This window comes from Zea mays, chromosome 4 (assembly GCF_902167145.1).
Source record: "Zea mays cultivar B73 chromosome 4, Zm-B73-REFERENCE-NAM-5.0, whole genome shotgun sequence".
Taxonomy (NCBI): domain Eukaryota; kingdom Viridiplantae; phylum Streptophyta; class Magnoliopsida; order Poales; family Poaceae; genus Zea; species Zea mays.
Window position 1 is genome coordinate 165,702,060 of NC_050099.1, and position 71,903 is coordinate 165,773,962.

The 71,903-nt window shown below is 49.2% G+C and overlaps 2 protein-coding genes across 2 annotated transcripts; one reads left to right on the forward strand and one right to left on the reverse strand.

Moving 5' to 3' along the window:
• Window positions 1-24,975: 24,975 nt before the first annotated feature.
• LOC100192928 (uncharacterized) lies at window positions 24,976-28,215 on the forward strand. The gene is made up of 5 exons (NM_001371635.1): window positions 24,976-25,194; window positions 25,314-25,364; window positions 25,470-25,529; window positions 27,711-27,782; window positions 27,887-28,215. The coding sequence occupies exons 1-5, from the start codon at window positions 25,086-25,088 to the stop codon at window positions 27,922-27,924; spliced, it is 330 nt and encodes a 109-aa protein (NP_001358564.1). The 5' UTR covers window positions 24,976-25,085; the 3' UTR covers window positions 27,925-28,215.
• A 278-nt stretch (window positions 28,216-28,493) lies between these two features.
• LOC100191930 (Tetratricopeptide repeat (TPR)-like superfamily protein) lies at window positions 28,494-32,322 on the reverse strand. Its single transcript, NM_001137354.1, has 3 exons — window positions 31,914-32,322; window positions 29,626-31,625; window positions 28,494-28,977 (listed from the first exon to the last, which is right to left on the reverse strand). Exons 2-3 carry the CDS (start codon window positions 31,551-31,553, stop codon window positions 28,764-28,766), a joined length of 2,142 nt encoding a protein of 713 aa, NP_001130826.1. The 5' UTR covers window positions 31,554-31,625; window positions 31,914-32,322; the 3' UTR covers window positions 28,494-28,763.
• Window positions 32,323-71,903: the final 39,581 nt, after the last annotated feature.

Consider the following 71,903-nt stretch of genomic DNA (forward strand, 5'->3'; position numbering starts at 1 on the left):
TGGATTGGGTAATTCTTCTCATGAACCTTCAACTGTCGGGACGAGTAAGCCACAACTCTTCCCTCTTGCATCAACACACATCCCAAACCTGTGTAACAAGCATCGCAATACACCGAGAAGGGCTTGTGCACATCAGGCAAGACTAGGACAGGCGCTGTAGTCAACTTCTCTTTCAGCGCTTCAAAGGCCTCTTGACATTTCTGGGTCCACTTGAACTCAACTTTGTTGCCTAGCAACGCTGTCATTGGTTTCGCAATCTTCGAAAACCCTTCAATGAATCGCCGATAATATCCGGCCATTCCAATGAAACTCTTGATTCCTCTAGCATCTGTTGGCGCTTTCCAGTTCAAAATGTCTGCCACTTTCTTCGGATCCACAGCCAATCCTTCTTTGTTGATTATGTGACCCAAGAACAGGACTTCACTGATCCAGAACTCACATTTACTCAACTTTGCATACAACTGGTGCTCTCGCAATCTCTGCAACACCATCCTCAAATGATCTGCATGCTCTTCTTCGCTTTGAGAATAAACCAGAATATCATCAATGAATACCACCACAAACTTATCAAGGTAATCCATGAATACACTGTTCATCAAGTTCATAAAGAATGCTGGCGCGTTGGTCAAACCAAAAGACATCACGGTGAACTCATACAACCCATACTTGGAAATGAATGCCGTCTTCGGAATGTCCGAAGGTCGGATCCTGAGCTGATGATAACCTGACCTCAGATCAATCTTGGAGAACACACTGGCTCCTCTCAACTGGTCGAACAGATCTTCTATTCTGGGCAAAGGATACTTGTTCTTGATCGTGACCTCATTCAAAGCTCGGTAATCAATACACATCCTCTTGATGCCATCTTTCTTCTCCACAAATAGGACAGGGGCGGCCCAAGGCGAGGTGCTTGGCCGAATGTAACCTTTCTCTGACAGCTCATCAATCTGCTTCTTAAGCTCATCCAACTCTGGTCCAGATATTCTGTAAGCTCTCTTAAAGATAGGGGCGGTTCCAGGAAGAAGCTTTATGGCAAACTCAACTTTCCGCTCTGGTGGCATACCCGGTAAATCCTTTGGAAACACATCTGGGAATTCAGACACAACCTTGATACTCTCAATTGGATCTGCTTCACTGCTATCGACAGCCATCTGATAACAACTTCCTTTCTTTGGCTCAGGCGGGACTAACTCGGTCACCACTTCCTCTCCTAGTGGGGACACCAACTTTATTGTCCTTTTATCACAACCGATAACTGTCTGATACTTATCTAGCCAATTCATCCCTAGGATGACATCTATTCCCTGAGTACCCATTACTATAAGGTTGGCGGGAAACGCTATCCCCCTTATTTTCACACTTATATTCAAACAAATGCTATCAGCTCGAATTCTACCACCGGCTGAGTCAATTTGAATGGGGGTTGACATGGTAGTAATTGGAAGATTATGTGCTTCTACCCATGATGCAGTAATGAAAGAATGTGTTGCTCCAGTATCAAATAACACTTCTGCAATATGGGAGTCGACTGGGAACATACCTACTATCATGCCGGGGGTCTCCTGAACTGCTTCAGCCTCCAAGTGATTCAATCTTCCATGATTATAGCGCGGCTGAGGGCGGTTGCCTGCTCCAGGCTGAGACACATTCTGCTTTGCTGGGGCATTGGGGCCTGACTGCTGCTGGGCTGCCTTCTTCGGACATTGCATCACCCAATGGCCCTGCTCTCCACAGTGGAAACATGCCCTGTTTCCAACCTGAGCTGGTGCTGCCTGACTGTTCTGCTGGTTTGCTGGGGCAGGAAGACGGGGTGCTTGCTGATTCTGCCTTTGAAACTGACCTCCTGACTGATTGCTCTGACGGTTCTGGTACTGATGCTGAGGATACTGCCTTTGAGACTGCTGATGCTGCTGAGGTGGACGCTGATTCTGCCTGAACTGCTGAGGTTGATTGCCTGAGAAACGAGGACGGCTGCTGCTTCCAGGCTGGGGTCCACTGATCTTGCGCTTACGATCTTCCATCTCCTTACGCTTCCTTTCCGTCATGATCGCTCTATCAATCAGGTGCTGGAATGTCGGGAAGGTGTGATTCATCAGTTGATACTGCAGGGGGTCGACCAAGCCTCTCAGAAAACGGTATTGTCGCTTGGCGTCAGTGTTGACATCTTCAGGAGCATAGCGAGACAATTGCAGAAACCTGTCTCGATACTCACTGACAGATGATGACCCTTGCTTAAGGGCCAGGAACTCCTCCTTCTTCACTGTCATCAGACCTGCAGGCACGTGGTACTGACGAAAGCTACCTCTGAATTCTTCCCAGGTGATGGTGTCGGGGTTGGCATGGGTGGCGAGGTAAGACTCCCACCATGACTGGGCTGCTCCTCTCAACAGACGGGGACCATACAGAACTTTCTCCCTGTCATCACACTGAGCGGTATGCAACTCCCGCTCCACAGTGCGCAGCCAATCTTCAGCATCCATGGGGTCAGAAGAGTGAGCGAACGTTGGTGGATGACCTCTCATGAATTCAGCACGCTTGTCTCTGGGCATCTGAGGCATCTGAGGCTGAGGTGGTGCTTGCTGCTGCTGCTGCTGCTGAATGGCGGCCAAAGTCTGACCGATGGCTTGAACTGCCTGAGTCTGCATCAGAAACATCTGCTCGATCGACATCGGGGGCGGGGGTGGCAGCTGCTGCTGCTGGGGCGCCTCATCTTGTTGACCGGCTTGCTCCTGCTGAGCACGCCTTCCTCCTCTGCGCCTGTTCTCTGACATCTGCAGAATGCAACCACACATCAGAACTGATCTGACAAATCTTGCAGCATAAGAGAAGAGTATAGAATTCTTCAACAGCACTGAACAGATGAGCATCTTCACTGATCTCCAACACAGACCACACAGCTTCTCAGATAAAGAGGAAAGTGGAATAAAAGGTTTCCCAACTATATAACTAACTTTATTAACATAGTATGTAAACCAAAATGCAGGGGATACCCACACTCTGGTGACAATCATTACAAAGATCCAAACCAATCATAGTTCATCATGACAAACATAAATGCACAGGATATAGCAAACTACCCTGTCTAACTAAGACAAACTAAGACTGAGACTAACGCTAAGACTGAAGCTTCTACATATATTTTTCGTATTAATTACAAGATCCAACTCTAACGATCTATGGTTCTAGAGTTATCTTGGTCTTGCAGGCGGGATTGCCATAAGACTGGTGTCCACGCTGAGGTGAGCGGTACGAGTGCTGAGTCCCAACGGGAGCGGGGGAACCACCATCCAAATAACGACGTTCCGCGCGCTCAGCCCGCAGCAGGGCGATCTCAGCACGAGCCCTACTCAGCTCGTCTAATGCATGGTCCAGCTCCGTGTTTAGCACGGCGGCTAGGTTGACTGTGCTGCTCAACCTAGGATTGCCCTCACCGACAGGTGAGACAATCACGCCTCCTGTGCTGCCAGATGGACGGCGGGGGTAATACTTCAGGTCAAGACCGTCAGCTGCCCCACCGAAAACCGAGCAGTAGTGCGAAAGCGCACGCCGTGCAGCATCTTGCATGGCTGCCTCAGCTGAGTCCCGTTCAGAGATAGAATAGTGCTCTGAACAGGCCTCCGCACCCTGGAGACTGTCCTCAGGGCAGCGCACCAAGCAAGTCGCCTCCCAGCGGTCCGGGTAGACCCCGCGACTATGCTGGTAGACCACACAGCGATACTCGACGGACCAAGTATGCCGGTCAAATGCCCGACGTAGCAGGGTGTCGAGCGCATCGTGGAAGTGACACCCGCGAGCAGCGTCGCGAGTGATGGGTCGAGCAACCCATCCTTCCGGCTCAGGGTTAGCAGAGAAGTCGGTGTCGTGGCTCGAGCTGTCGTCGCCATCTCCGTCGTCTGGGTCTCCTCCAGCAGCTACTCCAGAAGCTGGGGCGCCCAGGGGTGGTGCAGGGGGCGGCTCCAGAGGAAGCACAGGGGAGCAGCTCCTCACAGACTCTATCTCCTGGTGGAGCGAGAAGGAAGAGCTCTGCTGCTCCTGTCGTCGACGCTCCTGCTCCTCACGCAGGCGGTGGTGTAGTCTCTCCAAGTGGCTGGACTGTCCGGCCACGGGACGGCGAAGCGGACGCTCAGCAAGGCGGGAGGGTAAGAAGGGGATGACTGACTTTCGTGCAGTGTGTCTAAGTCGAGCCATCTACAAAAGACATCGCAAGCAAAAGGGTGAGAACAGAATTAATATGACCAGCAAGTAATAAGTAAATGAAGGATCAGAATGAAACACAATTTTTTTAGCAAGGTATAATATATAGTAGAACATAGGTTTGGTCGGTAGGACCAACTTTTGAAGGGATATCAAAGTCAAGGAAGAGACAGAGGTCTATAGTCCTTAGAACGACCATTCTACTCTAGGTTAGCGGTCCTACAGTCAGCACGGCTCTGATACCACTTATGTCACACCCGGTTTTAGAAGGCAAACCGAATGCGAACCATGTACGTGCCAGGATCAGTTATTCACGTACACAGCAGTTACATAATATGGACATCATCACACAGTGCTCAAAATAGTATTAATAAGGGAAATAGTCGATTACATCATACGTCTGAGACGTCCATATAGTTCTTACAATAAATCAAAGTGCGGAAAAGAAACGTAGATAACGCGGCCTTCACAGGCAGCCGACTGGGGGTTGCCGCTAACCCACACCTAGAACTCGTCGTAGTCTTGGAACTCCTGGAAGTCTCCTTCCACAGCTTCATCTTCGCCTGAGCAGTGGTTGCAATGCTGACAACCTGGGGGGGGGTTTGGTGTGTAGAGCAAGGGTGAGTACACATCAACATACTCAGCAAGTATCCTGTTTGGCTGTAGTGGACTAGCTTTATGTGGGGATAAGTCAAGCAGTTGCTTTTAGTTGGTCAGGTTATTACTTACTAGTAGAAAGCCAGGTTTTAACATTAACCCAAGTTATTAGCCCAATGTATCCTTTCCAAACGGAAAGAATACCACTTACCAATACCATAATCGTAATCAGAACCATCAATCTCATTGTCACCTGTACCAAAGTATCTCTGATCAAGTATCACTAATCTCTGGAGCTCCCTTGGCCGCTCATAACCGCGAGCACGGCTGATATAACAGTTTCATAACACTCTGCAGAGGTTGTGCACTTTACCCACAAGCCGTGATTCCCTCTCTGGCCCGGGCTTGCAAGACCCTTATTCACTCCCGAGGTGAATGGCCAAGGATTCACTACAAAGCCTTTACAAAGATTCCCCGGGGCTGTAGCCACCCGTTAGGTTTCCTAAATGTACCGCACTCCTCCCCAAGGGACAAATCAACCTTGGCAGAGCGAGCCGCATACACCGAGCCCCATTGACGGCACGACGGCTAAGTGAACTACACCCCGGATCCTCTAATTATTCAGCTAAGGGCACCCCATTCCACCCTCATGGTTGCACTGTTTTCCCGGGCGGTCATCCATTGAACAGGTCCTTACGGAGAGGCACTCGAGAAACCGCTCGAGTCCCCTTAAATGCCACAAGTATAATCATAAATAAGAACGGGAAAACAGCGTATCATAGATAACCACATCATGTTCATTGATTAAAGTTGAGCAATAGCATCAAACTAAGCAGTAATAATCCGACCCAAATAGGTAAACAAGGACATGGATAACAAAAAGCTAGTCAATCCTTAGGTATAAAGGTGTAATGCGGGAGGTGAATTAAATAATGAATAGGACAGAGATAGGTCAAAGGACACTTGCCTCCACCAAACGACTGCTGCTCAGGGGCTTCTCCTGCGAATTCCTCGGGCTCTTCGACCGGATCGTTCTCTATGCGATTGCAAACATACATACACCCATCCACATATTTAATACAAAAGAACAGTACACCATACAAGATGACAAATAAAGTGAATATGCATCAAGTATGACATTCGATATCGCATTTGTTATGGTTAGAAAGAAACGGGAAAGGGTCTCGCAGGGGGTTAAATCTTATGCACTAACGATCAATTACAATTGGTTCTTAACAAAAGACTCCTGTTACATATACACTAATGGAAACCTAATCATTTTAAGTTGATCAACATTGCACGAGATAAACAATTAACTACATGAATCAACTAGCATAACGGAATTTTAAATTAAACTTCCTATTTCAATGGCATATGAACAACGATTAGCCTACTTAAAATAAAATAGCTATGATCACAGAAAGTAAATAAAATAAAATAAAAAAATAAAATAAAAAAAACAGAGGGGGGGGCGGTTGAACCGGCCCTAGGGGCGGTTGAACCGGCCGGCTGGGCGGCCGAGCACGCAGGGGCGGGGGCGCGGCCGGGCGGGCGGCCAGGGCGCGGCCAGGCGCGGCTGGGGGCGCGCGGCCAGGGCGCGCGCGGCCAGGCGGGCGGCCGGGCGGGCGGCCGGACGGGCGCGGCCAGGGGCGCGCCGGCTGGGGGGCACGACCGGGCGGCCGGGCGAGGAGAGAGGAGGGGGAGGGGAGAGGGAGGGAGGAGGGAGAGAGGGAGGAGGGCTCACCGGCGTTGGGGAGCAACGGCGAGGGGCGGCCGGCAGGGGGCGGCGGCGGCTTAGGGCAGGGGCGGCGCTAGGGCAGGGGGCGGGTAGGGGTGGCGGCTAGGGAGAGAATGAGAGAGGGAAAAAATGAGAGGGAGAGGGAGAGGGTTTGGGGAAAAAAAAGGGGAATGAGGGGGGGGGCGGCTGGGCCTTTTTGGGCCCAAGAGGGGGCGCCAGGGGCGGCTGGGCCGGCCGGGGTCGGCCCACGGCGCGGGAGAGAGAGAAAAAGAGGAGAGAGAAAGAGAGAGAAAAAGAAAGAAAAGATCTTCTCCTCATTTTCGAAATCCGATCTTTCTACATGAATGCATTTGCACTTTCAAAGCAATCAAAAGAAATGCAAGGTTCGGCATGGTGCATCAAACAACATAAAGTATTTAGGGTTTTTCTTACACGGGAAATCCAAATCGAATCCCGCTAGAACTTTGGAAAAGGTCAAGGTTTAGCGAAGGGAAAAAGAAAAAGAAAAGGTAACGCCCGAATTTTGGCGAGTAAAGAAAAGAAAAAAATTCAACTGCAAAATTCGGGGCGTTACACTCTCTAAGGAGGTGCCAGACGTGAAGCGTCACGCCGGCAACTTCGAGCCAGTGGAGACGGTTAAGGCCGTCCCCCTCGACCCTAGTGGCGACACATCCAAGCAGATCCGGATCGGCTCCGGGCTCGACCCCAAATAGGAAGCAGTGCTCGTCGACTTTCTCCGCGCGAACGCCGATGTCTTCGCGTGGAGTCCCTCGGACATGCCCGGCATACCGAGGGATGTCGCCGAGCACTCGCTGGACATTCGAGCCGGAGCCCGACCCGTCAAGCAGCCTCTACGCCGATTCGACGAGGAGAAGCGCAGAGCGATAGGCGAGGAGATCCACAAGCTAATGGCAGCAGAGTTCATCAAAGAGGTATTCCATCCCGACTGGCTTGCCAACCCTGTGCTTGTGAGAAAGAAAGGGGGGAAATGGCGGATGTGTGTAGACTACACTGGTCTCAACAAAGCATGTCCGAAGGTTCCCTACCCTCTACCTCGCATCGATCAGATCGTGGATTCCACTGCTGGGTGCGAGACCCTGTCTTTCCTCGATGCCTACTCAGGGTATCATCAAATCAGGATGAAAGAGTCTGACCAGCTCGCGACCTCTTTCATCACGCCCTTCGACATGTACTGCTATGTCACCATGCTGTTCGGCTTGAGGAATGCGGGCGCGACGTACCAGCGGTGCATGAACCATGTGTTCGGCGAACACATTGGCCGCACGGTCGAGGCCTACGTCGATGACATCGTAGTCAAGACGAGGAAAGCTTCCGACCTCCTTTCCGACCTTGAAGTGACATTTCGGTGTCTCAAGGCGAAAGGCGTCAAGCTCAATCCCGAGAAGTGTGTCTTCGGGGTGCCCCGAGGCATGCTCTTGGGATTCATCGTCTCCGAGCGGGGCATCGAAGCCAACCCGGAGAAGATCGCAGCCATCACCAGCATGGGGCCCATCAAGGACTTGAAAGGTGTACAGAGGGTCATGGGATGCCTCGCGGCTCTGAGCCGCTTCATCTCACGCCTCAGCGAAAGAGGCCTGCCTCTGTACCGCCTCTTAAGGAAGGCCGAGTGCTTCACTTGGACCCCTGAGGCCGAGGAAGCTCCCGGGAACTTGAAGGCGCTCCTCACAAAGGCGCCTATCTTGGTGCCTCCAGCTGCCGGAGAAGCCCTCTTCGTCTACGTCGCCGCGACCACTCAGGTGGTCAGCGCCGCGATTGTGGTCGAGAGGCAAGAAGAGGGGCATGCATTGCCCGTTCAGAGGCCAGTTTACTTCGTCAGCGAGGTACTGTCTGAAACCAAGATCCGCTACCCACAGGTTCAGAAGCTGCTGTATGCGGTGATCCTGACGCGGCGGAAGTTGCGACACTACTTCGAGTCTCATCCGGTAACTGTGGTGTCATCCTTCCCCCTGGGGGAGATCATCCAGTGTCGAGAGGCCTCAGGCAGGATTGCAAAGTGGGCGGTGGAAATCATGGGTGAGACAATCTCGTTCGCCCCTCAGAAGGCCATCAAGTCCCAGGTCTTGGCGGACTTCGTAGCCGAGTGGGTCGATACCCAGCTACCGACGGCTCCGATCCAACCAGAGCTCTGGACCATGTTTTTCGACGGGTCGCTGATGAAGATGGGAGCTGGCGCAGGCCTACTCTTCATCTCGCCCCTCGGGAAACACCTACGCTATGTGCTACGCCTCCATTTCCCGGCGTCCAACAATGTGGCTGAGTATGAGGCTCTGGTCAACGGGTTGCGGATCGCGATCGAGCTAGGGGTCTGGCGCCTCGACGCCCGCGGTGACTCGCAGCTCGTCATCGACCAAGTCATGAAGCACTCCCACTGCCGCGACCCGAAGATGGAGGCCTACTGCGATGAGGTTCGGCGCCTGGAAGTCAAGTTCTACGGGCTCGAGCTTAACCACATCGCTTGGCGCTACAACGAGACTGCGGACGAGCTGGCTAAAATAGCCTCGGGGTGAACAACGGTTCCCCCGGACGTCTTCTCCCGGGATTTGCATCAACCCTCCGTCAAGATCGACGACCCGCCCGAGCCTGAGGCGCCCTCGACCTAGTCCGAGGTACCCTCGGCGCAGCCCGAGGCACCCTCAGCTCGGCCCGAGGCGCCTTCAGTTCAGCCCGAGGTACCCTCGGCCTTCGAGGGTGAGGCACTGCGCATCGAAGAGGAGCAAAGCGGGGCCACGCTTGATCGAAACTGGCAGACCCCGTACCTGCAATATCTCCAACAAGGAGAGCTACCCCTTGACCGAGCCGAGGCTCGCCGGGTGGCACGGCGCGCCAAGTCGTTCGTCTTGCTGGGCGATGAGAAGGAGCTCTACCACCGCAGCACCTTAGGCATCCTCCAGCGATGCATCTCCGTCGCCGAAGGTCAGGAACTCCTGCGGGAGATACACTCGGGGGCTTGCGGCCATCACGCAGCACCTCGAGCCCTTGTCGGGAATGCTTTCCGACAAGGATTCTACTGGCCGACGACGGTGGCCGACGCCACTAGAATCGTCCGCACCTGCGAAGGGTGTCAATTCTGTGCGAAGCAGACCCACCTGCCCGCTCGGGCTCTGCAGACGATACCCATCACCTGGCCCTTTGTTGTGTGGGGTCTGGACCTCATCGGCCCCTTGCAGAAGGCGCCCGGGGGCTACACGCACCTGCTAGTCGCCATCGACAAATTCTCCAAGTGGATCGAGGTCCGACCTCTGAACAGCATCAGGTCCGAGCAGGCGGTGGCGTTCTTCACCAACATCATCCATCGCTTCGGGGTCCCGAACTCCGTCATCACCGACAACGGCACCCAGTTCACCGGCAGAAAGTTCTTGGACTTCTGCGAGGATCACCACATCCGGGTGGACTGGGCCGCCGTGGCTCATCCCATGTCAAATGGGCAAGTAGAGCGTGCCAACGGCATGATTCTACAAGGGCTCAAGCCTCGGATTTACAACGACCTCAACAAGTTCGGCAAGCGATGGATGAAGGAACTCCCCTCGGTGGTCTGGAGCCTGAGGACCACGCCGAGCCGAGCCACGGGTTTCACGCCGTTCTTCCTAGTCTACGGGGCCGAGGCTGTCTTGCCCACAGACCTGGAATACGGCTCCCCGAGGACGAGGGCCTACAGCGATCAAAGCAACCAAGCCAGCCGAGAAGACTCGCTGGACCAGCTGGAAGAGGCTCGGGACAAGGCTTTACTACACTCGGCGCGGTACCAGCAGTCCCTGCGACGCTACCATGCCCGAGGGGTCCGGTCCCGAGACCTCCAGGTAGGCGACCTGGTGCTTCGGCTGCGACAAGACCCCCGAGGGAGGCACAAGCTCACGCCCCCCTGGGAGGGACCGTTCGTCATCGCCAAGGTTCTGAAGCCCGGAACATACAAGCTGGCCAACAGCCAAGGCGAGGTCTACGGCAACGCTTGGAACATCCAACAGCTACGTCGCTTCTACCCTTAAAATATTTTCAAGTCATTCATATACCTCGCACCCACGCAAAGTTTAGTCATCAAGGAAGGGTCGGCCTCGCCTCGGCAAAGCCCGACCCTCCCTCGGGGGCTAAAAGGGGGGCAACCCCCTCTGCGTCGAAATTTTCCTCGAAAAAAGATCTCTTCTGCCAGAATATCTTTCGTGCTTTTTGACTACTTCGAAAAGTGGATCCTGAAAACGACGGAGTACACGTAAGCAGCCAAGGCTGACCGAGCCGAGGGACTCCTACGCCTCCGGGATACGGATACCTCACTCATCACCTTCTGCGATAAGTAACTCGCGTTCAGATAAGTGATTCCGCGGACCGAACAAGTCTTCACGTTCGGAAGCTATTCTGCCGAAGCGATCCTTCGAGCCTTCTCGACTGAGTCAGTGACAGAGCCTCATGGACGGGTGAAAGTACGCGTAAGCGGTAAGGCCGACCGAGCCGAGGGACTCCCACGCCTCCGGGATACGGATACCTCACTCATCACCTTCCGTGAGAAGCAACTCTCGCTCGCACAAACATCCCTGTTGCCGACAAAAAAGTCCAGATACTTGAAACAAGAGGAAAAGGGACGCAGCTTTACAACGCAGCGAGGGTGTGTGTTCTGGCCTCGGCGGCCGCAGAAGGCACACGCTACAAGACAATCTGATCCTGCAGGCTCAGGTCTTGACACTAGAAGGGGGCAGCAGCGCCCTCGGCATCGACGACACCTTCGGCGAGGTCCGACCTAGCCTCGGACGGCGACGCGGTCCAAGGATCTCCGCTCCAAGGGACGACGTCATCGCCACGCCCAGGCAATTGCTGCCTGGGTCTTCTCCGGAAATCCGGCCCGAGCAGGCGGCTCGGCCGGTCACTCTAGGGCCTCGGCCAACCATCTTCCAAGGGCGCCGGCCCGACCCGAGGCCTCAGCTGGTCAACTCCGGCGTCGGTCCCGCTAGCGGACAACCTGGCTAGGCTCCGGCCAACCAGGTTTCATTTTTGAGCCAACTCTGCCCCTATTCGTGCTGATATCGCTACCCCTGGCCTCGGCTCGTCGAAGAGCGGCCAAGGGGTCCCTTTAACTAAGCTAGAGAAGCCTCAGACAACAAGGCCGACCGAGCCGAGGGACTCCTAAGCCTCCGGGATACGGATACCTCACTCGTCACCTTGACACGGGGCGACTCACGCTTGGTGAAGCGGTTCAGACAACCAACAGGCAAGTCTTAGTGCTCGAAAATGAGGAAAAAACACGGCTCCGTGCCAAAATTACATACATGTTCAGGCCTCGACAGCCACAATGAACAAAAAAACACTGGCATTCAAAGTGCCATTACAAACGGAACTCCGGTTCCCCCTCCGCAGGTACGAACAACCCCACTCCATGGGGGAGGGCCTGCGGAGCAACAGAAGACCGACGAACGGCACGCCGTCACCCGCTCTAGCAGCAGCGACGACGACGACTTCTGCCCCGGGGGCCGAACAGCGGCAGCACTGACCTCAGGGCGGATGCTGCTGCCAAGAGGCCCCCGCCCATGCCCAAACTCGTGAGGCAAGGACGGGCAGAAGGTCGTAGAGTTGGAGGTCGGTCCGTGGCCGACCCTGGCTATCTCGCCGGCGGAAGAACCTCTTCCAGCTGCCGTGGCAGACGCCGGCGCCGCGAGCGGCTCCGAAGCCACTCGCGTCCGAGAGCCAGGCACGGTGCAGCTGCCGGCACCACGGACGACGACCGCCCTTCCCTCCGATCACTGAGTGAAGGAGCGGGCCACCGCCCGCGCAGGGGCCGACCCCAACTCGGCACACTCCCCTCCCCAGCCCTGGTGATGAAAATCCTTGAGGCTGAGGGAGGGGCAGAGGCCGCAGCCCGACTCGCTTTCCCCCACCATCAAGCTGGAGGTCACCATCTCGGATGACCGCCGGCGGAGGGGTGTAGCCGGGCTGCATGATGAAAATCCTTGAAGCCGAACGATGGCTGAAAGGTACCAACTCCCACAGAGTTGCGTTCCTCCAACGATAAGGCGAAAAGACGGCGGGTATCCCCCATCCGGGGGCTTGGAAGGTGGAAAGACACGATGCATAAGGGAGCGCGAAGACATGGTCGCCTTCCAAAGGGGTCACCCTCCTTTTAAAGGCGACTATCCCTACTCGCGTCCTCAGCCGTCACGGGCTGAGTCTTCTCCAACACGCTCCAAGGCCCTCCCCTGCGGCGCGGGGGCTGGGTCCCACATGTCATACAAGCCGACTCAGAGCAGAAAAAGCCAAACCGCCGTACGCGGTGCACACGACCGCCCAGCGGTTACAAGCGACCCTCCACTTTTGCCCAGACCAACGGGCGAAAGGGGCGGGCAGCCATGCGGGCGGCATGCAACCGTGCTACGTGGGCATGCTTCTCCGACTCCCGACACGCCCAGCATGGAGGCCCAGGCCCACGCGTCACGCAACCGACGCGCCGGATGCTTCATGCAAGAAACTGCACCGCCACTTGCGCCACCGCCACGCCTCCTCGATTACGGAACCAATACCGCGACTCGAGGCGACCCAGCGCACGACCCAGCAGCGCCAGCCTGGCGCGGCGGTCAATGCGGTCAAAAATGGGCCAGCAGTAATGACGGTGGCAGGCGGGCGAGAGCAGCGGTCGCGTCGTCAGCCAAGCTCACGTCCCATCCGGGGGCAGCAAGAGAACCCCCTCTCACGGCGTGAAAACAGCGCACCCGTGATCCGTTCCTCGAACGGCTCGCGCACGCGCAACGGCCGCCCCGCCAACCACTCGCCCCGTCGCATTAACTCCGCGGCGGGACAGGCGGCGCTTCTGGCAGAAGGAACGGGCGACGCTTCGCCTTCGCCGTAATAACCGCGCCAAAAAAGGTACGCCGCGTCATTCGATTTCGCGTCCTTTTTCCTTTTTTCCTCTTTCTCTCTCTCTCCTGCAACAGGGACTGAGAAAGGGGGATACCCCGAAAAGGATCCTTCCCCGTGAAGGAACCAGGCTCCGAGCCTCCCTACTGATCAGAGGTTCGAAGGCTGGCCCCCCGAAGGGTTCGACAGCCGCCTCAGATCGCGTGGGCCCTACACCCACTACTAGTCAGAGGTTCGAAGGCCGGCCCCCGAAGGGTTCCACGGCCGCCTCAGGCTACTCGGGCTCTGCGCCCATTACTGATCAGGGGTTCAAAGGCTGGCCCCCGAAGGGTTCACAGCCGCCTCAGACGCCGAGCGAGGGATGACCAGCGGGAGCGATCTTGTAACGGAATCCCATCGGAGGGAGGCATCGAGCCCTCGGACCCCGTCGCCAGGGGACCGGGTCCGGCAGATCACCCGCAGGTACTTTTGGGCGTGCCTCTGGGCCCCTAGCCGACCCCTAACGAACGGGGCACGGACGTCCACTCGGATTACCCGCTTGCAGCTCACCGGAGACACCATGTTCGGCGCCCATCGAGGGCAACATGGCGCTTTCCCCCCCTCCTCCTTGCGAAAAGGCGACACAGGGGCGTATGTAAAAAAGCCGAGTCTGTCCCTGATCGCCCTCTCGCCCTGTGCAGAGGCTCGGGGGCTGCTCTCGCAAACCCGGCTCCGGCCGAACCGTTGACAGCGTCAACATACCAGCCCGAGAACTTGGGACCCGACCGTACACCCGGGCTACGGCCAGCTCGCATGAGGGAACAACCAGACCAGCCGAAGCATTACGCAAGGCATTAAGACCTCGAAGGAGTGAAACCACTCCTTCGAGGCCTCGGGGGCTACACCCGGCGGGTGCGTTCGCGCGCACCCACCGGAACAAAATGCAACCGAGAAAGGCTGGTCCCCTTGCAAAAAAGTGCGACGAAAGCCTCCAAGCGAGTGCTAACACTCCCTTCGAGGCTCGGGGGCTACTGTCGGGGACCATAATTAGGGGTACCCTCAAGACTCCTAATTCTCAGCTGGTAACCCCCATCAGCATAAAGCTGCTAAGGCCTGATGGGTGCGATTAAGTCAGGGATCAGTCCGTTCGAGCGACTCGATCACGCCACGCCCGAGCCTAGCCTCGGACAAGGGCAGCCGTCCCCGGAGGATTTCCGTCTCGCCCGAGGCCCCCCTCCGACGACGAACATATTCCCGGCTTGCCCGAGGCCCTGCCTTCGCTAAGAAGCAACCCTGACTAAATCGCCGCACCGACCGACCAAATCGCAGGAGCATTTAATGCAAAGGTGGCCTGACACCCTTATCCCGACATACGCCCCCCGGCAGAAGCCGAAGTGACCGCCATCACTTTGCCGCTCCACTGACCGACCTGACAGAAGGACAGCGCCGCTTGCGCCGCGTCGCCTGCAGTGCCACTTGACAGAGTGAGGCTGACAGACAGTCAGGTCCTGCAGAAGGCACCACAGGAAACTCCGCTCCGCCCGACCCAGGGCTCGAACTCGGGCTAAGTCCCGGAAGACGGCGAACTCCGCTCCGCCCGATCCAGGGCTCGGACTCGGGCTCAGCCCCGGAAGACGGCGAACTCCGCTCCGCCCGACCCAGGGCTCGGACTCAGGCTAAGTCCCGGAAGACGGCGAACTCCGCTCCGCCCGACCCAAGGCTCGGACTCGGGCTCAGCCCCAGAAGACGACGAACTCCGCTTCGCCCGACCCCAGGGCTCGGACTCCGCCCTGGCCTCAGCCGACGACCTCCGCCTCGCCCGACCAGGGGCTCGGACTTGGCCTCGGCCACGGAAGACAGACTCGACCTCGGCTTCGGAGGAGCTTCCACCTCGCCCAACCTAGGGCGCAGACCAGCCACGACAACGGGAGGCGCCATCATCGCCCTACCCCGAGCTGACTCGGGCCGCAGGAAACAAGACTGGTGTCCCATCTGGCTAGCTCCGCCAGATAGGCAATGATGGCGCCCCGCATGCTCTGTGACGACGGCGGCTCTCAGCCCCCTTACGGAAGCAAGAGGACGTCAACAAGGACCCAACCGCTCCGACAGCTGTCCCTCCGCCAGGCTCCATCGCTCCTCCGACGGCCACGACATCACACCAGCTGGGTGTCAAAATCTCTCCGGCTGCCACGACGGCATGTACTTAGGGCGCTAGCTCTCCCCCGCTAGACACGTAGCACTCTGCTACACTCCCATTGTACGCCTGGATCCTCTCCTTACGCCTATAAAAGGAAGGACCAGGGCCCTCTTAGAGAGGGTTGGCCGCGCGGGGACGAGGACGAGACAGGCGCTCTCTTGGGGCCGCTCGCTTCCCTCTCCCGCGTGGACGCTTGTAACCCCCTACTGCAAGCGCACCCGACCTGGGCGCGGGACGAACACGAAGGCCACGGGATTCCCACCTCTCTCACGCCGGTCTCCGGCCGCCTCGCTCCTCCCCCCTTCGCGCTCGCCCTCGCGCTCGACCCATCTGGGCTGGGGCACGCGGCGACACTCACTCGTCGGCCCAAGGGACCCCCCGGTCTCGGAACGCCGACACTCATATAATGGCTTGGTAAATATATCGGCTAATTGTTCTTTGGTGCTAACATAAGCAATCTCGATACCCCCTTTGTTGGTGATCCCTCAAAAAGAGATACTGAATGTCTATGTTCTTAGTGTGGCTGTGTTCAATGGGATTATCCGCCATGCGGATAGCACTCTCATTGTCACATAGGAGGGGAACTTTGCTCAATTTGTAGCCATAGTCCCTGAGGGTTTGCCTCATCCAAAGTAAATGCACACAACAATGGACTGCGGCAATGTACTCGGCTTTGGTGGTGGAAAGAGCTACTGAGTTTTGTTTCTTTGAGGCCCAAGACACCAGGGATCTCCCCAGAAACTGACAAGTCCCTGATGTGCTCTTCCTATCAATTTTACACCCTGCCCAATCGGCATCGGAATATCCTACTAAATCAAAAGTGGATCCCTTGGGGTACCAAAGTCCAAACTTAGGAGTGTAAACTGAACATCTCATGATTCTTTTCACGGCCCTAAGGTGAACTTCCTTAGGATCGGCTTGGAACCTTGCACACATGCATACAGAAAGCATAATATCCTGTTGGGGGCCTTCGTCCTCCGAAGGTCCTCAAAAACATGATTTGACAATGTTTTCCAAGTGAATTATATGAACAGGTATTTTCGGATTCAGAATTATGGATATGGAGCACGACCAGGACGAAGGCTGAGCCAGACGAAGGTCGGGGGCAGCCGAAGCTGTACGCAGGGAAGCTTCGGCGCGATGGCGCAAGGGGGAACCGACCTTAAGATGAAAAGACTTCGGGGTCCTCAATAGATTTCCATAAACCGTTAACAAATGTAATGGACATGGATGTAATTTTACGTGGGCTGCGTCCCGCGTCTATAAATAGATGAACAGTACTCCCGTACTGTTCACGCGGACTTGTCATTCTGCTTTTGGCGTCACGCTCGTACTTTCCACCTTCTCTCAGGATCGAAGGTACATTTGTAATTTGGGATCATTTCTGTTTTTCCATGTTAATAAAATAGAAATGATTCTTTGGTGATGCTTATATCATATTTCATGCTTTATGTGAGTCCTTCGTCATTATTTGTTATGTTTACGAAGGTATGTTTCTCATGACCTTCGTCCGAGACTCATTATTTCCCAAAGGGATATAATGCTTCGAAGGACGAAGGACCCTAACACTTAACACTTTTTATGTTGCCTTGTTCTTAACTCTTAGAATTTGAGAACAAGTCCCCAACATATCCGATCGAGATGCACATAAGTAGAGTAAAGATCCTATCATCGACCGGCATACCTTTTGATCTACGGACTTATCTCCCGTGTCGAGGTCGAGATGCCCATTGGTTCCCATGGGTGTCTTGATGGGCTTGGCATCCTTCATTCCAAACTTGTTAAGTATGTCTTGAATGTACTTTGTTTGGCTGATGAAGGTGCCCTCTTGGAGTTGCTTGACTTGAAATCCTAGAAAATACTTCAACTCCCCCATCATAGACATCTCGAATTTCTGTATCATGATCCTACTAAACTCTTCAACTCCCAGATATGATATCATCAACATAAATTTGGCATACAAACAAATCATTTGCAATAGTTTTAGTAAGAGTGTAGGATCGGGTTTACCGACTTTGAAGCCATTAGTGATAAGGATATCTCTTAGGCATTCATACCATGCTCTTGGGGCTTGCTTTAGCCCATAAAGCGCCTTTGAGAGTTTATACACATGGTTAGGGTACTCACTATATTCAAAGTCAGGAGGTTGCTCAACATAGACCTCTTCCTTGATCGGTCCATTGAGGAAGGCACATTTCACGTCCATTTGATAAAGCTTAAAGCCATGGTAAGTAGCATAGGCAAGTAATATACGAATTGACTCAAGCCTAGCTACGGGTGCATAAGTTTCACCAAAGTCCAAACCTTCGACTTGTGAATAACCTTTGGCCACAAGTCGGGCTTTGTTCCTTATCACCACACCATGCTCATCTTGCTTGTTGCGGAATACCCATTTGGTACCTACAACATTTTGGTTAGGACGTAGAACTAAATGCCATACCTCATTCCTCGTGAAGTTGTTGGGTTCCTCTTGCATAGCCAGCACCCAATCCGAATCTCTTAGTGCATCCTCCACCCTGTATGGCTCAATAGAGGACACAAAGGAGTAATGTTCACAGAAATGTGCAACTCGAGATCTAGTGGTTACCCCCTTATGAATATCACCAAGGATGGAGTTGACGGGGTGATCTCTTTGAATTGCTTGGTGGACTCTTGGGTGTGGCGGTCTTTGATCTTGATCATTTTCCTTGTCTTGATTGTCTTTATCTCCCCCTTGATCAATGTCCTCCTCTTGAGGTGGCTCATCCCCTTGATCTTCATCATTATCATCTTGAGCCTGTTCCTCATCTTGAGTCGGTGGAAATTCTTGCATATAAGATGATGGTTGATCTTGTGCTTGTGGAGGCTCTTTGGATTCCTTAGGACACACATCCCCAATGGACATGTTCCTTAGCGCGATGCACAGAGCCTCATCATCATCAAGATCAACTTGCTCGACTTGGGAGCCATTAGTCTCATCAAACACAATGTCACAAGAAACCTCAACTAATCCAATGGATTTGTTGAAGACTCTATATGTCCTTGTGTTTGAGTCATATCCTAGTAAAAAGCCTTCTACAGCCTTAGGAGCAAATTTAGATTTTCTACCTCTTTTAAAAACAAAAAAACATTTGCTACCAAAGACTCTAAAGTATGAAACATTGGGCTTTTTACCGGTTAGGAGTTCATATGATGTCTTCTTGAGGATTCAGTGAAGGTAGAGCCGGTTGATGGAGTAGCAGGCGGTGTTAGGGCCTGTTTGTTTACCCCATGGATTATATAATCTGGATTATATAATCCGGATTATATAATCTGAGTAGTCCTATTTGTTTACCTAGATTATTTGAGTTGTTAATATGATTCTTTTGTATGAGGAAGACAAGAATGCCCTCTATATTTGTACTAGGTTGAAAATCATGTATGAAAAAAAAATTCAATTGACATTGGCAAATATTGCATTAGCAATATTATCACGGAAGGCATTCATGTCACCTTCTTCATCCCCAAATTGACTAGTACTAGGCGCAAAACCGATTTGGTGGATTATAATGGCAATGGTGGGTAATTTCTAGGAAACTTGAAAGGGTAGTGGGGAAGTGGGAAAAAATAATCTGAAATAAGCACCTCCTCACTTGCTTATGGATTATCATAATCCAAGGGGTTAGATTATATAATCTGGGCAAATAAGCTGGACTGTTTGTTTGCCTCTTAGAATTATTTAATCTAGATTATATAATCTGAGGGGTAAACAAACAGGCCCTTAATCGCCTCAGCCCAAAACCGGTCAGGAGTCTTGTACTCATCAAGCATGGTCCTCGCCATGTCCAGTAGAGTTCTATTATTCCTCTCCACTACACCATTTTGTTGGGGTGTGTAGGGAGATGAGAACTCATGCTTGATGCCTTCATCCTCAAGAAAGCCTTCGATTTGTGAGTTCTTGAACTCCGTCCCATTGTCGCTTCTGATCTTTTTGATCCTTAATCTAAACTCGTTTTGAGCCCGTCTTAAGAATCCCTTTAAGGTCTCTTGGGTTTGAGATTTTTCCTACAAAAAGAACACCCAAGTGAAGCGAGAATAGTCATCCACAATTACAAGACAATATTTACTCCCGACGATGCTTATGTAAGCAATCGGGCCGAATAAATCCATGTGGAGTAGCTCAAGTGGCCTATCGGTCGTCATGATGTTCTTGTGTGGATGATGGGTGCCAACTTGCTTTCCTGCTTGACATGCGCTACAAACCCTGTCTTTCTCAAAATGAATATTTGTTAGTCCTAAAATGTGTTCTCCCTTTAGAAGTTTGTGAAGATTCTTCATTCCAACATAGGCTAGTCGGCGATGCGAGAGCCAACCCATATTAGTCTTAGCAATTAAACAAGTGTTGAGTTCAGCTGTGTTTTCACTAAAATCAACTAAATATAGCTGACCCTTTAACACTCCCTTAAATGCTATTGAATCATCACTTCTTCTAGAGACAGTAACACATGTATCTATAAAAAGACAGTTGTAGCCCATTTTGCATAATTGAGAAATAGAAAGCAAATTGTAATCTAAGGAATCTACAAGAAAAACATTGGAAATAGAATGGTCAGGTGATATAGCAATTTTACCAAGTCCTTTGACCAAACCTTGATATCCATCCCCGAATGTGATAGCTCATTGGGGATCCTGGTTTTTCTCGTAGGAGGAGAACATTCTCTTCTCCCCAATCATGTGGTTTGTGCATCCGCTATCAATTATCTAACTTGAGCCCCTGGATGCATAAACCTGCAAAACAATTTAGGCCTTTTTCTTAGGTCCCCAAACAATCTTGGGTCCTTTCACGTTAGAAACAAGCACCTTAGGTACCCAAACACAAGTCTTTGACCCTTTGTGTTTGCCCCCAACATATTTGGTAACTACTTTGCCTGATTTGTTAGTTAAAACATATGATACATCAAAAGTATTAAATGAAATATTAGGTTCATTTGATGTTGTAGAAGTTTTCTTTTTAGGAAATTTAACATGAGTTGATTGCCTAGAGCTAGAAGCCTCATTCTTATACATAAAAACATGATGTGAAACAGTATGAGGTTTCCTAGCATAAATTCTCCTAATTTGTGCTCAAGATAATTAGCAGGATATAAAATATAGCCCTCATTATCCTAAACCATGAGAGCTTTGCCCTTAACAAAGTTAGACAATTTCTTAGGGGCATTAAGCTTAACATTGCTTCCCTTTTGGAAACCAATGTCATCCTTAATGCCAGGGCGTCTCCCATTATAGAGCATGCTTCTAGCAAATTTAAACTTTTCATTTTCAATTTCATGCTCATTAATTTTAGCAGTTAATTGAGCTATATGATCATTTTGTTATTTAATTAAAGCAAGGTGATCATTTATAGCATCAACATTAACATTTCTATATCTAGTACAAATAGAAACATGATCAACAGTAGATGTAGAGGGTTTGCAAGATTTTAATTCCTCTATCTTACCATTTAAAATTGCATTCTCATCTCTAAGATAGGAGATAGAATCATTGCAAACATTTAAATCTTTAACCTTAGAAATTAAACTAGCATTTTCAGTTCTAAGGCTAGAAATTGATTCATTCAATTTATCAATCTTAGCATTTAAACTAGCATTTCATGTCTAAGATTGGTAATTGAATCATGGCACATGTTAAGCTCCTTAGTCAAATTTTCACATTTTTCAACTTCATGAGCATAAGAATTTTTTACTTTAACATGCTTTTTGTTTTCTTTAATAAGGAATTCCTCTTGGCTATCCAAGAGTTCATCCTTCTCATGAATGGCTCCTATCAATTCATTTAATTTTTCCTTTTGTTGCATGTTAAGGTTGGCAAAAAGAGTAAGTAGATCATCTTCATCTTCACTAGAACTACCCTCATCACTAGATGTAGTATACTTGGGGTGGTTCTAGATTGTACCTTCTTCTTTTTGTCGTCTTTTGCCATGAAGCACTTGTGGCCGACGTTGGGGAAGAGGAGTCCCTTGTTGATGGCGATGTTGGCGGCATCCTCGTCGGAGGAGGAGTCGGTGGAGCTCTCATCCGAGTCTCATTCCCAACACATGTGGGCATCGCCGCCCTTCTTCTTGTAGTATCTCTTTTTCTCCTTCTTCTTCCCCCACTTGTCGTCGCCCCTGTCACTATCACTAGACATTGGACATTTAGCAATAAAATGACTGGGCTTACCACACTTGTAGCACACCCTCTTGGAGCGGGGTTTGTAATCCTTCCCCCTCCTTTGCTTGAGGATTTGACGGAAGCTCTTGATGATGAGCGCCATCTCCTCATTGTCGAGCTTGGAGGCGTCAATGGGGAGCCTACTTGATGTAGACTCTTCTTTCTTCTCTTCCGTCGCTTTGAATGCGACGGGTTGCACCTCTGGTGTGGAGGTGTCGCCTTGCTCCAAGTTGACGATGTGTTTGGAGTCTTTGATCATTAGTTCAAAGCTCACAAACTTTCCAATTACCTCCTCGGGAGACATTAGCTTATATCTAGGATCACCACGTATTAATTGAACTTGAGTGGGATTACAAAATACGAGGGATCTAAGAATAACCTTGACCATTTCATGGTCATCCCACTTGGTGCTCCCGAGGTTGCGCACTTGGTTGACCAAGGTCTTGAGCCGGTTGTACATTGCTTATGGCTCTTCTCCTTGGTTGAGGACGAATCGACCGAGCTCCCCCTCGGTCGTCTCCCGCTTGGTGATCTTGGTCACCTCATCTCCTTCGTGCGCGGTTTTTAGGACGTCCCAAATTTCCTTGGCACTCATTAACCCTTGCACCTTATTATACTCCTCTCGACACAAGGAAGCGAGGAGTATAGTAGTTGCTTGGGAGTTAAAGTGTCGTATTTGGGCGACCTCGTCCGAATCGTAGCCCTCGTCCCCCATCGTAGGTACCTGCGCTCCAAATTCAACAATGTCCCAAATGCTTGCATGGAGTGAGGTTAGGTGATGCCTCATTTTATCACTCCACATACAATAATCCTCACCATCAAAATATGGTGGTTTGCCTAATGGAACAGAGAGTAGAGGAGCACGCTTAGAAATACGGGGATAACGAAGTGGCATCTCACTATACTTCTTGCGCTCATGGCGCTTAGAAGTGACGGACGCTGTGTCGGAGCCGGATGTGAAGGGCGACGAAGAGTCGGTCTCGTAGTAGACCACTTTCTTCATCTTCTTCTTCTTCTTGTCGCCACTCCGATGCGACTTGATGCGAGGAGGGGATCCCTCCTTGTCTTTGGTGCCGGACTCCCTTGATAGAGCCTTCCCGTGGCTTGTGGCCTTCTCGCCGGTTTCCATCTCCCTCTTGGTGGATCCTCTCGACATCACTTCGAGTTGTTAGACTCTAATTAAGCACCGAGCTCCGATACCAATTGAAAGTCGCCTAGAGGGGGGTGGATAGGCAGAATCTGAAAATTATAAACTTAAGCTCACACTATAAGCCGGGGTTAGCGTTAGAATTAAATCCGAGTCCGAAAGAGAGGGGAAAAATAAATCAACCAAGAAATAAAGTGGATGAACACGGTGATTTGTTTTACCGAGGTTTAGTTCTAAAGAACCTAGTCTCCGTTGAAGTGGTCACAAAGACCGGGTTTCTTTCAACCCTTTCCCTCTCTCAAACGGTCACTTAGACTGAGTGAGCTTTCTCCTTAATCAAACGGGTCACTTAGACCTCACAAGGACCACCACACACTTGGTGTCTCTTGCTTTGATTACAATTCGCTTAGGAACAAGAATGAGGAAGGAAGAAAGCGAGCCAAGCAACAAGAGCACAAAGAACACGAACAAAACTCTTTCTCAAGTCACTAAGTGGTTGGAGTGGATTTGGCACTTGGAGAGGCTTTGATTCTTTTGATTTGTGTCTAGGAGTGAATGCACTAGCTCTTGTATTGAATGAGAACCTTGGAAAACTTGGATGATTGGAGTGGTGGTGGTTGGGGGGTATTTATAGCCCTCAACCACCAACAAGCCGTTGGGGTGGCTGTTGTCGATGGGCCACCGGACAGTCCGGTGCGCACCGGACATTGTCTGGTGCGCCAGTCACGTCACCCAGCCGTTAGGGTTCAGGAGCAGGTGACCATTGGAGGCTTTGTCTTCTAGTGGCACCGGACAGTCCGGTGCCGCATCGGACAGGCACTATTCAGTGTCCGGTGCGCCTCTGACTTCTGCGCTCTGACTCTGCGCGCACTGTTCTTCACTGTTCACGGAGTCAACGTCTTTTGCAGTCGATCGTTGCGCGAAGGAGTCGTTGCTCCGCTGGTGCACGGGACAGTCCGGTGGCACACCGGACAGTCCAGTGAATTATAGCGGAGTGCACCTGAAGAAACCGAGAGTGACTAGTTGGACTTTGTATGGTCCTGGTGCACCGGACACTGTCCGGTGGCACACCGGACAGTCCGTTGCACCAGTACAGAGCACACTCAGTTTCTTTGTCCTTTGTATTCGAATCCTATCTTCAATCTTTTATTGGTTTGTGTTGAACCTTTATGCACCTGTAGAACATGTAATCTAGAGTAAACTAGTTAGTCCAATATTTATGTTGGACATTCAACTACCAAAATTAATTATAGAAAATGTTAACACTATTTCCCTTTCAGGTACAAAATCATATAGCCCAGCGTGCGCTAGGCGCGCGTTAATTACTAGTATATTAATAAATGCGCAAAATTATTTATCGTCAATAGTGTTTTTACTAGATGCATTACCTAATACATATACAAACAATTACGATGAAAGCATAAAAAAGATGACAATAAAAATGTACACAAAAGTAAAAGTTGTGAATGGACGAAACATAGTATGACAAATAAAAAAGAACCGAGAAAATACAACCTTATACAATGAAGAAACCACTCCTAAACCAACGCTACATCCTCCTTTTTCAGTTAATAGATTGCACAATCTAACTAAATTTAGTCACTCGAATTGATGAACTAAGTTTAGTTGGAAAAGTTAGATATATTATGTCTTATACATCAAACCAAACATCATAATCTTTATGACGCCAACATGCTGCCACTTACGCCACAAGGCCCCTGTTTGTTTCGGCTTTTCGCAGCTTGTGGCCACCAAAAGCTGCTGCGGACTGCCAAACACAAAGCTTTTCAGTCAGCTTATATAAAATTCGTTTGAGTAAAAACCATTCAAAATCAATATAAACATATAATCGGTTGAGTCGTCGCAATAGTAGTAATCCGTCGCTTTTTAGATCCGGAGTCTCATGGACAACTTTATCTTCATCCGCATGTAATCCTAATGATACTCAGATAAAGCCAGATTCTCCTACCCAGATTCTCACACAGTTAGATTCTCGGAAAAGTTGGTCAGAAAAAAGCTGAACCAAAGCACAGCATGTCGTACGCACACGCTGCGATTTTAATAAAATTTGGGCTGAAAAAACATCGGTGTGACGCCCGTCTGTCTCCACTCTACAGTTGTGCCGCCTCGTCTCTCTCCTCTCTGCTGCGCCCCCCTATCGTGCGTGAGCGTGATTCTATCCAGGATTCTAGGGTTCGTTCGCCTCGTCTCGCGATGGACAAGGGCAGCGTCGTCGTGCCCCCGGCCCCTGCCGCCGCCGCCGCGAAGAAGGCCAAGCGCTTCGAGATCAAGAAGTGGAACGCCGTCTCTCTCTGGGCCTGGGGTGCGTACGCATCGCGCCATCGCCACATGGCTCTCGCCCTCTGTGTTTTTTTAATTATATATTTTCTCTTGAATTCGTGCGATTTGACTTGGTTTCGGCCTCGTTTTTTGCGCCCGCAGACATCGTGGTGGACAACTGCGCCATCTGCCGCAACCACATCATGGACCTTTGTGAGCACGCCGCCCCTCGTTCTTCCTTCCCCTTCTATTTGTTCTGGTTTTGTGCTTTGATCTAACCTCGCTTGTTGTGGCGGTCCGCGTCTGTCTGTTGTGTAGGCATCGAGTGCCAGGCGAACCAGGCGAGCGCCACCAGCGAGGAGTGCACCGTCGCTTGGGGTATGATTCATATCTACTTTCTTTGTTTGCCCCCCATCCCCGTATCGAATGCAGGGTTTGCTCTGTGTAAACCCAACGTTCTTTTATTGTGCGGTGGCTGCTCAATTTGGTGATTGCAGTGGCGTGAAGTTGGATGTATTATTTGGGGCCTGTGGAGTGGTTGGAAAGAGTAGCACAGACTGAAAAGTGTCTGATTCTATCTACTGCTTATGGTTTTGGTTGTCAAAGTGATACACGGCTGTAAACGATAGGTACATTTAGACATACATGCTAGATGCTACAATCAGCATTTGCGCACAAGTTGATTGTCTGGTTGGAACAAAATATCTGCCTTGGTCACCCAGCCTCTGGTGTCCTGGGGTGTGTTGAGGGGTGGGGGACTGGGGCTGCTTGCTTGGAACTATGATTCCGATAGAAACAGCTAATTTAGATGCATAAGATAAGCTAATGTTATTGAGTCGAGTAATAATTGTCATGCTTTCATGCTTAGTTATTTGCCGAGTGATAAATAACTTTCATATGGACATGTTATGCCATCCCAATGTATGCTTTGATTGTTGGTGCACCTGTAACTACTAACTATGTAATCTAGCTAGACAGTTCAGATCAAGGTTATTAAAACGATAAAACGTTGAAACGCTCATGGGTGAAGTTTTGACTTTTAAACGTTTAAACATAGTTTTAAACAACATAGAAAAATACGAATATATCACAATTTCAGACAAAAACATGAAGTTAAAAATCAAAACAGAGAGGTTAGTGGCTTACCAAAACTTCACCCATAAGCCGGATTGGACCCAAAAGTAACTAACAGACTGGACCCAAAAGTAACTAATAGTCTAAAATGCATGAAATACTGCGTTTACAGTTTAGAACGCTAAAACGTGGTTTCAACCTCTAATTAGGGTTTTAATAACACTGGTTCAGATGTATGAGTGTTCTTGCATTCCTTAACTCTTCTACCAGGATATTGTTGAGGTGTTATAAATCTTAAAGATTAAAAGTCAAGGTCAGTTTTGACAAGAATAGGATATTTGATATTCTTGTAATTACGTATATTCCATTTGTTTTTAGGATATCATGTATGCATTAGGAATTCAGCACAAACTTAGGTTAGGTAGTAGTTGTTAACAAACCCTGAAATACCGTGGTAGGAACAGGTATTAAAAGGTGCATAAAAAAGACAATATATGGGCGCAAAATTAGCTTACTCTTTGAATGTTTTTCATGTTACGTATCAATTTTTTACAGCTATATTTTTGGATAGGACTCTGCACATTCACTTTTGCTAATCTTATATCTGGTAAATTATTGCTTGTCTAGGGACGCAATTAATCTTAGTTTTCCTCGAAAAAAAACAAGGCCACACTCTGTAGCCAAACATTCTCTTTGTGCACCTTTTTCAACTGCTGCAAAATTATTCAAATCAATGTTCCAAAAGACGCTAGGCGCTAGGTCACTTAGCACCTAGTAGATGGATTAAACATGATTTTAGCGTTTGTGTTTTTTATTTGTTTTAATTTTTATTTTTTCCTGGCAATACATATGGCCGCTCAGGTTAGATGCCCAACTTCGATCTCAGAAGACATTGTATCACATTCAGGAATTTTTTATTCAAATTCTTGCAAGCATGCAAAGAAGTGATGGAAGGGCTTGCAATTTTGATCCCTGCACGGCTGCACGTCCTTCCCTGGATCTCCACATGCTTTTGTCCTTCCCACCAGCCCACGTGGTCGCACAATAGCCCACCAATCCAGGCAGACCTGCTGCTTTTTTTTTTTTTGCAATTTTGCACTCGCTTAAGCACCGCCTCATGCCTACGCGCACCACCTAGACGTGTCCAGAGTTTTATTAGACGCCCAGGCCCAAAACATGTCTGTTTCAGGTTTAATTGAGAGTAAACGTAAGTTTAATTAGTTTTTTAGAACCATGGTTGGAAGATGAGTCTTTTTTTCAAATGGTTTTCTAGTTAAGGTCAATAATTGGACTTCTCTAATCATGTGTGTACTTTATTATTTCTAGCCTAAATGATTAGCTTACCCCTTGTTCGTTAACTGCGTCCCTAGACTGATTTGTGGCTTTACTAAGCATGCATTGTATTTTGCAAAGCGCTGAAACTCTTAGCAGAGCCACTGCCTCACTGGACTTTGAAAGAACTGACAATCTGTTTGTATTCTTCAGGAATTTGCAACCATGCATTCCACTTCCACTGTATCAGCCGTTGGCTAAAGACCCGTCAAGTGTGCCCTCTTGGTCGGTAGCCCTGGCATTTCTGCCTCTTGATCAATGTGATTGTTTTTTGTTACTCATTCCCGTCCACACCGCCTCACCTTCTAATTTGTAATTTGACACTGCAGACAACAGTGAGTGGGAGTTCCAGAAGTATGGTCACTAGAGAGAATGGCTTCGGCGTGGAGTTGCTTCATCGTTTCTCGTCGTTTAGCAGTAGTGGTTACTGAATAGATTCTGGTGAACATGCTATGGATCTGTAACGTTTCTGAAGCTCTGCCTTACTTGAAGCTGTAGGCGAATACTCTGGTTATGCCATATTCGTCCTTCAGGGCGCTGTTCAACAGCTCTTCCTCACATGAAGCTGTAGACGAATTACTCACTTTGCAGAAATTAATTGGTAATTGTGGGCTATGGGCTAGAGCAATGTTTAGCTCTCCGTTTCCCTATATTGGCATATGAATTTGTGATGTTTTAATTAGACGGCTCTGTTTCTCACGTGAATTCAGAAAATACAAGCTATACTCAGGTGAAACATATCTGCAAGTGAGAATCGATGAACCAAACACGATGGATAGGAGATAGGACGCATATAATTTGTAGACGTGTAACTTCTGTATCTAGGCCTGAGATGGGGGACCGCGTTCGATTATTATTGCTTTTGTCATCTTCAACTTGTCCAACAGCCGATTCTCGCTGGCAAATTTAATTTTCAATTAAGTAGGGATCGAATTTGCTGTGTCATTGATTTTTTTTTTCATGTATGTAATAAAAACCCAGGTACAACTGACGAATGCAAACTCGCACCTCAGAGAGGTAGTAGAAAAGGAGAAACAGTAGCATTTGAAACTTTACAACAATCAATTTAAGCATTTTCATATTTCCAAATATGTAAACACCACTACTCCCGTTACCCCCCATCTGAACAAACCAAATGAATACGAATACCTTAGTAACAATCCTCGCCTTCCATCACAATACCGTGTCATCTGAGGACAGAGTGACTCATGCAGCAACGGCATTTCTCTTGGTGGCGATATACGGGTTGGTCTCGAGCAGATTCTCCAGGGATTTCGCCTTTCTGCTTCGCACCCGGCCAGCCTCCTTCAATAGCTCCCCAAGCCTCCGCTTCTCGTCGTCAACGTCTGGGTTTGCCGTACCTAGCTTCTCCTCGCGCATTCCAACCACATATTCCAAGATCTCGATGGCCTCATCCAGCCTGGTAAACAAAATGCAAATATCAACAGATAATTTGTGGCTAAAATGAAACACAAACTTTTAATTTTGAATAGCAAGCTCCCAAACAAGTACTAAAGCAGTAACTCAGGAAGAAGTACCGCTGCTTCAGCGATCTGATCTAGCCAGCTAAGGTAGTGTTGACATTTTTGATCCAGCCAGTTGTACTCTTTCACCCAGACTATAAAGCTAAAAGTCCACATGCCTTACAAAGCAGGATGAAGTTTCCACGAGAACAGGGAGCAAGAAAACAAACATAAAAAAGACAAAGCAAAAGGATAAAGTATGCGGAACCCTTCTTTTACAGAGCAGCCAGCGACAAGCAAGTAAAGATGATGCAGGATGGTCCTACTTCAATTAAATTGATCCAACTTTATACTGGTACCGGTATCTGATCAACTAATTGGAGTAGCAAGAAGCTGGTGATAGATGCTAATCATGAGCCTAGCTGTAAGAGGAGTAGACTAAGAACAAAGAATCCCCACTTGCCATAGTACCTTTACCCTACATGCCACCTACTGCTTCCAGCAAATCACTGATTGGAATGCAAATCATTATGCATGCAGCCACACAGACAATCATCAGCACCTAGTTGAGACAATGAATTGGGCTCGAGAAGTAGGGAGTTTACCTTCCCATCGCGTCATAAGTTCCAGCAAGATTACTGTAGACTCCTAAAGTATCCGGATGGTATGGCCCGTATTCTTGTTCCAGAACAGTTCTAGCTTCCTCGAACAATTCTGCTGCTTCGTTTATCGAATACCTCTGAACACATGCCAGCCCCATCTGGTTCAGGGCAATCCCGAAGAAGGCAGACTTCTTCTCGCCACAAGTGCGGAGCTTTGCAATTGCGCTCTTGAAGGAGTCGTAGGACTCGCCATAGTTGCCCAAAATGTAGTGCAGCACGCCCATCTGAGCCTCAATGCCAGCAATCGTGCTCTGCTGGCCGGCAGAGTTGTTGTACATTTTTAAGGCCTTCTGAAGTAGCTTGAGCGCTTGCTCGTGCTCATTCATCGTCTCATATATGGCTGAGACGTCAGTTAGACCAGTGGCGATTTCTTCCAGAGAAGTCCCTGGAATAGGCTTTTGGTAGATTTTTAGGGCGTTTTCACAGTAGGATTTTGACTCCCTCAGCTTCCCCGTCTTATTGTACAGATCTGCTAGGCGCACGAAAACAGAAGCCACAGTTGCATGGTTCTCCCCTTTGCTGGTCTTGAATACAGTGAGAGCTTTCTGGTAAGCAAACACAGCCTCATCATACCGGCCCAGGGAGAGGTAGATATCACCAATGCTGCAATCCACTGAGGCCACCTCTGTCTCCTGACCATTGGCTACCATGGACATGCTGGCCATCACTAGATGCTCCAGGGCAGCTTCGTGATCACCCTTAGTGTCACAAATTAGACCCATCAGCCTCCTATCAGCTGTTTCTTCTAGTGAGGCCGTCTCGCGATGCTCCCTGTGGATGTCAAGGGCTATCTGACACAATCTTTGTGCTTCATCGAGTTGTAGTGCCTGCACATGGGCCTCAGCTAAGTACCGACAAGTCTCTCCAACCCTTGGGTCTTGCTCTCCCAATGTTTGCTTTTGTATTTCAAGCCCAGAAGCATACCATTGCAGTGAGTGTGCAGTTTGACCTAGCATGCCATAGGTGTCCCCCAACTGCATGCAACCAGAAAACTTTGCGAGAGCATGTTCCTGGCCTTCCTCGATTACAGGGATCTCAATGGATCGATGCAGCACAGGTACAGCCTCTTCATATTTTCCCAAGTTGCAGTAGATTGCTGCAACAACATGCAAACTCATCACTAAGTTCAAGCTTGGCTTTCCACCAGCACACTTCTCAAACGACTTTGTGGCACGGAGAGCATATTTCAATGCCCGCCGTGGGTTTTCTGAGGCAATCAAGTCTCTTGCATGTTTAAGAAGAAATGGACCAAGGTCTGGGTTATCAAGCCCAGCATCTTCTGTTCCACTCTGTGGGTTGGCATTTGATTTCCGCCGTCGGCCAACTCGGCTTGCCGGTTTGCTGACCTCGCTCTCACCTTCCTCAGTGGACGCCTTTCCATTGAGTCCAACAGAGGCATCAGACTCAAGCTGTGATTTTGATGCCTTCTTCGACTTCTTGGACGAACTGGAAGAGTGTTCCTTTACTGGGGTCCCATTCTCAGCAGGAGCAGGGGGTACAACGTTGGCAACACTCCCATTCTCCTCTTCCTCCTCAATCACCTTCATGGCCTCCATCTCCCCAGCAACAAGATGTCGAAGCTCCGAGTCAATTCTAGACTCCTCCCCGTCCGAGCCAAAGCTCTCGCGTGATGGGGAGCCACCCTCACTTGAGCTCTCCATCTCGCATACGTTGTTGTAGAGTTGCTCGATTGAGGGTTCCCCAGCACCGGAGGCCTCAACATGCATCTCAAGCGCCTCGCTTTGCATGCTACCCGCCATCGTTGAAGCTGCTGTCGACTTTGGGGCAGGCAGACTTTCGTTCTGTGGAGAGAAATTCACCCCGTTCGGCACCTCCTCTGCAACAACTCCATCCTCTGTAATTCCAGGCATCTTATGGTGATAATTATGTCAAATAATTGTTCTTCCAAGAAACCGAGGGAGATGATAGCTCTACACAATACCCTGGAAAAAAAACGGAATTTTTTTATTATTAAGGCGACATGTGAATGCTTCAAAACTGAAGCCGAACAACCAATAAACGGAAAAACAGGAAGATTGGCTAAGGCCAGGGGCGGAGCCAGTAAAGGGCATGCGTGTACAATTGTACACCCACTAACTTTTGCTCAAAGAATCGATGCTGGCAGGCATGCGTACGCTAGTAATTAGATCAGATCCGAACAAAAATAGCTTAAATTAGGGTCGTGTGCTCGGTTTCGCACAGCAGGAATGGAAGAGAAAGGGTGCGCAAACCTGGTGTGTGTTCGTCGCCGGCAAAAGACCCGACGAAGACCTGAGCACCTGGCGTAGGGGCGTCGGCGAGTCGCCCAGTTGGCAGTTGCCCACTAGAGAGGGAGGAGCGACCGAGCCAGCTGGGTGAACGAGAGAAGAAAAGGCAAGGTGCGAAATCCGGGTGGCAGTCGGGTGGATCTGGGTGGCCTCACCGTGATCAGCGCTCAGCAGCTCGAACTAGCCTCTGGACGGCATTGCGCTTGCGTGGGTCGATCAGCTCGCGCGACAGGGAGGCCAGATGGAGGGAAACCGTCAGGTCCGTTGCGGCAGGAGGATAGTCTGGTAGGAAGAGGCTGGGAGAAGCTCGCTTGCCATAGGGACGAGGTGGTGACGGAGGGTAGGAGAGACAGAGAGAAGAGGAAGAGAGAAGACGAGTGCGGCAGAGCCGCGAAGAGCAGGGGGCAGACTAGAGAAATGATGGCTCGCGCCTCGGTGTAATCGGACCACACTACCACATCCACAGCCACAGCCACAGCCACGAGCGGGAAGGGGAATATTGTTCCAGCTCAGCATGGAAGTACCCATTTAAAGTCTGGGACTCTGGGTATTAGTCTATCCGTGGCCGTTTCAGTAAATTTTTCTCCATGTACCGCATTATGCAGTCAATTCGATTATATCCTCTATTTTTCTCTTCTCCGCAGCAGAAGCCAGAGGTTATCTTTAAATTCTCCCTATACCCCCACCAAATCATAAAGTATCATTTTCTACATCTATTTATCATCCAATATCAATTTTTCCTAACTACCAAACTCCAATGTGCACTATAGCGCACAGGAAGGGGGTGGGGGTCGACACCCTCACGCTAGATCTGGCGGATCCTTGTATGCTCTCCTAGTACTGTAGCGCAAGGAGGACCCATTAGAGTGCAACGATTCTGCTCTAGAGCCATACCAGATACGCCCTAACTCTCGAAACAGAAAAAGAATGGCGGCAATTTTCCCTCCATCCACCTGCATCCTCTCCCACTACGGATGCGTGCATCGCTTATATCCTCCCTAGTTTCGTCGTGGGGGAGGACCATGCAGCGGCGCCGGTAGTGGTGGTACATTGTCCGGGCAACAACTTCGATAAGGGGGACTACGCCACCAAGGTCAACAGGTCAAGCTCCTAGTAAATACAAGTCTCCACCGTAAGATCCCACCCTTGTGTTATAAAAGGGCAAGGCCCCCTCCTTCCCACACACGCACCAGTTGTAACACAGTTCTCAAGTAATATTACGACTAGTACTATACTGGACTAGAGCGCCAACCTGAAATAATATAATTCTTTGCCTCAAACTCTACGCTCGAGTCTCACCGATTCACCATTCGGAGTGAGTCTGCGCTAGCATCTCCCACCGAACACAAATTATATTATTCATCGGTTTCTGGAACCACGGCAAAATCCGTCTTATAAAGCTGAATCAAACATACCCTAAGTCTGAAAAGTCCATCATATATATGTTTACTTAGGACGATGATAGCCTACCAACCTACTTTACTTTTGGTCTCTATCCTTGAATCTAGTTCTTACCGTATCATTTTTATTTCCTTTTGTCTCACAAATTGTCACTTTGTTTTTTTATATGTTACATCCACGAGGCATGATTTGTTATAATCACGAGGCACCATTTGTTAGTCACCTGAAAAATACTTCATTGCTTATTTATGCTGCTGTCCAACTCTGAATCTACTTACATCTATATCCATGTCTTTTAGAAAAGCTGCATGCAAGCTATATTCACATATCATATCTTGTTAATAAGTGCCACATGCATCACCCTCCAATAAGTGCAACATCATCATCTACCATTAAGTGCAAACTATTATTTTCAGTATATCAACATACATGACATGCTATCTCTGTTTGGTGGTCATATTTTCTTTTATATAAATTGATCTAATATTCTATAAGCTTTACCGAGTAATGTTAGCAACACGAGTGTAACGATTTCATCATAAAAAAAAATCCGCAGCGACACGGGAGAAATGGATATTATTGTTCTGCTTACTAACATAGCAACATGCCCCTGCACGCTATGTTTCTCTCTTCCTGGTTTTTTTTAAAGAAAAAACTCGGGTGCACGGTTGGTAAAGCGATGCGGTCATGCGTGTGTGCTTTCTGCGCATGACATTTCTCGTTAGATTGGACGCCTCATCTCTCCCGATCAGACACCTAAGCTCGCATGTCTTATAGAAAAAAGAGAGCTGTGGAGGAGGGTGAGAAGTCAAGTGCACACCTAGGCTGTGGTTTATAGGTGGCCAGAGGAGTGCACAGCAATGCAGCGTCGCGCTCTATTGCCGGCGCACCACTGGCACGACGCGCCCGGCGGCACGCCAGGCCAGACAGTTTGCAGCTAGCTAGCTAGCTACAACGAACCAACTTGTACAGCCAAGCTCACGGGAGTTCCGAAACGTAGGTGGCAGTGTGTAGCGCATTACCGTACGAGTCTGTGCTGGAAATAAATATGATTCGGCGAGATCCTTTCTTGTAGAGCTGTTTTCTCTCTTTTTTTTTTTTGAGGGGGTCCTCTCAAGAAAGGCCAGGCCAGCAGCAGGTGGCTGGATTTGCTCGCTGTTTTTTTCTCTCTCTCGTTCGTCCGGTTGTCAGTCAGTATGAAAAAAAAAGAAGGTGCAGCGCGGCGGGCGGCAGCTGGCCAGAGTGGACGATCGGTTGGCGCGAAAGCGACGGGACGGCGGAAACGAAGGTTGTCATGCTGCGATTACACTGTGTATATATCAACAATTACTCCAGAGTATAAAACACACTGGTCGCAGTCGCGGCGCCGGCGCGCGAGGAGGACAAGGATGGCAACTTCAGAGTAGGCGAGCTAGAGTTGCTCGCCAACGACCGCCGACCGGCCGGCCGGCGAGCTCGATCGACCCCCCCGAACTTTTCTCTCCATTTTCCTCGCTGGCTGCCTGGCTGGCTGCATTCCGAGATGCGCGTGAACCGCATCGCATCGGTGATCAGTCCCATCCGCGACGCGACGAGGTGGACCCATGGTCGCACCACGGACACGAGCACCGTCCTACGATCGTGTCATCATGTGAATCTGCCTGAGAGACGTTGGCATGTACGGTGGTTGGCCAGTGGCTGTGATCTTGCGCAGGTATGTACAGCCGACCGGCGTGACGAATTATCGAGCGACGCCGCGCGTGATACGGGGCTCCGTCGGCCGGCGTGGGTCACGACAACCGGACGGTACGGGTTTATTGCCGTTGTTTCGAGGGAAATAGAGTCATAGAGATATGTATGCTATCTAGGCCGCGTTTGCTTCCTTTATCAGGTGACTAAAATAATCACTGAGGTACCCTGCTTAGTTTTAGTGACTAAATTTATGTACATAGCATTAATTACTGGATATAAATGTATAATGACTGTATTATCTCTGTTCAATGCTTTGATGTTGTTGCATGGTTACCGGTCTTTACAGTTGAGTGCGCGTACAGTAAATGGCCAATTCCCTGTATGCCACTGGAAAATATACTCATTCCTTGTATGCCACTGGCCCCACATGTCATAGACACCAAAAAATATACCTATATGCCACTCAGTGGCACACAAGGGATGAGTATAAAATCTGATGGCATACCAGGAATTTTCTCTACAGTAAAAGGGAGGCAGTAAAGTGAGAGAGGGCAAGTTGGGTACAAATCTCACGCTAAAGTTATTTTCGGTGGCTCGGAACTGTCAAAAATAAAATTTATGTCGTCGAAAATATGCTGTTGTTGCCTTGTTGGGTAAAAAGAGAGACAGTGAAGTGGGAGAGGGCAAGTTGGATGCAAATCTCACGCTACATGGCTATTGTTGTGTCACTAGTTATTTTTATTCACCCTCTTGGTGACTAATAAAGTTTAATCACCCTATTATAGTCACATTGTTTGTTTCTTTAGGAAGTAAAAATGACTAGAGTGTCCTTTAGTTCTAACCGGAAATAGACTGGTTGATGGGGATGCTCATTAGTGCGCCGGCCGGCCGACGTTACTGGAGGGAAAAAATGTTAACAACCAGTTGGATGGGTTCGGTTGGTCTGTCCATTTCTTTGTGTCCAGCCGACCGCACTACCACGTACTGGAAATATTTGTTGACAGAACTCAAAGGTTAGGATATTGTCGGGTACTATAATTAGGGGTACCCCAATACTCCTAAACTCGGCTGGTAATCACCATCAGCACAAACTGCAGAGACTGATGGACGTAATTCAGGTCAAGGCTTCGTCTACTCAAGGGACGTGGTCTCGCCTCGCCCGAGCCCGGCCTCGGGCGGGAACTGTAGTCCCAAGCGAATTCACGCCTCGCCCGAGGGCCCTCTCAAGCAACGGGCGCACCCTCGACTCGCCCGAAGCCCAGCTCGGGCAGGCTTCGTTGTGAAGCAACCTTGACCAAATCACCTCACCAACCGACCGTATCGCAGGCGCATTCAATGCAAGGATCGCCTGGCGCCTTATCCTGACACGTGTGCCTCAGTCGGCAAGGTCGAAGTGACCGCAGTCACTTCGCCCTCCCACTAACTGACCTGACAGGAAAACAGCGCCGCTCGCCCCTCTCCGACTGCTGTGCCACCCGCCAGGGTGAGGCTGACAGCAGCTGAGTCCAGCCTCAGGCGCCACAGGAAGCTCCGCCTCGCCCGACTTTGGGCCTCGGCCTTAGGAGAAGTCTCCGTCTCGCCCGACCTCAGGGCTCGGCCCCCACCTCGTCCTCGGAAGGTGGTCTCTGCCTCGCCCGACCCCAAGGCTCGGCCTCAACCTCGACCTCGGAAGGTGGTCTCCGCCTCGCTCGACCTCAGGGCCCGGCCTCAACCTCGACCTCGAGAGGAATCGCGTCCTCGCCCGACCCCGGCCTCAGTATCAGGAGAAGTCTCCGCCTCGCCCGACCTTGGGCTCGGACCGACCACGCCGCAGGGGGTACATCATTACCCTACCTCTAGCTAGCTCAGGCTACGGGGGAACAAGACCGACGTCCCATCCAGGCTCGCCCCGGTAACAAGTAATGATGGCTCCCCACGTGCGTCCATGACGACGGTGGCTCTCAGCCTCTTATGGAAGCAAGGAGACGTCAACAAGGTCCCAACAGCCCCGACAGCTGTGCTTCTACAGGGCTCAAATGCTCCTCCGACGGCCACGACACCACGTACACAGGGCTCTAGCACCTCTCTGACATCCACGTTGGCATGTACATAGGGTTCTGGCTCCTATCTGCCGGACACGTTAGCATATTACTACACCCCCGTTGTACACCTGACCCTCTCCTTGCATCTATAAAAGGAAGGGCCAGGGCCCTCATACGGGAGGGTGGTCGCGCGGGACTCCCTCTCTCCCTCGTGAACCCTTGTAACCCCTACTGCAAGCGCACCCACTCTGGCGCAGGATAACACGAAGCCGTGGTCCCCCCCTTCGTGTTCCGTATCGCGCCAACCCATCTGGGCTGGGGCACGCAGCGACAATTTACTCGTCGGTCCAGGGACCCCCCGGGTCGAAACGCCGACAGTTGGCGCGCCAGGTAGAGTCCTGCTGCGCCCCCGGGTCGAAACACCGACAGTTGGCGCGCCAGGTAGAGTCCTGCTGCGTGTTGACGAACAACTTCCCGTCGAATTCCAGATGGGTAGTCTCCAGCAACCTCTTCAGCCCGGGACACTGCTCCGTTTCGGGAGTCTTGAGTTCATGTCCCTCGACGGCAGCTACGACATGGTACTCCTTCCCCCGCAGCGCGACAGCGACAACGACGGCCGTCAGCCCGCCCGCGCGGCGGCGGACTCGGCGACGTCTTTCCCCCATGGCGAAAGAGCAGCATCCGGGTTTGTCCCGTCGCCTTCCTCGCCGCAGGAGGAGGAGGCGGGGCAATCGTGGCCAAGCAGGAGGCGGCACCTCGTCGGCTGTCGAGCGAGTCGACGACGCCGGTACCCCAGCGGGGGACACGTCGGGCATTGACCTCGCGCCTGAGACGACGACAAGCGTCGTTTCCCCGCAACACGCCAACCCCAAGCGGACAGATGACGCCAGCACGCTCGCGAAGGGCCTGCTGGGCGTTAGCCTCGTACCTGACATAACGGTGCAGTCCGTCCCCGACGCGACTTCGTCACCATCCATCGATCGAGAGGTACCGTCCGTTTTCCACCATGTGCCTTTTAGATTCAGCTTCGATCCACCAAGCGATCCGGCTTCGGTGAGCGTGAAAGGATCACGATGCCCAAGAGGGGGGTGAATTGGGCTTTTCTAAAAATCAACACTAATTAAAACCTAAGCAAGAGCTAAACAAGAGCCCAACTTCACCCCAACAACTAGCACTAAGAATATAATACTAGAAATGTAACAAAGCTAAGATAATACTTCAAATACTTGCTAAACAAATACACAATGTAATGTGCTTGAATTAAGTGCGGAATGTAAAGCAAAGTTTAGAAGACTCCTCCAATTTTTCCCGAGGTATCGAAGAGTCGGCACTCTCCACTAGTCCTCGTTGGAGCACCCGCGCAAGGGTATCGCTCCCCCTTGGTCCTCGCAAGAACCAAGTGCTCACTACGAGATGATCCTTTGCCACTCCGGCGCGGTGGATCCCTCGAGACCGCTTACAAACTTGAGTCGGGTCACCAACAAGATCTCCACGGTGATCACCGAGCTCCCAACGCCACCAAGCCGTCTAGGTGATGCCGATCACCAAGAGTAACAAGCCGTAGACTTTCGCTTGACCAAGAGAAGCCTAATGCAAGTGGTGTGTGCTCTAGGTGGCTCTCACTAGCGCTAATGAGGAACAAGCGCGGATTATGATTCTCTAATCTCCTCACTAGGCTTTTGGTGCTTGCAATGCTCTACCAATGTGCTGGAATAAATGTGGAGTGCAAGACATTGAATATGGTGGGTGGAGGGGGTATAAATAGCCCTCACCCACCAACTAGCCATTACAGGCAATTTACTGCGCGATGGCGCACCAGACAGTCCGGTGCGCCACCGGTGCGCCAACGGTGCGCCACCGGTGCGCCAACGGTCACTTCCAACGGCTAGTTCTGACAGAGAGCCGTTGGACTCATGGTGCACCGGACAGTGAACAGTCCACTGTCCGGTGCACACCGGACAGTCCGGTGCGGTGTCCGGTGCACCACTAAAATTCAACTCCGAATGCTGCGCTCTCGGGTTTCTGCGAAGAGAAAACACTGCCGCGGACCAGCCTGGCCCCACCTGGCAGATGGTGCACCGGACAGTCCGGTGCACACCGGACAGTCCGGTGCCCCTAAGCCAGAAACCCTACCTCTTGTTTTTCAGCTGATTTTCAAATCGGTTTTCGCTCTAACTTGTGTGTGAGTTCTAGAGTGACACCTAGCACTGTATATGAGTGTGATTGTGCACCAACACTACACTAGAACTCTCTTGGTCAAACTACTCATCGACAACCCCTCTTTATAGTACGGCTAAAAGAGAATAAAAGACCTAACTAAATCGCGAGTGTCCACATCTCCTTGACACTCGGACTCCGTAGACCTTCACCTTTTGTTCCGTCGTTTTAGCCGTCGCTTCGAGTTCTTATCTCCGGGATTGTTTTCACCGTTGTAGTACTTCTACCTGTCATGCGACCTAACTTACCATTTGTCTCTGCAAAACACACGTTAGTCACATATAATATTACGTTGTCATTAATCACTAAAACCAACCAGGGGCCTAGATGCTTTCAATCTCCCCCTTTTTGGTGATTGATGACAACCCTACAAGTTTTGTGAGAGTAGTTTGTTTTGAAGATTCTGTCAATAGAAAGAATGGTTAATTATACTCAGTAATCTTTGACAGAAAGAATGTGTATCATAATAATAAGAGTGAGCGCATACACATCATAAGATTCTTGTTCACATAAAAGAGAAGGTAAATTAATGAAACAAGAGCTAGAAGACTGGTGATATGATATAAGGTGAAAACATAATACACACAGTCAATCATACGCAACGAGAGTATATGACGAGTTTGAGAGCCAAAAACATCAAGCTAGTACAGAGAGTAGCAAGCACATATATTACATCAAAATGACTCTGACTCTCTACTAACTCTCTAACTCCCCCTAGCTCTCACAACTCATATCTCTCCCCCTTTGGCGTCAAACACCAAAAGGGACCTGAACCTAAACATCTGAAGCAGGAGGAGGAGGCGGGGGCGCATCCGGTCGAGGTCGAGGTAGCAGAGCGAACGCCGACGGAGGGTCAGAGTCAGTCTCGGATCCAGGATCTGCGGTAGAAGCTGGAGCTGGTACTGACTCGGACGGAGGCCGCGCTGCAGGAGCTACCGGAACAGAAGCGGTCACAGATACTGCCACAGCGGTAGTGGTAACAGCAGATGCTGGTGGCACTGACGGCTGCGGACAGATAGAGCTGAGAGCCGGAGAGGTGAACGCCAAAGTGACCGGCCGGAGCGGAGAGGTACCAGCAGGGGGTCCAGACAAGATCGAAGGCACCACTGGAGCGTGAAGCGGTGGAGGCGGAGCAGACTGAACCGGAGGTGCTGAGATACCAGAATGCTGGAGCATGAGAGCCATGAATGCCCTATTCTCTGCCCTATCCTGAATAAGCTGCTGCTGAAGAGCATCCTGCCTGTCCTGCATGCTCTGAAACATCGAGAGCATCCTGTCGGATAAACGGGCCTGCTCGGCTGCCAGGAGAGCCTGCTGCTGGGTGAGAGTCTGCTGCTGCTGGGTGAGAGTCTGAAGAATCGAAGCAAGGGCAGGGTCCATAGCCTGAGGATGAGGAGGGGCAGCACTAGAACTCCCAGCCTCATGATCATGTGAGCGTGGAGGCATAGGAGGCGGAGGCGGAGGAGGAACCCCAAAATCATCATCATCATCATCATCATCAGCTGCTGTACCCTGAGTGTCAAACTGTCGTAGAGCTGCATCCTCGGCCTGAGAGTCAAACACAGAAGCAGAAGCTGGCACCGGAATCTCAGGAGCAGGGCGGTAAGATCCAAACACAAGGCGTGAGGCCTCAAGAGTGCTCTGAAATCGAGGTGGCTGAATCAGCTGCGCAAAGATGTGGCATAAGTAGTGAGCATAAGGTAACTGCCGACGAGCACGAATCCCATCCAGAACAGTGTCCTCGATCTCACAGATCAGGAAGTCCACAACATCAAACTGTGAGTGGGATACCAGGGCACCAAGGAGCCAAAGCTGAATATGAGTGGTAGCCTCCCTGTATCCCATCCTCGGCAGGAGTGTCCGTCTGATGAGCTCATATAAGTACTTCGCTGCTGTAGTAAAGTCTGCTGGTGAACGTCGCGACCCATCTGTGAAAGGCGGGCGGAACAGAGCCGCGACGTGAGCTGTCCCTGGAGCAACACCGCCGTGAGGGCGACGAGGAGGATCTGAAGTGCCGTAGCAGAGGCTGTGAAGGCGAGTCGTCGACTCAGGGAATCCAAATAGCTGTCGGATCTGACTGGCAGTGATCGTGACATCCTCGCGCTCAAAGCGGAACCTCATCCAATGATGATCCGGGTCAATCCAAACAGAGGCGTAGAAGACGCGGACCCACTCCTCAACATATCTGCCGCTGATAGTCAGAAGGGACAGGAGGCCAGGCAGATAGGTGAGATGCGCCTCAGACTCAGCACCGGCTGCAAGCAGAAAAGCTGGAAGATCCAAGAGGCGGTGCACTCGCAGCGCTATCTGAGCAGACATCTGAGCCCTGAAGAATGACTCCTGAATCCGTGTGCTGAAAAGAACACCTGCTGCTGGGTCTCTCTGAGCTGGTAGCCAAGACTCCACGGGTACGTACCTGAACCGACGTACCCGTGCTGCAGTAGCACGCTGAAGATCAAACAGACGAGGATCCGAAACCAGAGGACGGACCTCAGTCTCATCACGCTCCCGAAAGCGAGGTGGAGGGACAAGAGGAGCTGAAGCGGGAGCGGGAGCAGGGGAAGCAGTGGAAGCTGGCGTAGTGGAGGTAGTGGGTATGGCTGTGGAGGTGGATGGAGCAATAGGAGTGACGGGAGCAGGCAGAGTGGGTGGCGGAGTGGAAGCGGAGGTATGAGTGGAGGAGCGAGACCGGGGGGTGAGACGACGAGCACGGAATGCAATCTGATCGGATGGAACATGCGGCTGATCTCCAAGGGCGGCCTGCGCAGCGGCTGCTGCAGCTGCTGCCGCTGCACGAGCCTCTCTGTCCGTACGCCGCTTCTTGCGGCCTTCCTGCTGCTCCAAATAGACGGTCTTGCCCTTCACCTGCCTGAAGGGGCGACGAGGGTCCTCGTCATCGCCACCCCCTGACGCCGACGCATTCTTCGTGCGTGGCATCCTGAACTAATGTCTGCAAATGAGATAGAGAGACTAAGCACAGAGCAAAAGTGACCGATAGATTTAGCAAAGAGTGAGATGTCTACCTGGAAAGCTCACACGAGAGGTGACGATCCAGGCAGGACGGGAGACGGCACACAGTCACACAAGGTCACTGAAATGACAGAAGAGGTGAGCACGTATTAGTCACATAGTCATAATCATATGAAATGTGAATAAATACATACACAGAGAGATATGGCACGATACGGGACGATCAAGAAGTCAAATGATGTGAAAACGATGTTTGACGGATAAAAAGTGCCATAGAAGGTTTGGAATTCGAATTAAGGCACGAAACGATATGGGATGGAGCCGATACTTCACGAATAGGTTTATATAGGTAAATATGAGGGAAGTGTGTGCTTGGTTTGAATTTAGTCGAAGAAAAAGAGATTTGGGCACTCGGCTCGGAAACGATCGCTCAAAACGGGAATTTTGGTGAAATTTAAGCCTGGGATCTCGGATTGGCGAAAAATTTTGCAAGGATGTTGCTGGAAGTGTTGTGGAGGTGCCTGAAAAATTTGGGTTCAATTGGAGTAAGTTTGGCTGGTTTGGGCATTTCATCGAACACATGGTGTGCGGGGAGTTAGGGTTTTAGGGAAATGGCCATTTGAGGTATGAAAACCCTCCCGAAGGAGCTAGGATCCTGCAGGGATACATAATGGGGACAAAGGGACACATTCCACCAACTGGATTCATTGGATTTCACAGAAATTGGATTTTTGCACAAGGGGGTGGTGACTTGGATGCCACAGAGCCTTTCAAACCGAGAGCAAGGAGATAGAGGGAAGGAGAGGGGGGATGACTGCTCACCGGAGAGGAAAGGGTCACGGAGAGCACCAGGTCGCCGGAGAGACGCCGGTGGGGGAAGATCGCCGGCGCTGGGGAAGAATCGCCAGAGACAGAGAGGAAGGAGGCGCTGGCAGAGAGAGTGTGCCTCTGGCCCGGCTGCGGGCTGGAGGCCTTTTTTTAAAACGCGATATGGGCGCACCGGACAGTCTACAGTGCCTGTCCGGTGCACACCGGACAGCGCACAGTAGCTGTCCGGTGAACCACCGGACAGCGCACAGGAGAATTGGATTATAGCGCGCGACTGCCGGTGCACCGGACATTGCACAGTGCAGTGTCCGGTGTACACCGGACTGTCCGGTGAGCCCAGACAGAGGGGAGTTTGGAAAATTTTGAATTTTTCTATCTAACTCCTAACCAAACCAAATCCCAACTTATAATCACTCAAAATAACACTTGTTGGGACAGGTATTGGCACCCTCATATACTTTTCAAAATATTTTGCCATAGGCTAGATAATTTTTAGAGAAAATAGGCAAATGGTGAAATTTGCATTTTGGTTTGCACTCGGGGTTTTCATGAGTGATTTGAGTTTTGAATACTCCCCCTAAGTGCAGTACCTCATGCATATTTCAAGAACCAATAATTGCATGAAAAGTAAGAATTTAAGTGCTAAAAGCTTAAAACCTAAGACTTGTCAGGTTTGACCCGAGTTAAGCTTTTTCACTCGCTTTGTTGGCGGTTATCTCAACTAGGTTAGACAAGTCCTAGATGCAATACAAGGAATATAAATATGCAATGCAAGTGACAACACCATTTGACATTTTACATAAAATTTCTGAGATCAAGAATGTTTAGTTCATTTCTCAACATGCAAAAGCGGGTCTTATCAAGTGGCTTAGTGAAAATATCCGCTAATTGATCTTCCGACCTTACTCCTTCTAAAATGATATCTCCTTTAGCAACATGATCTCTAAGGAAGTGATGACGGATATCAATGTGCTTGGTGCGAGAGTGTTGTACAGGATTATTAGCAATTTTAACAGCACTATCATTATCACACAACAAAGGTACCTTTTCTAGAACTACGCCATAGTCTAGAAGAGTTTGTTTCATATATAAAATTTGTGTGCAACAAGCACCTGCGGCAATGTATTCCGCTTCGGCAGTTGACAAGGCAACACTATTTTGCTTTTTGGATGTCCATGAAACTAGTGATCTACCAAGCAGATGGCATCCCCCAGAAGTACTTTTCCTATCAATTTTGCAACCGGCATAATCCGAATCGGAATAGCCAATTAAATCAAAAGTAGCTCCTTTGGGATACCACAGACCAACGCTTGTGGTGTGCTTGAGATACCTAAGAATTCTCTTAACAGCGCGAAGATGAGCTTTCTTAGGATTAGATTGAAATCTAGCACACATGCAGACACTAAACATAATATCGGGCCTAGATGCGGTAAGGTATAATAAACTACCAATCATAGAACGGTAGAGAGTTTGATTAACCGGGTTACCTCCCTCATCTAAGTCGAGATGTCCATTTGTAGGCATGGGGGTCTTGATTGGTTTGCACTTCTCCATGTTGAACCTTTTCAACAAGTCTTTGGTATACTTCTCTTGTGAGAGAAAGTTACCATCTTTAATTTGCTTGACTTGAAAGCCGAGGAAGTATGTTAGCTCACCAATCATTGACATCTCGAACTCCTTTGACATCAACTCACCAAATTCCTTGCAATGATAGTCATTTGTCGAGCCAAAGATTATATCATCAACATATACTTGACAAATGAAAATATCACCGTTATGTTTCTTTGTGAAGAGAGTTGTGTCGACGGTCCCGATTTTGAAGCCCTTTTCGATGAGGAAGTCGCGAAGACGCTCATACCAAGCCCTTGGAGCTTGCTTTAGCCCATAAAGCGCCTTGGACAACCTGTAAACATGGTTAGGATATCTAGGGTCTTCAAATCCAGGCGGTTGCTCAACATATACAAGTTCATTTATGAAGCCATTTAAAAATGCACTTTTTACATCCATTTGATAAAGTTTTATATCATAGCATGATGCATATGCAAGTAGGATACGGATGGCTTCCAGTCGAGCAACCGGTGCAAAGGTCTCTCCAAAATCTAAGCCTTCAACTTGAGAGAATCCCTTTGCGACAAGTCTTGCCTTGTTTCTTACAATCACACCTTGATCATCTTGTTTGTTTCTGAACACCCACTTTGTTCCAATGATTCTTGCATCTTGTGGGGGCTTCTCCAGGGTCCAAACTTCGTTACGGGTGAAGTTGTTAAGTTCTTCATGCATGGCATTCACCCAGTCCGGATCCTGTAGCGCCTCATCTATACAAGTAGGCTCAACACAAGAAACAAAAGAGTGATGTTCAATAAAATTAGCATGTCTATGTGATCGAGTAATAACCCCTTGTGAAGGACTCCCGATGATTTGATTTTGAGGATGAGCTTGAAGTAGTGATGAGTTTCTCCTGTCAACCACTTGGGAAGAAGATCCTGGAGCATCAACATCTTCGGCTTGTACCCTTGCTTGTTCATGAGAGACAAATGTATCTTCATTTGCATGCCTCTCATCTTTTTCATCATCTTGTGGTACATTTGATGAAGAAGGCCTGTCAATGATTTGCACCTCTTCTTCATCTTCTTTTGGTTTGATAGCTCCAATAGGCATGTTCTTCATTGCTTCCCTAAGTGGCTCATCACCTACATCATCAAGATTTTCAAGTGCTCCTTGGGAGCCATTAGTCTCATCAAATTCCACATCATATGTTTCTTCTACCACGCCAGTGGCATGGTTGAATACTCGATATGCTTTGGACTTTAATGAATAACCCAAAAGAAAACCAATATCACAACGTCTTTGAAACTTCCCTAGGTGATGGCGTTTCTTGTAGATGTAGCATTTGCACCCAAATACCCGGAAGAAAGAGACGTCTGGCTTTTTTCCATTTAGCAGTTCATAAGGAGTCTTCGCAAGTAGCCGGTGAGGAAATAGCCTGTTTGATGCATAACAAGCAGTGTTGACAGCTTCGGCCCAAAACCTCTCCGGTGTGTTATACTCATCAATCATTGTTCTTGCAAGGGTGATCAAGGTCCTATTTTTCCTTTCAACAACTCCATTTTGTTGTGGTGTATATGTGGCAGATACTTCATGCTTGATCCCAATTTCATCACAGTACTCATGAATGTTGGTGTTGACAAATTCTTTGCCATTGTCACTTCTAATCTTCTTAATCTTGCAATCAAATTCATTTTGTGCTTTCTTGGCAAACTTCTTAAATATAGATGCAACTTCAGATTTGTCATGGAGAAAGAACACCCAAGTGTATCTTGAGAAGTCATCAACAATCACTAGACAGTAGAGGTTGCCACCGGCACTGACATAATTTGTAGGTCCAAATAAATCCATATGAAGTAGTTCCAGTGGCCTTGATGTTGACATGAAAGCTTTAGTGGGATGTGTATTAGCAACCTGCTTTCCAGCTTGACATGCACTGCATGGCTTGTCTTTTTCAAATACCACATCCTTTAATCCTCTAACCATATCCTTTTTTAATACTTTTTTGAGAGTGCTCATTCCAACATGTGCAAGCCTCCTATGCCAAAGCCATCCAAGAGAAGCTTTGGTGAAGAGGCAAGTTCTTAAGTCTGCATCTTCTGAAGTGAAATCCACTAAGTAGAGGTTGTTGTATCTAAATCCCTTGAATACCATTGATTCATCATCTATTTTTGTTACAATAACCTCTGATGGAGTGAATAAGCATTGAAGTCCAAGATCACAGAGTTGTCCCACTGATAATAAATTGAAGCTCAAGGGTGCAACTAAGAGAACATTTGATATTGATAAGTCATTTGAGATTGCCACCTTGCCAAGTCCTTGCACTTTTCCTTTTGAGTTGTCTCCAAATGTGATTTTATCTTGACCATCAACATTCTCATCTAGTGAGGTGAACATCCGTGGGTTGCCTGTCATATGTTGTGTGCATCCACTGTCAATAACCCAATGGCTCCCACCGGTCTTGTAGTTCACCTACATTCACAGACAATTCAAGCTTGAGTTTTGAGGGCCCTATATTGCATAGGACCAGTGACTCTCTCAATTAAGGACTTTGCCACCCAGATTTGTCTAGGTCTACTCTTATTTGGTGGACCTAGGAATGTAACCTTAATCTTTCCATTTGCCACCTTTCTTAGAACATAGTGAGCATTGAAAGCAAATGGTCTTGAGTGCTTAGGCAAGGGAGTTGGTGGTTTAGCTTTGCAGTTGTGGGCAAAATGACCTTCATTTCCACACTCAAAGCATTTGATAGGCTTGTGAGTCTGCTTTGGCTTGTATTGAGTGATAGCTTTCTTTTGCACAAAAGCATTGTATCCAATACCACTCTTGTTATTTTTCATAACAGTGTTCATAAGCAGCTCATTTTGGAGGTATTGACCCTTGTTGAACTTTTGCACACTTGTTGCAAGATGTTCATTTTCACTTTTTAGTTTCTTGACCTCATTCTTAAGCCTTTGGTTATCCACTGCCAACTCATTGTTGAAATCATTGTTCTCAATAGCAACTTTTCCTCTAGTAGTTGCATCGGTCAAGTAATTCTTCAATTTTTGGTTGTCTAAAGTCAGGACTTCAACTTTTTCAGTCAATTCAGCATGTAGACTAGTTTGCTCTTCTTGAATCAAATCATCACATGAGGTTGCTACATCAAGCTTAACAACAGGGTTAATAGCCTCATGTGTTTTGCAAGATAACAGTTCATTTTCAACAAGAAGATTGTCATGATCAAATTTAATTTGAGTATAGTCTTCCTTGATCTTTACTAGTCTAGTTTGCAACTCCCTATTAGCTTCACTTAATTTGTCATATTTTTCCTTAGCATCTTTTAGGGAGTTTGTGAGCTCATTTACAGTTGATGACATAGTTTTATTTTCTTCTTTTATTTCATCACTAGCCTTTATAACTATGTCATACTTGGCATTTAAAGATTCATTTTCATTTTTCAACCTATCACATTTAGCTTTTGACTTTCTAATGATTTGAGTATATTCTTTAAGTAAGTCAGCTAACTCATCATATGAAGGTGAAGCAAATTCTTCATCACTATCACTATCACTATCATCATCAATATTAATATCATTTTGTACCTTTCGTTCACCCCTAGCCATGAGGCATAGGTGAGAAGTGGATGATGACGATGGTGGTGGTGAAGAGAAGTCTCCGGCGATGGCCGCAACTTTTTCATCATTCTCTTCTTCACTTGAAGAAGACCCACTTGATGATTCGATGTCGGTGAGCCAGTCGCCAACAATATATGCCTTTCCATTCTTCTTCTTGTGGAACTTCTTTTGCTTCCCATCCTTCCTCTTGAAGAATTTCTTTTCCTTCTTTTCATCATCGCTGCCATCTTCCTTCTTGCCCTTGAACTTGTTCTTCTTGGGCTTGTTGCATTGATGAGCAAGATGACCAAGCTCACCACAGTTGTAGCAGTCCATCTCAGAAATGGGCTTTCTTTTGTTGGAAAAGAACTTCTTCTTTCTTGAATCAAATTTGATGCCTTCTCTATTTAGCTTCTTCAACATCTTGGTGGTCTTCCTTACCATCAAGGCAATGTTTGCATCAAGGTCATCATCACTTGAGGATTCTTCCTCAACTTGTATTTTTGCTTTTCCTTTTCTTTCATGATTTGCTTTGAGAGCCAAATCCTTTCTTTTGGAAGATGATTCTTCTTTGTCGTTGATGTGCATGTACATTTCATGGGCATTGATCTTTCCCAAAATTTGTGTAGGTGTGGTAACTGAAAGATCCATTTGATGTAGCACAGTGACAATGTGTCCATATTTGTCTATTGGGAGGACACTGAGAATCTTCCTCACAACGTCCGGTTGTGAGATTTGAGTAAGCCCCAATCCATTGACTTCCTCTACAAGAATATTAAGTCGTGAGTACATAGCATTTGCATTTTCATTAGTAAGCATTTCAAAGGAATTTAACTTTCGCATGGCTATGTGATATCTTTCCTCACGTTCACTTCTAGTTCCTTCATGTAGAGCACAAATGTCCATCCACAAATCATGAGCATTTTTATGATTCCTTACTCTATTGAACACATCTTTGCAAAGGCCTCTAAAAAGGGTGTTTTTGGCCTTAGCATTCCATTTCTCATAATTGAACTCATCACCTACAAGATTTGTGGGATCTCTAGGTTCGGGGAACCCTTGTGTGGCGGCTTTATAGACACCAATGTCTATAGCCTCTAAGTATGCTTCCATACGAATTTTCCAATAGGGAAAATCGTCACCATCAAAAACGGGAGGAGGTCCATCCCCACCGGACATCGTAACTCTAGCGGTTAAGCTAATCTATGAGCAACAAGGCTCTGATACCAATTGAAAGGATCACGATGCCCAAGAGGGGGGTGAATTGGGCTTTTCTAAAAATCAACACTAATTAAAACCTAAGCAAGAGCTAAACAAGAGCCCAACTTCACCCCAACAACTAGCACTAAGAATATAATACTAGAAATGTAACAAAGCTAAGATAATACTTCAAATACTTGCTAAACAAATACACAATGTAAAGTGCTTGAATTAAGTGCGGAATGTAAAGCAAAGTTTAGAAGACTCCTCCAATTTTTCCCGAGGTATCGAAGAGTCGGCACTCTCCACTAGTCCTCGTTGGAGCACCCGCGCAAGGGTATCGCTCCCCCTTGGTCCTCGCAAGAACCAAGTGCTCACTACGAGATGATCCTTTGCCACTCCGGCGCGGTGGATCCCTCGAGACCGCTTACAAACTTGAGTCGGGTCACCAACAAGATCTCCACGGTGATCACCGAGCTCCCAACGCCACCAAGCCGTCTAGGTGATGCCGATCACCAAGAGTAACAAGCCGTAGACTTTCGCTTGACCAAGAGAAGCCTAATGCAAGTGGTGTGTGCTCTAGGTGGCTCTCACTAGCGCTAATGAGGAACAAGCGCGGATTATGATTCTCTAATCTCCTCACTAGGCTTTTGGTGCTTGCAATGCTCTACCAATGTGCTGGAATAAATGTGGAGTGCAAGACATTGAATATGGTGGGTGGAGGGGGTATAAATAGCCCTCACCCACCAACTAGCCGTTACAGGCAATTTACTGCGCGATGGCGCACCGGACAGTCCGGTGCGCCACCGGTGTGCCAACGGTGCGCCACTGGTGCGCCAACGGTCACTTCCAACGGCTAGTTCTGACAGAGAGCCGTTGGACTCATGGTGCACCGGACAGTGAACAGTCCACTGTCCGGTGCACACCGGACAGTCCGGTGCGGTGTCCGGTGCACCACTAAAATTCAACTCCGAATGCTGCGCTCTCGGGTTTCTGCGAAGAGAAAACACTGCCGCGGACCAGCCTGGCCCCACCTGGCAGATGGTGCACCGGACAGTCCGGTGCACATCGGACAGTCCGGTGCCCCTAAGCCAGAAACCCTACCTCTTGTTTTTCAGCTGATTTTCAAATCGGTTTTCGCTCTAACTTGTGTGTGAGTTCTAGAGTGACACCTAGCACTGTATATGAGTGTGATTGTGCACCAACACTACACTAGAACTCTCTTGGTCAAACTACTCATCGACAACCCCTCTTTATAGTACGGCTAAAAGAGAATAAAAGACCTAACTAAATCGCGAGTGTCCACATCTCCTTGACACTCGGACTCCGTAGACCTTCACCTTTTGTTCCGTCGTTTTAGCCGTCGCTTCGAGTTCTTATCTCCGGGATTGTTTTCACCGTTGTAGTACTTCTACCTGTCATGCGACCTAACTTACCATTTGTCTCTGCAAAACACACGTTAGTCACATATAATATTACATTGTCATTAATCACTAAAACCAACCAGGGGCCTAGATGCTTTCAGAGCGCTTTCATAAAGGCATATCCTAACCTTCCGGGGTACCATATGTGGTCGACCTGGGACCGACTGACGACCGTCTCGACCTACGGGCCCCCGGGTTCCGAGGAAGAAGACGAGTCCGACTCTGGTTGGGATTTCTCCGGGCTCGGTAATCCTAGCGCCATGCGAGACTTCATGACCGCATGCGACTACTGCCTCTCCGATTGCTCCGATGATGGCCACAGCCTTGACGACGAAGGTTGTGGCCCAGGTCGCGAATGTTTCCACATCGATCTAGGGGGTCACAACGAAGGCAACCACCTTGGTATGCCAGAGGACGATGATCCCCCTGGGCCTGCGCCTCGCGTTGACATCCTGCGGGAGCTAGCTGTGGTCCCAGTCCCTGCGGGGGGTCAGGACACACAGCTCGAGCAAATCCGCGAGATGCAGGCCAAGCTCAACGAGGAAGCAGGGCAACTTGTGCAGCTCCGGCAAAACATCGAGCAGGAGTGGGCAGGCCGAGCACTAGCCAGAGAAGCGCGTCATCAGGCCCAGGACGTCTAGCGCCGTATCACTGACGATGCCAGGGCAAGGCTGCCCCCGGCTTCTAGTGGGGTCGGCCAGAACCTGGCTGCAGCGGCAATACTACTCCGAGCGATGCCGGAGCCATCCACCACCGAGGGGCGGCGTATCCAGGGAGAACTCAAGAATCTCCTGGAGGATGTCGCGGTCCGACGGGCCGAGAGCTCTGCCTCCCGAAGGCAAGGGTACCCCCCGGAGCATCGCGCCGCGACTTCCCGATTCATGCGGGAAGCCTCGGTCCACACCGGGCGCACGCGGAACGCGACGCCTGTGGCCCCGGGTCGCCTCGGCAACGAGCACCGCCGCCACGACCGTCGAGCCTGTCTCGACGAAAAGGTGCGCCGAGGCTACCACCTCAGGCGTGGGGGACGCTACGATAGTGGGGAGGATCAGAGCCCCTTGCCCGAACCACCTGGTCCGCAAGCCTTCAGTCGGGCCATACGACGGGCGCCGTTCCCGACCCGGTTCCAAGCCCCGACTACTATGACCAAGTACTCGGGGGGAAACAAGGCCGGAACTGTGGCTTGCGGACTACCGGCTGGCCTGCCAGCTAGGTGGAACGAATGATGACAACCTCATCATCCGCAACCTCCCCCTGTTCCTCTCCGACGCCACCCAAGCATGGCTGGAGCATCCGCCTCCTGCGCAGATCTCCAACTAGGACGATCTGGTCAAAGCCTTCGCTGGAAACTTCCAAGGCACATACGTGCGCCCTGGGAACTCCTGGGATCTCCGAAGCTGCCACCAGCAGCCAGGGGAATCCCTGTGGCACTACATCCGACGGATTTCGAAGCAGCGCACCGAGCTGCCCAACATCACCGACTCGGATGTCATCGGCGCGTTCCTCGCCGGCACCACTTGCCGCGACCTGGTGAGCAAACTGGGTCGCAAGACTCCCACCAGGGCGAGCGAGTTGATAAACATCGCCACCAAGTTCGCCTCTGGTCAGGAGGTGGTCGAGGCCATCTTCCAGAAGGACAAGCAGCCTCAGGGATGCCAGCAGGAAGACGTCCCCGAGGCGTCCGCCCAGCACGGCATGAAGAAGAAAGGCAAGAAGAAGTCGCAAGCGAAACACGCCGCCGCCGACGCAGATCTTGTCGCTGCCGCCGAGCACAGGAACCTTCGAAAGCCTCCCGGAGGGGCCAACCTGTTCGACAAGATGCTCAAGGAGTCATGCCCCTATCATCAGGGTCCCGTCAAGCACACCCTTGAGGAATGTGTCATGCTTCGGCGCTACTTCCATAGGGCCGGGCCCCCGGCGTAAGGTGGCAAAGGTCATGACAACGACAAGAAGGAGGGCAACAAGGCAGAGGAGTTCCCCGAGGTCCGCGACTGCTTCATGATCTACAACGGGCAAGTGGCAAACGCCTCGGCTCGGCACCGGAAGCAGGAGCGCCAGGAGGTCTGCTCGGTGAAGGTGGCGGCGCCAGTCTACCTAGACTGGTCCGACAAGCCCATCACCTTAGACCAAGGCGACCACCCCGACCGCGTGCTGAGCCCAGGAAAGTACCCGCTCGTTGTCGACCCCATCATCGGCAACGTCAGGCTCACCAAGGTTCTCATGGACGGAGGCAGCAGCCTCAACATCATCTACGCCAAGACCCTCGGGCTCTTGCAGATCGATCTGTCCACGATCCGGGCCGGTGCGGCGCCCTTTCACAGGATTATCCCCGGGAAGCGCGTCCAGCCCCTTGGACAACTCGATCTGCCTGTCTGCTTCGGGACTCCCTCCAACTTCCGAAAGGAAACCCTCACGTTCGAGGTGGTTGGGTTTCGAGGAACCTACCACGCGGTGCTGGGGAGACCGTGCTACGCCAAGTTCATGGTCGTCCCCAACTACACCTACCTTAAGCTCAAGATGTCGGGCCCCAACGGGGTCATCACCGTCGGATCCACATACCGACATGCGTACGAATGCGACGTGGAGTGTGTGGAGTACGCTGAGGCCCTCGCCGAGTCCGAGGCCCTCATCGCCGACCTGGAGTGCCTCTCCAAGGAGGTGCCAGATGCGAAGCGCCACGCCGGTAACTTCGAGCCAGCAGAGGCGGTTAAGTCCGTCCCTCTCGACCCCAGCAACGACGCCTCCAAGCAAGTCCAGATCGGCTCCGAGCTCGACCCCAAATAGGAAGCAGTGCTCGTCAACTTTCTCCGCGCGAACGCCGAGGTTTTTGCGTGGAGTCCCTCGGACATGCCTGGCATACCGAGGGATGTCGCCGAGCACTCGCTGGATATCCGAGCTGGAGCCCGACCCGTGAAGCAGCCTCTGCGCCGTTTCGACGAAGAAAAGCGCAGAGCCATAGGCGAGGAGATCCACAAGCTGATGGCTACGGGGTTCATCAAAGAGGTATTCCATCCCGAATGGTTAGCCAACCCTGTGCTTGTGAAAAAGAAAGGTGGGAAATGGAGGATGTGTGTAGACTACACTGGTCTAAACAAAGCATGTCTGAAGGTTCCCTACCCTCTGCCTCGCATCGATCAAATCGTGGATTCCACTGCTGGGTGCGAAACCCTGTCATTCCTCGAAGCCTACTCAGGGTATCACCAAATCAAGATGAAAGAGTCCGACCAGCTCGCGACTTCTTTCATCACACCTTTTGGCATGTACTGCTATATTACTATGCCATTTGGTTTGAGGAATGCAGGTGCGACATACCAAAGGTGCATGAACCACGTGTTCGGAGAGCACATCGGCCGAACGGTCGAGGCTTACGTCGATGACATCGTAGTCAAGACGAGAAAAGCCTCCGACCTCCTCTCTGACCTTGAAACGACATTCAAGTGTCTGAGGGCGAAGGGCGTGAAACTCAACCCCGAGAAATGTGTCTTCGGAGTCCCCCAAGGCATGCTCCGTTGGGCGAGGCGTTCGGTAGCCTCGGTAAGCGCGACCCTCAGGAACCGCAGCGAACCCCATACATCGGTCTCGTGGCGGATGAACAACGACTTGGCGGTGCTCAGATCTGTCAGATCCTGAAGAAGGGAAGCAGGGTGTCACAAAGAATGCCCTGGTCACGCGAAAGGTATGCCTGAAATCTTCACCTGGAGGACCCTGGGAACGTCCCTGGAAAGGATCTCCATGGTCGACCGAAGCGACCCCATCGCTGCCTCGGCATACTCACGGAGCTCATCCCGAGACTGCTGAGAGCACCTAGAGGGGGGGGGGGGGGGTGAATAGGTGATCCTGTAAAACTTGAACTTAATGCCACAAAAACTTGGTTAAGCGTTAGCACAGTATTGCCAAGTGGCTAGAGAAGAGTCTTTAGCGAAACACAATAGCCACAAGAGAATCAACACAGGTAGACAAGATGTGCCTCGCCTTTTGCCTTCTTATAGTTCTTCTTCTTCTCCCTCTTGTTCCCTTATTCCTGGTCACTATCATTGTCGGGACAGTTAGCAATAAAATGACCAACCTTACCACATTTGAAGCATGAGCGCTTCCCCTTTGTCTTGGTCTTGCTTGGCTGCCCCTTGCGACCCTTTAGCGCCGTCTTGAAGCGCTTGATGATGAGGGCCATCTCTTCATCATTGAGCCCGGCCGCCTCAACTTGCGCCACCTTGCTAGGTAGCGCCTCCTTGCTCCTCGTTGCCTTGAGAGCAATGGGTTGATGCTCATGGATTGGACCGTTCAACGCATCGTCGACATATCTCGCCTCCTTGATCATCATTCGCCCGCTTACGAATTTCCCAAGAACTTCTTCGGGCGACATCTTGGTGTACCTAGGACTTTCACGGATATTGTTCACCAAATGTGGATCAAGTACGGTAAATGACCTTAGCATTAGACGAACGACGTCGTGGTCCGTCCATCGTGTGCTTCCGTAGCTCCTTATCTTGTTGATGAGGGACTTGAGCCGGTTGTATGTTTGGGTTGGCTCCTCTCCCCTGATCATTGCGAATCTTCCAAGCTTGCCCTCCACCAGCTCCATTTTGGTGAGTAAGGTGACGTCGTTCCCCTCATGTGAGATCCTGAGGGTGTCCTAGATCTGCTTGGCATTGTCCAAGCCGCTCACCTTATGATACTCGTCCCTGCACAAAGAGGCTAACAACACAGTAGTAGCTTGTGCATTTCTATGAATCTGTTCATTAATAAACATAGGACTATCCGAGCTATCAAATTTCATTCCACTTTCCACAATCTCCCATATGCTCGGATGGAGAGAGAACAGGTGACTACGCATTTTGTGACTCCAAAATCCGTAGTCCTCCCCATCAAAGTGTGGAGGTTTGCCAAGAGGGATGGAAAGCAAATGTGCATTTGAGCTATGTGGAATACGAGAGTAATCGAAAGAAAAGTTCGAATTAACCGTCTTTCTTTTGTTGTAGTCGTTGTCATTGTTGTCCTTTTGGGAGGAAGTGGACTCATCGCTGTCGTCGTAGTAGACGATCTCCTTGTTGTGTCTTGTCTTCTTCTTCTTCCCATCTTTGCGTTTGTGGCCCGAGCCCGAGTCGGTAGGCTTGTCATCTTTGGGCTCGTTGACGAATGACTCCTTCTCCTTGTCGTTGATCACAATCCCCTTGCCCTTAGGATCCATCTCTTCGGGCGGTTAGTCCCTTTCTTGAAGAGAACGACTCCGATACCAATTGAGAGCACCTAGAGGGGGGGTGAATAGGTGATCCTGTAAAACTTGAACTTAATGCCACAAAAACTTGGTTAAGCGTTAGCACAATATTGCCAAGTGGCTAGAGAAGAGTCTTTAGCGAAACACAATAGCCACAAGAGAATCAACACAGGTAGACACAGTGGTTTATCCCGTGGTTCGGCCAAGTACAACACTTGCCTACTTCCACGTTGTGGCGTCCCAACGGACGAGGGTTGCAATCAACCCCTCTCAAGCGGTCCAAAGACCCACTTGAATACCACGGTGTTTGCTTTTCTTTTCTATATCCCGTTCGCGAGGAATCTCCACAACTTGGAGTCTCTCGCCCTTACAAAGATGTTCACAACAAAGCACGGAGTAAGGGAGGGATTAGCAACTCACACAAGACACAAAGATCACAGCAAATACGCACACACAAGACCCAGACTTAAGCTCAAAAGACTAGCACACTAGAACGGAGCTCAAATCACTAGAATGTCGAACAAGTGCGCAAGAATGGAGTGTGAGTGATCAAGAGTGCTCAAGGAATGCTTGGTTTATTCCTCCATGCGCCTAGGGGTCCCTTTTATAGTCCCAAGGCAGCTAGGAGCCGTTGAGAGCAATCCGGGAAGGCAATTCTTGCCTTCTGTCGCCTGGCGCACCGGACAGTCCGGTGTGGATTTCCTTCCTTGTTTGGCGAAGCCGACCGTTGGCAGCCTTGGAGCCGTTGGCGCACTGGACACTGTCCGGTGTACACTAGACAGTCTGGTGCCCCCTCCCGACCGTTGGCTCGGCCACGTGTCTCGCGCAGATCGCGCAGCCGACCGTTGGCCCGGCCGACCGTTGGCTCACCGGACAGTCCGGTGCACACCGGACAGTCCGGTGAATTATAGTCGTACGCCGTTAATTTCTTCCCGAGAGCAGCAAGTTCGCCTGAGCCAGCCTGGCGCACCGGACACTGTCCGGTGCACCACCGGACACTGTCCGGTGCACCCAGACTGAGCAGAGTCTTGGCTGCTCGAGCCAAGACATTTCCAATTGTTCTTTTCCTGTTTCCAACACTTAGACACAATACATTAGTCACTAAAACAACGTACTAAGTCGGAGAAACATACCTTTATACTTGATTTGTACGTTGTCCACCATTTGACACTTAGGCACTTGTGTTGGACACTAAATCACCAAAACACTTAGAAATGGCCCAAGGGCACATTTCCCTTTCAATCTCCCCCTTTTTGGTGATTAATGCCAACACAATATAAAGCAAGTAGAACAAGTACAAAATCAATTCAAATAAGAACTCAAATTTGTTTTGAATCAAATTTGGCATATATGGATCATTCTTTGCCACCACTTAGTTTGTTTTTGCAAATCGACCTCAATTTCCTAACTCTAAGTCAAACACACTTGTAGAGACATAAAGAGAGTTGTTCCAATCGAAATTGATCACAGTATCAAAAACTCCCCCTATTTCCCATAATCAACCATTCTCCCCACAAGAGACTAACTTTTGATAATAAGAAGCAAACAAGAGTATTTTGACAAACAAAAACTCTAACTCTACTTTTTCAAAATTCTCAAGTGGTAGCTGATCCATTTATTGCTTTAGCCTTATTTTCTCCCCCTTTGGCATCAAGCACCAAAACAGGATCAATTTTGGCCCTTTAACCCCATTGCCTCACCAAAAATCTTCAACTAAGAGTAAAAGGCAATAAGAGTACTAAGATGAACTTGGAAGAAGTTACTCGTTCATCGGAGTGCAGTGGAAGTCTTGCATGATCCAAGTCCACCTTTTCCCTTTCAATCCACCTTCGAGACTAAATCAGGCAAACTCAAGCACACAGTTAGTCTCAAAGGGTCAAGTTGTAGCACATCTCCCCCTAAATTTGTGCATCACTTGCAAAGGACTTGTGAGGTCCGGGGAGTGCATGTACAACTTGAGCACCATAAATAAACAACACAATGCAAAAGGAACATGATCAAAAGCATAAACACATGTATGCTATAAATCAATCCAAGTTCCGCGAATCTAAGACATTTAGCTCATTACGCAACTTGCAAAAGGTCTGCTCATCTAAAGGCTTGGTAAAGATATCGGCTAGCTGGTTCTCGGAGCTAACATGAAACACTTCGATATCTCCCTTTTGCTCGTGGTCTCTCAAAAAGTGATGCCGGATGTCAATGTGCTTTGTGCGGCTGTGTTCAACAGGATTATCCGCCATGCGGATAGCACTCTCATTATCACATAGGAGTGGGACTTTGCTCAAATTGTAGCCAAAGTCCCTGAGGGTTTGCCTCATCCAAAGTAGTTGCGCACAACACTGTCCTGCGGCAACGTACTCGGCCTCAGCGGTGGATAGGGCAATGGAAGTTTGTTTCTTAGAACTCCATGACACCAGGGACCTTCCTAAGAATTGGCACGTCCCCGATGTACTCTTCCTATCGACCTTACATCCAGCATAGTCGGAGTCTGAATATCCAATCAAGTCAAAGGTAGACCCCTTTGGATACCAGATCCCGAAACAAGGTGTAGCGACTAAATATCTAAGAATTCGCTTCATAGCCACTAAGTGACACTCCTTAGGATTGGATTGAAATCTAGCACACATGCATACGCTAAGCATAATATCCGGTCTACTAGCACATAAATAAAGTAAAGACCCTATCATAGACCGATATGCTTTTTGATCAACAGACTTACCTCCTTTGTTGAGGTCGGTGTGTCTGTCGGTTCCCATCGGAGTCTTTGCGGGCTTGGCGTCCTTCATCCCAAACCTCTTGATCAAATCTTGTGTGTACTTCGTTTGGGAGATGAAGGTTCCATCCTTGAGTTGCCTCACTTGGAACCCAAGGAAGTAGCTTAACTCGCCCATCATCGACATCTCGAATTTCTGAGTCATCACCCTGCTAAACTCTTCACAAGACTTTTGGTTAGTAGAACCAAATATTATGTCATCGACATAAATTTGGCACACAAAAAGATCACCATCACAAGTCTTAGTAAAAAGAGTTGGATCGGCTTTCCCAACCTTGAAAGCATTAGCAATTAAAAAGTCTCTAAGACATTCATACCATGCTCTTGGGGCTTGCTTAAGTCCATAGAGCGCCTTAGAGAGCTTACACACGTGGTCGGGGTATCGTTCATTCTCGAAGCCAGGGGGTTGCTCCACGTACACCTCCTTGATTGGCCTGTTGAGGAAAGCGCTCTTCACATCCATTTGGAACAACCTGAAGGAATGGTGCGCGGCATATGCTAGCAAGATACGAATGGACTCTAGCCTAGCCACAGGAGCAAAAGTCTCCTCAAAGTCCAAACCTGCGACTTGGGCATAACCTTTTGCCACAAGTCGTGCCTTGTTCCTTGTCACCACCCCGTGCTCGTCTTGTTTGTTGCGGAACACCCACTTGGTTCCCACAACATTTTGCTTAGGACGAGGCACCAGTGTCCAAACTTCATTCCTCTTGAAGTTGTTGAGCTCCTCCTGCATGGCCAATACCCAGTCCGGATCTAGCAAGGCCTCTTCTACCCTGAAAGGCTCAATAGAAGAGACAAAGGAGTAATGCTCACAAAAATTAACTAATCGAGATCGAGTAGTTACTCCCTTGCTAATATCACCCAAAATTTGGTCGGCGGGATGATCCCTTTGAATCATTGCTCGAACTTGGTTTGGAGGTGCCGGTTGTGCTTCTTCCTCCATTACATGATCATCTTGTGCTCCCCTTGATCACACGCCTCCTGTTCATCATCTTGAGTTGGGGGTTGCACCATTGTTGAGAAAGAAGGTTGATCTTGCTCATCTTGTTCCTGTGGCCGCACATCTCCAATCGCCATGGTGCGTATTGCGGTCGTTGGAACTTCTTCTTCATCTACATCATCAAAATCAACAACTTGCTCTCTTGGAGAGCCATTAGTCTCATCAAATACAACTGAGAGCACCTAGAGGGGGGTGAATAGGTGATCCTGTAAAACTTGAAAACTTAAGCCACAAAAACTTGGTTAAGCGTTAGCACAGTAAATGCCAAGTGGCTAGAGAGGAGTCTCAACAAAACACAATAACCACAAGAAATCAATCACAGAGATGGCACGGTGATTATCCCGTGGTTCGGCCAAGACCAACGCTTGCCTACTCCACGTTGTGGCGTCCCAACGGACGAGGGTTGCAATCAACCCCTCTCAAGCGGTCCAAAGACCCACTTGAATACCACGGTGTTTTGCTTGCTTTTCTCAATCCCGTTTGCGAGGAATCTCCACAACTTAGAGCCTCTCGCCCTTACACTTGAAGTTCACAAAGAAGCACAGAGCAAGGGAGGATTAGCAACGCACACAAGACACAAGAATCAGAGTGTCAACACGCACACAAGTCGCAACAAGAGCTCACAACACAACTCAATGAGTTCACAACTCCACTAGAGCTCTATATGCTATCACAATGAAACAAATGCGCGGAATCGAGGTCTTGGTGCTTAGGAATGTTGTAGGAATGCTTGGTGTCCTTCTCCATGCGCCTAGGGGTCCCTTTTATAGCCCCAAGGCAACTAGGAGCCATTGAGAGCATTCTAGGAAGGCTGATCTTGCCTTCTGTCGACTGGCGCACCGGACAGTCCGGTGCACACCAGACACTGTTCGGTGCCCGATTTCCTTCCAAAAATGGCGCAGTCGACCGTTGGCAGCCTGAGAGCCGTTGGCGCACCGGACATGTCCGGTGCACACCGGACAGTCCGGTGCCCCCTTCTAGTCGTTGGCTCGGCCACGTGTCCCGCGCAGATTGCGCGGCCGACCGTTGGCCCGGCCGACCGTTGGCTCACCGGACAGTCCGGTGAATTATAGTCGTACGTCGCCGGTGAATTCCCGAGAGCGGCCACTTCGCTCGAGCCAGCCTGGCGCACCGGACACTGTCCGGTGCACCACCGGACAGTCCGGTGTTCCCAGGCTGAGCAGAATCTTGGCTGCTCGAGCCAAGACATTTTCAATTGGATTTTTCCTGTTTCCAGCACTTAGACACAATACATTAGTCCATAAAATAATGTACTAAGTCTGAGAAACATACCTTTATCCTTGATGTGTACTTTGTCCACCTTTTTACACTTAGGCACTTGTGTTGGGTACTAAATCACCAAAATACTTAGAAATGGCCCAAGGGCACATTTCCCTTTCAATCTCCCCCTTTTTGGTGATTTATGCCAACACAACATATAAGCAAGTAGAACAAGTACAAAATCAATTCAAATAAGAACCCAAATTGTTTTGATTCAATTTTGACATATATGGATCATCCTTTGCCACCACTTGGTTTGTTTTTGCAAATCAAACTCAATTTCCTATCTCTAAATCAAATCCACTTGTAGAGACATAAAGAGAGGTATTCCTAAAGAAATTTATCAGGAATTTCAAAAACTCCCCCTTTTTCCCATAATCAACATTTCTCCCCACAAGAAGCCAACTTTTGACAAGAGAGACAATAAAAGAGTTTTGACCAACCAAAAGCTCTATTTTACTATTTTCAAAATCTCTCAAGTGGTAGCTGATCCATTTATCGCTTTGGCCTTTATTTTCTCCCCCTTTGGCATCAAGCACCAAAACGGGATCAATCTTGGCCCTTTAACCCCATTGCCTCACCAAAATCTTCAAATGAGAATACAAAGGCAATAAGAGTACATGAGATGAACTTGGAATAAGTTACCCTCTCATCGGAGTGCAGTGGAAGTCTTTCATGGTCCAAGTCCACTTTTTCCCTTTCAATCCTCCTTTGAGACTAAAACAAACTCAAGCACATGGTTAGTTTTCAAAGGGTCAAGTTGTAACACACCTCCCCCTAAGTATGTGCATCACTTGCACAAGGACTTGTGAGATCCAGGGAGTGCTTGTACAACTTAAGCACCACAATAAGCAACAAAATGCAGAATGAACATGATCAAGGCATAAACACATGTATGCTACAATTCAATCCAAGTTCCGCGAATCTAAGACATTTAGCTCACTACGTAGCCTGCAAAAGGTCTTCTCATCTAGAGGCTTGGTAAAGATATCGGCTAGCTGGTTCTCGGTGCTAACATGAAATACTTCGATATCTCCCTTTTGCTGGTGGTCTCTCAAAAAGTGATGCCGGATGTCAATGTGCTTTGTGCGGCTGTGCTCAACAGGATTTTCGCTATTCGGATAGCACTCTCATTATCACATAGTAGTAGGACTTTGCTCAGATTATAGCCAAAGTCCCGGAGGGTTTGCCTCATCCAAAGTAGTTGCGCGCAACACTGTCCTGCGGCAACATACTCGGCCTCAGCGGTGGATAGGGCAACGGAAGTTTGTTTCTTAGAGTTCCACGACACCAGGGACCTTCCTAAGAATTGGCACGTCCCTGATGTACTCTTCCTATCGACCTTACATCCAGCATAGTCGGAATCTGAGTATCCAATCAAGTCAAAGTTATACCCCTTTGGATACCAGATCCCGAAGCAAGGCGTAGCGACTAAATATCGAAGAATTCGCTTCACAGCCACTAAGTGACACTCCTTAGGATCGGATTGAAATCTAGCACACATGCATACGCTAAGCATAATATCCGGTCTACTAGCACACAAATAAAGTAAAGACCCTATCATAGACCGGTATGCTTTTTGATCAACGGACTTACCTCCTTTGTTGAGGTCGGTGTGTCCGTCGGTTCCAATCGGAGTCTTTGCGGGCTTGGCGTCCTTCATCCCAAACCGCTTTAGCAAGTCCTACGTGTACTTCGTTTGGGAGATGAAAGTGCCGTCCTTGAGTTGCTTCACTTGGAACCCAAGGAAGTAGTTCAACTCGCCCATCATCGACATCTCGAATTTCTGCGTCATCACCCTGCTAAACTCTTCACAAGACTTTTGGTTAGTAGAACCAAATATTATGTCATCGACATAAATTTGGCACACAAAAAGATCACCATCGCAAGTCTTAGTGAAAAGAGTTGGATCGGCTTTCCCAACCTTGAAAGCATTAGCAATTAAGAAGTCTCTAAGGCATTCATACCATGCTCTTGGGGCTTGCTTAAGTCCATAGAGCGCCTTAGAGAGCTTACACACGTGGTCGGGGTACCGTTCATCCTCGAAGCCAGGGAGTTGCTCCATGTACACCTCCTCCTTGATTGGCCCGTTGAGGAAAGCGCTCTTCACATCCATTTGGTACAACCTGAAAGAATGGTGAGCGGCATATGCTAGCAATATACGAATTGATTCTAGCCTAGTCACAGGAGCGAACGTCTCCTCAAAGTCCAAACCTGCGACTTGGGCATAACCTTTTGCCACAAGTCGAGCCTTGTTTCTCGCCACCACCCCGTGCTCGTCCTGTTTGTTGCGGAACACCCACTTGGTTCCCACAACATTTTGCTTGGGACGAGGCACCAGTGTCCAAACTTCATTGCGCTTGAAGTTGTTGAGTTCCTCCTGCATGGCCAACACCCAGTCCGGATCTAGCAAGGCCTCTTCTACCCTGAAAGGCTCAATAGAAGAGACAAAAGAGTAATGCTCACAAAAATTAACTAATCTTGAACGAGTAGTTACTCCCTTGCTAATATCACCCAATATTTGGTCGACGGGATGATCCCTTTGAATCGTCGCTCGAACTTGGGTTGGAGGTGCCTGAGATGCTTCTTCCTCTTCAATTTGAACATCCTGTGCTCCCCCTTGATCATGCGCCTCCACTTGAGGTACATGTTCGTCATCTTGGGTTGGGGGATGCACCATAGTTGAGGAAGACGGTTGATCTTGTTCCAATTGTTCCTGAGGCCGTACATCTCCAATCGCCATGGTGTGTATCGCGGCCGTTGGAACGTCTTCTTCATCTACATCATCAAGATCAACAACTTGCTCTCTTGGAGAGCCATTAGTCTCATCAAATACAACGTCGCTAGAGACTTCAACCAAACCCGACGATTTGTTGAAGACCCTATACGCTTTTGTATTTGAGTCATAACCTAATAAAAACCCTTCTACAACTTTGGGAGCAAATTTAGAGGTTCTACCTTTCTTCACAAGAATATAACACTTGCTCCCAAATACACGAAAGTAAGACACATTGGGTTTGTTACCAGTTAGCAGCTCATATGAAGTCTTTTTGAGGAGGCGGTGAAGGTAGACCCTGTTGATGGCGTGGCAAGCCGTGTTTACGGCTTCCGACCAAAAACGCTCGGGGGTCTTGAACTCTCCAAGCATAGTCCTCGCCATATCAATGAGCGTCCTGTTCTTCCTCTCTACCACACCATTTTGCTGAGGTGTGTAGGGAGCGGAGAACTTGTGCTTGATCCCCTCCTCCTCAAGGAACTCCTCCACTTGAAGGTTCTTGAACTCGGACCCATTGTCGCTTCTTATCTTCTTTACCTTGAGCTCAAACTCATTTTGAGCTCTCCTTAGGAAGCGCTTGAGGGTCCCTTGGGTTTCAGACTTATCCTGCAAAAAGAACACCCAAGTGAAGTGGGAAAAGTCATCAACAATAACTAGACCATACTTACTTCCTCCTATGCTCAGATAGGCGACGGGTCCGAAGAGGTCCATATGCAGCAGCTCCAGAGGTCTTGAAGTGGTCATCACATTCTTGCTGTGATGTGCTCCTCCCACTTGTTTACCTACTTGACAAGCTGCACAAGGTCTATCTTTTTCGAATTGCACGTTAGTCAAACCTATCACGTGTTCTCCCTTTAGAAGCTTGTGAAGGTTCTTCATCCCCACATGTGCTAAGCGGCGATGCCACAGCCAGCCCATGCTAGTCTTAGCAATTAAGCATGCATCTAGACCGACCTCCTCTTTTGCAAAATCAACTAAATAGAGTTTGCCGTCTAATACACCCTTAAAAGCTAATGAACCATCACTTCTTCTAAAGACAGACACATCTACATTTGTAAATAGACAATTATATCCCATATTACATAATTGACTAACAGATAGTAAATTATATCCAAGAGACTCAACTAAAAACACATTAGAGATAGAGTGTTCATTTGATATTGCAATCTTGCCTAAGCCTTTCACCTTGCCTTGGTTCCCATCACCGAATATGATTGAAGCTTGGGAATCCTTATTCTTGACGTAGGAGGTGAACATCTTCTTCTCCCCCGTCATATGGTTTGTGCATCCGCTGTCGATAATCCAGCTTGAACCCCCGGATGCATAAACCTGCAAGGCAAATTTAGGCTTGGGTCTTAGGTACCCAACTCTTGTTGGGTCCTACAAGGTTAGTCACAATTGTCTTAGGGACCCAAATGCAAGTTTTATCACCCTTGCATTTTGCCCCTAATTTCCAAGGGAATAATCTTCCTATCCTTTCTACAAATAGCAAAGGAAGCATTTAAAGCATGATAAATTGTAGAGGGTCCATTCATAATTTTTCTAGGAACATGAACAATATTCTTTCTAGGCACATGATGAATATTTTTCCTAGGCATATCTCTACCATGCATATAGGAAGAACTGGGAGCAAACATAGCATACGAATCATAGGCATGTGAATCAAAAGCATTACAACTCCTATGAGATTGTCTTCTATCATTATACATAAAAGCATGGTTCTTTTTAGTACTACTTGCCATAGGGGCCTTCCCTTTCTCCTTGGCGGAGATGGGAGCCTTATGGCTTGTTAAGTTCTTGGCTTCCCTCTTGAAGCCAAGCCCATCCTTAATTGAGGGGTGTCTACCAATCGTGTAGGCATCCCTAGCAAATTTTAGTTTATCAAAATCACTTTTGCTAGCCTTAAGTTGAGCATTAAGACTAGCCATTTCATCATTTAACTTTGCAATAGAAGCTATGTGTTCACTACAAGCATCAATATCAAAATCTTTACATCTATTGCAAATAACAACATTTTCTACACAAGTTGTTGATTTACTAGCTATTTCTAACTTAGCATTCAAATCATCATTAATGCTTCTTAAGCTAGAAATTGTCTCATGGCAAGAAGATAATTCACAAGAAAGCATTTCATTTCTCTTAACTTCTAAGGCATGAGATTTTTGTGCTTCTACAAATTTGTCATGTTCTTCATACAACAAGTCCTCTTGTTTTTCTAAAAGCCTATTCTTATCATTCAAGGCATCAATCAATTCATTAATTTTATCTACCTTGGTTCTATCTAGGCCCTTAAATAAACATGAATAATCTATTTCATCCTCATCACTAGATTCGTCCTCACTTGAAGAAGCATAAGTAGAGTTTCGAGTACATACCTTCTTCTCCCTTGCCATAAGGCATGTGTGACGCTCATTGGGGAAGAGGGATGACTTGTTGAAGGCGGTGGCGGCGAGTCCTTCATTGTCGAAGTCGGACGAGGAGCAATCCGAATCCCACTCCTTGCCAAGATGTGCCTCGCCCTTTGCCTTCTTATAGTTCTTCTTCTTCTCCCTCTTGTTCCCTTGATCCTGATCACTATCATTGTCGGGACAGTTAGCAATAAAATGACCAAGCTTACCACATTTGAAGCATGAGCGCTTCCCCTTTGTCTTGGTCTTGCTTGGCTGCCCCTTGCGACCCTTTAGCGCCGTCTTGAATCTTTTGATGATGAGGGCCATCTCTTCATCATTAAGTCCGGCCGCCTCAATTTGTGCCACCTTGCTAGGTAGCGCCTCCTTGCTTCTTGTTGCCTTGAGAGCAAGGGGTTGAGGCTCGTTGATTGGACCATTCAATGCGTCGTCCACGTATCTTGCCTCCTTGATCATCATTCGCCTGCTTACGAATTTTCCAAGGACTTCTTCGGGCGACATTTTGGTGTACCTGGGATTCTCACGAATATTATTCACCAAATGAGGATCAAGAACGGTAGAGGACCTTAGCATCAATCGAACGACGTCGTGGTCCGTCCATCGCGTGCTTCCGTAGCTCCTTATTTTGTTGATAAGGGTCTTGAGCCGGTTGTATGTTTGGGTTGGCTCCTCGCCCCTTATCATCGCGAATCGTCCAAGATCTCCCTCCACCAACTCCATCTTGGTGAGCAAGGTGACGTCGTTCCCCTCATGAGAAATCTTGAGGGTGTCCTAGATCTGCTTGGCATTGTCCAAGCCGCTCACTTTATGGTATTCGTCCCTGCACAAGGATGCTAACAACACAGTAGTGGCTTGTGCATTTCTATGAATCTGTTCATTAATAAAAATAGGACTATCCGAGCTATCAAACTTCATTCCATTCTCAACAATCTCCCATATGCTTGGATGAAGAGAGAATAGGTGACTACGCATTTTGTGGCTCCAAAATCTGTAGTCTTCCCCATCAAAGTGTGGAGGCTTGCCGAGAGGAATGGAGAGCAAATGTGAATTTGAACTTTGAGGAATACGCGAATAATCGAAAGAAAAGTTTGAGTTAACCATCTTTCGTTTGTCGTAGTCATTGTCGTCGTTGTCCTTATGAGAAGAAGTGGATTCATCACTGTCGTCGTAGTAGACGATTTCCTTGATGCGTCTCGACTTCTTCTTCCTTCCATCTTTGTGTCTATGGCCCGAGCCCGAGTCGGTAGGCTTATCATCCTTAGGCTCGTTGACGAAGGACTCCTTCTCTTTGTCGTTGATCACGATTCCCTTCCCCTTAGGATCCATCTCTTCGGGCGATTAGTCCCTTTGTGAAGAGAACGGCTTTGATACCAATTGAGAGCACCTAGAGGGGGGGGGGTGAATAGGTGATCCTGTAAAACTTGAAAACTTAAGCCACAAAAACTTGGTTAAGCGTTAGCACAGTAAATGCCAAGTGGCTACAGAGGAGTCTCAACAAAACACAATAACCACAAGAAATCAATCACAGAGATGGCACGGTGGTTATCCCGTGGTTCGGCCAAGACCAACGCTTGCCTACTCCACATTGTGGCGTCCCAACGGACGAGGGTTGCAATCAACCCCTCTCAAGCGGTCCAAAGACCCACTTGAATACCACGGTGTTTTGCTTGCTTTTCTCAATCCCGTTTGCGAGGAATCTCCACAACTTGGAGCCTCTCGCCCTTACACTTGAAGTTCACAAAGAAGCACAGAGCAAGGGAGGATTAGCAACGCACACAAGACACAAGAATCAGAGTGTCAACACGCACACAAGTCGCAACAAGAGCTCACAACACAACTCAATGAGTTCACAACTCCACTAGAGCTCTATATGCTATCACAATGAAACAAATGCGCGGAATCGAGGTCTTGGTGCTTAGGAATGTTGTAGGAATGCTTGGTGTCCTTCTCCATGCGCCTAGGGGTCCCTTTTATAGCCCCAAGGCAGCTAGGAGCCGTTGAGAGCATTCTAGGAAGGCTGATCTTGCCTTCTGTCGACTGGCGCACCGGACACTGTCCGGTGCCCGATTTCCTTCCAAAAATGGCGCAGTCGACCGTTGGCAGCCTGAGAGCCGTTGGCGCACTTGACATGTCCGGTGCACACCGGACAGTCCGGTGCCCCCTTCTAGCCGTTGGCTCGGCCACGTGTCCCGCGCAGATTGCGCGGCCGACCGTTGGCCCGGCCGACCGTTGGCTCACCGGACAGTCCGGTGCACACCGGACAGTCCGGTGCACACCGGACAGTCCGGTGAATTATAGCCGTACGTCATCGGTGAATTCCCGAGAGCGGCCACTTCGCTCGAGCCAGCCTGGCGCACCGGACAGTCCGGTGTTCCCAGACTGAGCAGAATCTTGGCTGCTCGAGCCAAGACATTTTCAATTGGATTTTTCCTGTTTCCAGCACTTAGACACAATACATTAGTCCATAAAATAATGTACTAAGTCTGAGAAACATACCTTTATCCTTGATGTGTACTTTGTCCACCTTTTTACACTTAGGCACTTGTGTTGGGCACTAAATCACCAAAATACTTAGAAATGGCCCAAGGGCACATTTCCCTTTCAACAACGTCGCTAGAGACTTCAACCAAACCCGATGATTTGTTGAAGACTCTATACGCCTTTGTATTTGAGTCATAACCTAACAAAAACCCTTCTACGGCTTTGGGAGCAAATTTGGAATTCCTACCATTCTTCACTAGAATGTAGCATTTACTCCCAAAAACTCAAAAATACGAAACATTGGGTTTGTTACCGGTTAGTAGCTCATACGACGTCTTCTTGAGGAGGCGGTGAAGGTAGACCCGGTTGATGGCGTGGCAAGCCGTGTTCACGGCTTCCGACCAAAAGCGCTCGGGGGTCTTGAACTCTCCAAGCATCGTCCTCGCCATATCAATTAGCGTCCTGTTCTTCCTCTCTACCACACCATTTTGCTGTGGTGTGTAGGGAGCGGAGAACTCGTGCTTGATCCCTTCCTCCTCAAGATATTCCTCCACTTGAAGGTTCTTGAATTCGGACCCATTGTCGCTCCTTATCTTCTTCACCTTGAGCTCAAACTCGTTTTGAGCTCTCCTTAGGAAGCGCTTGAGGGTCCCTTGGGTTTCAGACTTATCCTGCAAAAAGAACACCCAAGTGAAGCGGGAAAAGTCATCAACTATAACAAGACCATACTTACTTCCTCCTATACTTAGATAGGCGACGGGTCCGAAGAGGTCCATGTGAAGCATCTCCAAAGGTCTTGATGTGGTCATCACATTTTTGGTGTGATGAGAGCTTCCCACCTGTTTGCCTGCTTGACAAGCTGCACAAGGTCTATCTTTTTCGAATTGCGCATTAGTCAAACCTATCACGTGTTCTCCCTTTAGAAGCTTGTGAAGGTTCTTCATCCCCACATGTGCTAAGCGGCGATGCCACAGCCAGCCCATGCTAGTCTTAGCAATTAAGCATGCATCTAGACCGGCCTCCTCTTTTGCAAAATCAACTAAGTAAAGTTTGCCGTCTAATACACCCTTAAAAGCTAGTGAACCATCACTTCTTCTAAAGACAGACACATCTACATTTGTGAATAGACAATTATATCCCATATTGCATAATTGACTTACAGATAACAAATTATATCCAAGAGATTCAATTAAAACACATTAGATATAGAGTGCTCGGATGAAATAGCAATTTTACCTAACCCTTTTACCTTGCCTTGATTCCCATCACCGAATATTATTGAATCTTGGGAATCCTTGTTTTTGACGTAGGAGGTGAACATCTTCTTCTCCCCCGTCATATGATTTGTGCATCCGCTGTCAATAATCCAGCTTGAACCCCCGGATGCATAAACCTGCAAGGCAAATTTAGGCTTGGGTCTTAGGTACCCAACTCTTGTTGGGTCCTACAAGGTTAGTCACAATTGTCTTAGGGACCCAAATGCAAGTTTTGTCTCCCTTGCATTTTGCCCCTAATTTTCTAGCAACTATCTTCCTATCCTTTCTACAAATGGTAAAGGAAGCATTTAAAGCATGATATATGGTAGAAGGTTCATTAATTTTCCTAGGAACATTAACACCATTTCTCCTAGGCATATTTCTACCATGCATACAGGAAGAACTAGAAGCAACCATAGCATATGAATCATAACCATGTGAATCAAAAGCATCATAACTTCTATTTGCATTTCTAGCATGTCTCCTATCATGATACATAAAAGCATGGTTCTTTTTAGCACTACTAGCCATAGGGGCCTTCCCTTTCTCCTTGGCGGGGATGGGAGCCTTATGGCTTGTTAAGTTCTTGGCTTCTCTCTTGAAACCAAGTCCATCCTTAATTGAGGGGTGTCTACCAATCGTGTAGGCATCCCTTGCAAATTTTAACTTATCAAATTCGCTTTTGCTAGTCTTAAGTTGGGCATTAAGACTAGCCACTTCATCATTCAATTTAGAAATTGAAACTAGGTGTTCACTACAAGCATCAACATTAAAATCTTTACACCTAGCGCAAACTACAACATGTTCTACACAAGATGTTGATTTATTAGCTATTTCTAACTTAGCACTCAAGTCATCGTTTATGCTTTTTAAACTAGAAATAGAGTCATGGCATGTAGACAATTCACAAGAAAGCATTTCATTCCTCTTTATTTCTAAAGCAAGGGATTTTTGAGCTTATACAAACTTATCATGTTCATCATATAAGGGATCCTCTTGCTTTTTGTCGAGGACCATAATTAGGGGTACCCTCAAGACTCCTAATTCTCAGCTGGTAACCCCCATCAGCATAAAGCTGCAAAGGCCTGATGGGTGCGATTAAGTCAGGGATCGGTCCATTCGAGGGACTCGATCACGCCTCGCCCGAGCCTAGCCTCAGACAAGGGCAGCCGACCTCGGAGGATCTCCGTCTCGCCCGAGGCCCCCCTCCAGCGACGAACATATTTCCGGCTCGCCCGAGACCCTGTCTTCGCCAAGAAGCAACCCTGACCAAATCGCCGCGCCAACCGACCAAATCGTAGGAGCATTTAATGCAAAGGTGGCCTGACACCTTTATCCTGACGCGCGCCCTTCAGTCGACAGAGCAGAAGTGACCGCAGTCATTTCGCTGCTCCACTGACCGGCCTGACAGAAAGACAGCGCCGCCTGCGCCGCTCCGACTGCTGCGTCGCTCGACAGAGTGAGGCTGACAGGCAGTCAGGCCCGACCTCAAGCACCATAGGAAGCTCCGCTCCGCCCGACCCAGGGCTCGGACTCGGGCTCAGCCCCGGAAGACGGCGAACTCCGCTCCGCCTGACCCAGGGCCCGGACTCGGGCTAAGCCCCGGAAGACGGCGAACTCCGCTCCGCCCAACCTAGGGCTCGGACTTGGGCTCAGCCCCGGAAGACGGCGAACTCCGCTCCGCCCGACCCAGGGCTCAGACTCGGGCTAAGCACTGGAAGACGGCGAACTCCGCTCCGCCCGACCCAGGGCTCAGACTTGGGCTCAGCCCCGGAAGACGACGAGCACCGCTTCGCCCAACCCCAGGGCTCGGACTCAGCCCTGGCCTCAGCCGACGGTCCCCGCCTCGCCCGACCCAGGGGCTCGGACTCGACCTCGGACACGGAAGACA

Bases quoted from the DNA above. Each gene is read 5' to 3' on its own strand.
- LOC100192928 (NM_001371635.1), top strand. From the start codon at position 25,086: ATGGACAAGGGCAGCGTCGTCGTGCCCCCGGCCCCTGCCGCCGCCGCC. The intron at 25,530-27,710 runs GTATGATTCATA...TGTATTCTTCAG, and splicing joins GGAGTGCACCGTCGCTTGGG to GAATTTGCAACCATGCATTC. The intron at 27,783-27,886 runs GTCGGTAGCCCT...TTGACACTGCAG, and splicing joins CCGTCAAGTGTGCCCTCTTG to ACAACAGTGAGTGGGAGTTC.
- LOC100191930 (NM_001137354.1), bottom strand. From the start codon at position 31,553: ATGCCTGGAATTACAGAGGATGGAGTTGTTGCAGAGGAGGTGCCGAAC. The intron at 28,978-29,625 runs GTAAACTCCCTA...TTTGTTTACCAG, and splicing joins ACTTATGACGCGATGGGAAG to GCTGGATGAGGCCATCGAGA.